The sequence below is a fragment of the Capra hircus genome, chromosome 21 (genome assembly GCF_001704415.2).
Source record: "Capra hircus breed San Clemente chromosome 21, ASM170441v1, whole genome shotgun sequence".
Taxonomy (NCBI): domain Eukaryota; kingdom Metazoa; phylum Chordata; class Mammalia; order Artiodactyla; family Bovidae; genus Capra; species Capra hircus.
The window spans coordinates 68,800,008-68,862,948 of NC_030828.1; the positions used below are offsets into that span (position 1 = coordinate 68,800,008).

The 62,941-nt window shown below is 57.4% G+C and overlaps 3 protein-coding genes and 2 long non-coding RNA genes across 8 annotated transcripts; 1 reads left to right on the forward strand and 4 right to left on the reverse strand.

Annotated features, from left to right (window-relative positions):
- On the forward strand, positions 259–7,496 carry C21H14orf79 (chromosome 21 C14orf79 homolog). 3 transcript variants are annotated; one of them, XM_018066467.1, is made up of 6 exons: positions 259–1,072; positions 2,163–2,792; positions 3,949–4,094; positions 5,365–5,494; positions 5,857–5,961; positions 6,785–7,496. In XM_018066467.1, the coding sequence occupies exons 2-6, from the start codon at positions 2,277–2,279 to the stop codon at positions 6,944–6,946; spliced, it is 1,059 nt and encodes a 352-aa protein (XP_017921956.1). In that variant the 5' UTR covers positions 259–1,072; positions 2,163–2,276; the 3' UTR covers positions 6,947–7,496. The 3 variants fall into 3 exon arrangements, with proteins under 3 accessions (XP_017921956.1, XP_017921955.1, XP_017921957.1); XM_018066466.1 differs by lacking the exon at positions 259–1,072 and adding an exon at positions 1,650–1,737 and having other exon boundaries at positions 6,785–7,494; XM_018066468.1 differs by lacking the exon at positions 259–1,072 and having other exon boundaries at positions 1,657–2,792; positions 5,765–5,961; positions 6,785–6,895.
- On the reverse strand, positions 7,460–9,082 carry LOC108638525. The gene is made up of 2 exons (XR_001919920.1): positions 9,052–9,082; positions 7,460–8,574 (listed from the first exon to the last, which is right to left on the reverse strand). It is a non-coding gene; the product is annotated as an uncharacterized LOC108638525 (long non-coding RNA).
- Positions 11,300–26,849, reverse strand: CDCA4 (cell division cycle associated 4). The gene is made up of 2 exons (XM_018066507.1): positions 26,805–26,849; positions 11,300–13,242 (listed from the first exon to the last, which is right to left on the reverse strand). The coding sequence occupies exon 2, from the start codon at positions 13,234–13,236 to the stop codon at positions 12,568–12,570; it is 669 nt and encodes a 222-aa protein (XP_017921996.1). The 5' UTR covers positions 13,237–13,242; positions 26,805–26,849; the 3' UTR covers positions 11,300–12,567.
- LOC108638529 lies at positions 23,167–26,595 on the reverse strand. Its single transcript, XR_001919924.1, has 2 exons — positions 25,735–26,595; positions 23,167–23,230 (listed from the first exon to the last, which is right to left on the reverse strand). It is a non-coding gene; the product is annotated as an uncharacterized LOC108638529 (long non-coding RNA).
- Positions 44,396–53,441, reverse strand: GPR132 (G protein-coupled receptor 132). 2 transcript variants are annotated; one of them, XM_018066586.1, is made up of 3 exons: positions 53,367–53,441; positions 49,498–49,597; positions 44,396–46,459 (listed from the first exon to the last, which is right to left on the reverse strand). In XM_018066586.1, the coding sequence occupies exons 2-3, from the start codon at positions 49,502–49,504 to the stop codon at positions 45,348–45,350; spliced, it is 1,119 nt and encodes a 372-aa protein (XP_017922075.1). In that variant the 5' UTR covers positions 49,505–49,597; positions 53,367–53,441; the 3' UTR covers positions 44,396–45,347. The 2 variants fall into 2 exon arrangements, with proteins under 2 accessions (XP_017922075.1, XP_017922074.1); XM_018066585.1 differs by having other exon boundaries at positions 53,358–53,437.

The window sequence follows — 62,941 nt, forward strand, 5'->3', positions numbered from 1 at the left end:
TTGTCCATTACAACGATGTAACCTAGGACCATCTCCCCATCACGAGAGGCGTAACATAATCATGTCTGTAAAATCCCTTCTGGGGCTTCCCTGGTGACTCAACAGTCAAGAACCTACCTGCCAATGCAGGAGATTCGGGTTCGATCCCTGGGTCGGGAGGATCCCCTGGAGAAGGAAATGGCAACCCACCCCAGTGTTCTTGCCTGGGGATATCCCATAGACAGAGGAGCCTGGCGGGCAACAGTCCTTGGGGTCACAGAGTCAGACACGACTTAGCAACTTAAGAACAAAAGTTCCTTCTGCTTTGTGACGGGTCATATTCACAGGTTCTGGGGACCAGGAGGGGCTCCTCCTGGAGGCATCATTCACCTACCGCGCCGCATAATGTAGGACAACCCACCCTTGGCTCTGTGTCGTGCCTGGGTCATCTCCTTCTGTCCCCTGAGGGTCACAGGGCCATCCCCACTCTTCACTTGGGGAATTGCTGAGGGTCAGAAGAGCTGGTTCCGCCCCAACAAAACTTCCTACTCGGGCTTTTGCGCCTGAGCGTCGGCTTCCTCACCTGACGGGGGCCATGCCCCCTTCCCCTTTCCAGCTCCTGGACTGTGCCGGTGGCACGCACAGTGGATGAGCGGGTCCAAGCAGCGGGTGGACAACAGGGGACAGGTCGCTCTGGGTGCTGTCGGGGCAGGACGGGCTGGTGTCCGGCCACCTCCCTGCAGGTCACCCCGGTGACTGCCCAGCACTGGGCAGGCTGCCTGCGTCGCCCCAACACTGCATCTCTGGCTGCTGCGCCCCTCAGGAGGCAGGGGAGGGACAGCTAGGCCAGGTCCAGGGTTCAGAGAATGATCTCATCCAGTCATTTTTAAAATTGAAATTTTCTGTAGCTTGGGTCAGAAGGACCAGGGAGAGAACCGGTGATTCATGCAAACTGGACAGGGCCCAGGGAGAACCTTAGGTCACAGGGTGGAGAAATCTGAGCATGGCAGTAGACCGGGAGACCCCGCGTGGATCAGGGCTTCCGCGGGGGCATGATGGTCGAGTCTGCGGAGGGCTGACTTCATGAGATTGGGTAAGATGGAGAAAGGCCCAGAATGCCTGGGAGGGGAGCTGGCAGGAGGGTGAGGCTGGCCGTCAATGCCCACCTTGCCCTTGGGCCGGCGGCCACAGGAGGGTCTGATGGCCCATGGCCCAGGCTGGCCCTGCTCTGCCGTGATGTTGACCACCAGCTCTGCTCAGCTGGTGACCAAGCTGAGAATCAGGGCACTCCATGGGACCCTGGGGTTCCGGATTGGGCATCACACAGCTAGACACGCCCGCTGCGGCGGGGCCGCGGAGCGAGGGTCAGCGGCGGGCAGCCTGCTTGGGAGGACTGCTGGTGCGGGCAGCGGGCGCCTGCTCCTCCCGGCCGCGCTGCAGTGGGGTGGTTGAGCGAGGGGCGCATCTAACAAAAGAAGATCCCCTTCACGCGGCGGCCGAGGGGCGCAAGGTGACAGCGCCCACCCAGACCGGGCCCGCTCCACCGCCGACGAGGCTTGGTCGGCGGGGGGGCGGGGCCTGGGGTTGCCACGCCCCGCGCGGCGCCGGCGCGCTGACGTCAGGGCGGCAGACGCCGGAAGCGGGACTGGCGCGCGTCGTTGCCGGGCAACGGGCCGGCGCCGGCCTAGGGACACCAGGCATCCCTGCTGCGCCGGCTGGCCGAGGCGACGAGGCGGCCGAGGCGACGAGGCGGCCGAGGTGGGTGCAGGCCAGGCCCGATAGCCGCCGATACCCAGCGCGCCCTGAGTCCGCCCCTCAGGAGCCCTATGCCAGGCCCAATCGGTGTCCTCAGCGGCCGCCTCGGATCCCCCCCGCCCCCCGAAGAGGGAACTACCCGAGCCCCCGGCCCAACTCTCGGGGCTTCCTGGGCACTGCCCTCCCGCGGGCGCCCCAACTCTCCCCTACTCTGCCGGACTGGGCCTCGGAGACCCTTGTCCACGGCGACCGAGGCAGGACCCCGCAGATCGCCCACGCTGCCAGGCTGTGCTGACCCCCAGGACCTGTCTGGCCTCTAGGACACGCCCCCGTGCTGGACCGGTCGCCCAGGCGCGCGGGAAAGGAAAGCGGGCAGCGGCTCCGGTCACTCTTCCTGGATGACCAGGCAGTCTGTGTCCCTTCCACAGCGACAGTGGACTCACACCAGGCCATCTGTACTCCTGAGGAAGCCGTGGGCAGCTGCTGGGCCGTGGGCGAGCAGGTGACCCCCTTCGGCGCTGTCCACCCCCACAGCAGTATGGATGTCTCCTGAGCGTCTTCCCATCGCGTCTGTGCGGGCCCGGGGCACCGACATGCAAGACCAGCTGGAGCTGGGGGGCGCACCTGGCCAGGGGCTCCCTCTCTGCGCCTTTCTGAGTGACCTCCCAGAGCAAGCAGGCGGGGTTTCCCTCCGCCAGGTTTCTAAAGACAGCGGTACCCCTGGCAGGCAGAGTGGTGACGCTGAGGAGCGGGCAAGGCGCCGCTCCGCCCTTCCCCCGCCGGACCGGGAAGCCGGGATCTCTGGGGTCAGCTGCGAGGGCTTGTCTACCAGCACCGCCAGGGGTCCAGAGCCAGGGGAACACAGCGGCGCCTGGGGGGAGTTTGAAGTCTTTCAAGAATCCTCAGCCAGCTCTGAACAATTCTGTCAGTCTTTTGAGCTCCGGGAGAGGCCTGCAGCCTCTCAGCCATGGAGAACCGCTTCTGCCCAAAAGGAGCGCGGTTCCAGCCAGCCTCACCAGGGTGGAGTGACAGAAACCGGCGCCACCGCCACTTCTGAGGTATTTCTAAAGTCTTGGCCATGTTGCAAGGAAGTGTCCCCTACCCTGTGATGGGCTGTTCAGGGAGGGGTCCGCTTGTCTTTGGGCCTTCATCCTGGCAACTCGCGCTCTCTGTCCCCTCCACCTTCCCGTCCGCCCGCTCTCCATCAGCTGGGCTGTGTTTTCCTGGGCCCAGTTCTGGGCATGTGGGGGAGGAGCATTTTGTTTGAATCTGTAATCTCCTTACTTAGAAAACCCTGCCGGATCGCATGTCAGTGTGTGTTAGTGATGGGGCGCTGGAGGCGGCCGGGAGAGCCCAGCACATGTCCCTCGTCCCTCCGGTCCTGCCCTGACCACCAGCGTTTCCCTTCACGGTGACTGCCTCTCACCCTCCTCTCTCTGCCCTCTCGTCCCTCGTGGTTTAGCCCTAACACCAAAAGTGAGACAGAGAAGGGAGGAGAGGAAAAGGTCCGCTGGTCCCAGGGTGGACCGCTTGCTCTCTGAACCTGGCAGTGTTTCCCTGGCCCTCTGACGAGATCAACTCCCCGTTCAGTTAGCTCTGCTCTAACGCTTGTTTTGAAGACAGGACTGTCTTCCAATGCAGTTACCGTATCGGGGAACAATTTGAGCGTAATGTGAACTTTGCCGGAAACACAGGGTAAATGCAGAGAACCACACCTGCTGAGCTGAGGCCCACGTGAACACACACCACACACATGCCCACCTCTCCCAGCCACCTTGGTCTGCCACACCCATCCCCCGCCCCTGGGGGCTCCCCCACCCAACCCCCCTGACCTCGGACAGCTCACCTTCCAGCGCTTCAGACTTCTCACAACCCACACACCTCTCTTCCGGGAAGGGCCGTTTACTGCCGCCGGGACGGATTTCTCACCTGTTCCCACGTGGGGGACAGCACTCACATTTCCACTGGGGGCCTGTCTTTTTCCCGTGTGTCACTGACGAAGTTTATGACTTTGCTGTGGTCACACTCTCCCACACACCGCAGTCTCCACAGCACGACTCGGGGCAGCGACTTTTAGGAACAAACGTCATGTTTCAGTAGCGGCAACGATACACAATCGCTTACAAATTTCACTTGTGCCACAGTCCCGTGTCTGGAATGGGGCGCCTTGACGTGCGTGTCTCCTCACGCTGGTGTGTCTCTCTCCTTTTCCAGCCCGCGGTCAGCTGTGACCGTGTTCTCAGGTCTGCTTTTCAGGAAGTACCGGTCCCACAGGCTGCCGAGGGCATTGCCACCTTAGACCACTTCTTAGAAACAAGGGATGAAGAAAACTCTGGCCTGGAATCCACGCATAAGCTGTGGTAATGAACTTAAACCAGCGCTCGCGTGCCGCCGCCGGCTGAGCTGGTGGTCCCGGGGTCCTCAGGTTTTGTGCTTCTCCCGCTGTGGAGAGCACTGACCCTCCCGAGCTCCCGGCACCTGAGGTCACGGGGTCGCAGGGCGGCCTCCTCTAAAGAGCCGTGTCCAGCCCCGCCCTGGGGCCCCTCCAGCCGGTCCAGAGCAGAGTAGGTCTGGGTGGGAGCGCTGCGGGTTCCGGAGGGCCCAGGGGGCCGGCATGGCGGGTTCAGGGGCTCCTGGGGGATGGGAGCAAGTGACCCCCCAGATCCTGGAGAGGTGCTCAGTCCACCGCAGGGCTGCCACCCCCAGGGCCAAGTCCCTGGGATCACACGTCACAGAGGCACTTGTCTGCCGATGGCCATCTCGTCAGATGGCCTTAGTGGAAAACCATACTAGCTCAAGTGAACGGTGAGGTGGGGCCAGGCCCCAGAGGGCGGTCCAGGTGGCCGGGAGCCGGCTCCTCTGGGACCTAAGCCCGCCTCACAGGCTGGCACTGCAGACAGCGCAGCGGGCGGGCCCTCCTGGGCCCTGGCAGGGGTTTGAGCCAGCCTGCGCGGGGCGCTCTCCCCCACCAGCAGAGGTCCCGGGGACGCGGGCTGAAGTGCGCCAGGGCACACTGCTTCCCCAGCTTGTGGTCCAGACCCACAGGTGGGGGGCTTGAGCCTGGAGCACCTGTATGCACAGGTGGGCCTGGGGGTCGGGACTGGCCCGGCTCGGCGCTGTGGCGACATGGAGGGGTGGCCTGGTAGCACTTCAGCACTGGGCATGTCTGTCGCCCTGGAGCTGTTTGGGGACCAGCCACGCCCTTGTTCCCGGAGGCCCTTGCTCCCAGAGGCCTTCGCTCCCGGAGGCCGGGCCAGTCCGCCAGGTGGGGCCCCAGCACCCCCTCTGGCATCTGCTTCTCGGCCTGTGGGCACCTCTCTGGCACCTGGCATGGTTCCAGACACCTGAGATCATCAGGGAGCAAGACGGCAGAGTATATCTAGCCCCCTGGAGCTTCTGCCCTAGGAGGAGATGCACGGTGGTGAAATCGGTCATTCAGGCCAGGGCTGAGCTCTGCGGAGACAAAGCTGGGAGGAGGGAGGGGTGTTGGGCGAGTAGACGCTTGAGCAAATGAACAAAGAAACAGAAGCCGCTGCTCTGCCTTCAGAATGCTGGAGGGCCAGATGCCCTCCGTGCCCCACTTTCGAAGGCCTTGCAGGTCGCCCTGTGGTTAAGGCAGCTCTCTTGCAGCTCTGAATCAAGGAAACTCTGGAGGGCTCTTCACAACACCGGGGCCACAGCAACCTCCCGATGCATCTGGAACGAGTCCCACAGCCGGGAAAACTTCCTTCCTGTTCTCGGAGTAGACGCTGCTCAGAAGGTGGGCTGACCTGAGTAGAGAGGGGCTCCCGGAGGCTGGCCGCACCGCACGGCGTCTTTGCCAGCCATGCTGTGCGGCACACCACAGGGCCTGCACGGGGCTGGGGAGGGGGCGGGGGCGCTAGCAGCTGGGCACGGCCTCCTCGGGCCGCCTGGGTGGTGTGGCTCCTCAGGAGGGGCACTTCGGGGCTTGGGGGGATACCACTGGGCCAGGGTGTGCAGAGGGCAGCCCCCCACGGAGCCCAGATCAGAGCCTGTTGCCATTTTACAGGGAGATGTGCCAGGGGCCCAGGCGGAAAGGGAAGCCGGGAGAAGCCGCTCTAACCTTCTGTCCCTCTGGCTGACTCTGGTCTGCTTTCTCAGAGCCTCTCGGGGAGCCCTGGCCGCACTCTGGGAGAGCCCGGCTTCCGCGAGCCCGAAGAGCTCGGCTTCCGCCTGCGGCACTGCAGAGCCCTGATCCAGACCAGGGTGAGTGCGAGTCGCTTCGCTGCTTCACCTGCGGCTCTGAGTCCGGGGGTGCTGCGGGGTCAGGGCGGCAGCTCCTCCCCACGGCACGGTGGGGCCCAGGCAGGCAGAAGGGGCTCCATACCGCAGCCCCTTGCACAGAAAAGCCTCTCCAGGAACGGGGTCTCTGCCCACCCTTGGAGCAGGTGTTGGGACGGGGGACGCCCTGACCAGCCAGCTGATCTCCTCCAGAGCCCCGAGCTCCACCCAGAAGGGCCTCTCCACCCCCCAACCCCCACCCCGTGCTGAGCATCCAGCCCTGAGGGACAAGGCCTGACACACAGCGGGTGAGAGGGGGTCATGTAGGAGGGGCCTGAGTGGAGCTGGGGAGGAGGAGGGTGTGGAGTGAGCCCACAGGCGGAGGAGGGCAGGACAGTCCAGCCCGTGGGCCAGCCCTCTGCTCTGCAGAACCGTCACAGGGCAGGAAGGGGAACCTCCCAGAGGCACGTGGCTGGGCTGTCTTAGAGCAGCGAGACCTAAGTGTCTCCAGCAGCCCCTCTCCTGTGGCAGCCTGGGCGGGGATTGGAGCATGGCCGTGGCCCGACAGGAATGTCCAGGGGCCGCAGCCGGGCTGGAGGAAGACCAGGAGGCCAACCTGTCCAGGCCAGAGCTGCCCTTGGGTGCCATCCTGGGCTGTCCGCTCGGGGAGAGGCTGTGGCTTCGTCCAGAGCTCCTTCGTGTTGACAGCGCGTGTGAGGGCCGCAAGACGAGCTGGCCGGGTGCCAGCGGCCGGGGAGTCCCGCAGGGCACGCGTGCTCGCCCTGACTGGTTTCTCCTCTCTTGGCAGCTCTCGGGGACACCAGCTGGTGGACAGGGCAGCCTGATCACCTACAGCCTCTTCCTGAAGACCCCCGTACATGGGAATGGGCAGTACATCACAACTCCAAGAAAAAAGATTTTCAGTCCTCGTAACCTGAAATTGACATTGTTTAATAGTGACATTTGCTAGAGTGGGACAGCTTTTGTGTCTTGATGGGAGATTCCACCATTTCCTCAGTCTGGTTTGGTACTGGAAACCAGAACTGTTTTGTGGAGGTGGTCCACATCAGGATGGACACTCTGATGAGGGGGTGTGTCCCTCAGCAGGGCCAGCGCCAGGAAGGGTGCGCCCGGGTCCCCGGGAGCCCTGCCCCAGCCTGGTGGGGCAGAAGGAAGGTGGCTCTGGGGGCGCCTGTGAGACCCCAGGCCCTGTGCCTGAACCACGCTGCCCAGGACCCCAGGCTGGCCTGGCACACGGCTGGGACTGTCACTGGGAGCAGCCATCAGGGCCCTTGGAAGGTCCTGCACTGGCCCCCAGCCCAGGTGTCCATGTGGCTGGGCGCGCGGTGGGGGTGGGAATGCCGTCTCCACAGAGCAAGCGTGCTCCCTGCAGCAGCCACACCTGCCTGCCTGCCAGCGGGTGGGCGGCCTGCCATCAGCTAAGGAAGAGATCCCTCCGACGAAAGAGCCCAGCAGGCGGCACTGACTTTTGTAAAATTTTATTAAATGGAACAGCCCAGACAAGCTGTGTTCTTGCTAAATCGCCTGCTGTGTGAGGACCCGTGCTGGACCCTGAGCAGCAGCCCCGCCTGCCCTCGGGGAGGCCTGGGGAGGGAAGGCCAGTGGGGCCCGCAGGCACAGGGACCCCAGCATCACTGTCCCCTCAAGGCCACTCTCGAGGCGGGGAGACCACAGCCGGGGAGGCCTCAGTCACCAGCTCCATGGACGCAGGTGTCAGACCCCAAGAGGCCCAGCGGGGACAGTGGCCAGCAGCTGTCACTTGTCACATCACACAGGAGACGGGGGGGGGGGTCACCCGCACCCCAGCGCCCTCAGCCACTCCACAGACCACCTGCCTTATTTAGGGGTGACTGATTCTGGGGGGCTGTGTGTTTGAGAAATCTGCCTCTCCTTTCTAGCCGGAAGGTGGGAATCTTCCATCACAGGGAGGGGACTGTCCACGTGGGGTCTCCCAGGGCCCCGCCAGCAGAGATGGCCTGGGCTATGCCATCTCATCCCGACCTTCAGTTAGACTTGACGACCCAACACGTGCCATCCTGCGCCCCCTTCTAATCTCGGTGTCCGCGGCCTGCAGCGGGGCCTGGGCTCCCAGAGATGGAGGCTGGGTCCCACTGGTGAGAACACCAGATCCTGGTCACTAGACGGGTGGTCAGCAACGAGGCGCCCAGTCCCCGGCTCTACAGAAGAGTTCCCACAAAGATGGAAGCTGTGAAACATCTCCTGAGAGGGAAGAGACTGCCGGACGTGTGTAGGCAGGCGCAGGGCAGCTCAGAGGGACAGCCCCTGGTTGCCCCCTGTGGCACCTCCAGTCACTCCTCTGGGGCGTTTCTTCCTTCGGCCAGTCACCTTGGCATGCCTGGCTCCCAGCCCCCTTCCCCTGTATCTCAGGATCCTCCCATGTACGCGCACACATCTCAGCCAAGGTGGATTTTACCGAAAGGGCGTCTGGGTAGAACATCCTTGACGTGACTCCCCTTTGGCCTCCAAGGAGCCTTTCTGCACGTGGTCAGGGAGGTCTGGACACGAGAATGCAGTATGTGGTCTGGGTGGGGCCCCGCCTCCTCTTGGTGTTCCCACCTGCAGGGAATGTGTCCGATCACTTTACCCTAGGGGGCCCCATCTGCCTCCTGCCTCCCACCCAGATTGAAACTCAGACGCTGCCGTGTTCCTGTTCCAACAGCGGCCCTCCCTGCCCCACTGGCCCAGGGTCCAGCCGGGGCTCGGGCAGCTCCTCACTGGAGTCCCGACTCTGAACTCTGTCCCCCAGCCCCGCCCTGCTCTGCTCCTTCACCAGAGCCTGGGCCCCCCTCACTCCCCATCTAATCGGACATCCAGTCTGGCCCTGATTCTGCACCCTCATGAGGAGGGGGCTTCCTGAGCTGGGAGAGACTGGCAGGCTCACGGGAAGTGCCGCCTGGCCACCTGATTCAGAGGTCAGGGTGTGGGCGGCCGGCGCTCTCACCCAGACCAGAACAAGCCCAACCATCTACCAAACCAGGGCTTAAATAAAGCCGCTATAAAAACTTTAACAATGAAAGGGGAAGTATTACTCACTCAGTCGTGTCTGATTCTTTGTGACCCCATGGACTATGCAGCTCACCAGACTCTGTCCATGGAATTTTCCAGGCAAGAATACTGGAGCAGGTTGCCATTTCTTTCCCCAAATTTGAAATGAATAGAAATAAACAAGGTTGAGGTTATAAGGAATACCTAGGCAGTGGAAGAGGCCACAGCCACTCTCCTCACCCCCGCGGCAAGCGAAGGGACCTCCAGCTCCACACGAGCCCAGCGGGCCCGGGCCAAGCAGCCCCAGCGGGCCCAGGCCAAGCAGCCCCAGCGGGGGGCAGGCCTGGAGCCCGCCTCCAGCCCAGGCGGGGAGACTAACACTGAGAAGACTGCTGCGACCAGCACTCTGGGGTTTCTGCCAAGACTCTATCAGCCTCACAGAGCTGGGTTCGGACACAAAGCCCCGCAGAGACACCGGCCGTCGAGTGAGGAGGAGCCTGGCTTCCTTGATGCCTCCAGGCTGGAGAAAGTATGCACAGTGACCCCACAGACAGAGGCCAAGAGGTGCCCGAGGACCCAGTGCTGGAGTCTGCCAGCCTGGGAGCCAGCCAGGTGGGGGGAGGCAACAGCCAGGACGACACGCGATAACGTTTATTCCAAAACCAGATGACAATGAAGACACAGCATCCAAAGCTGAGGCAGGCAAGGAAACCGGTGCTTGCTGTGAAATTCACACACACAAGGACAGGAAAGGGGCTGAGATGAACCACTGCCTGGCACCCCTCAACACTCCGCCTTGCGCTCCCTATGAGCTTCTGAGCCGCCACCTCATGTGATGACAGTCTCGTCTCACCGTCCTTAAAGAGGACAGTGTGTGCTTACTATGGGCGGTTCAGAAGCTTCTTTCAACGTTAAAGACTAGCCATCGGTCAAGACGTGCGAACCACCCTCCGGGCTGGGCCCCTCCGGAACCTCCCCTCTCCACAGCTGGCCACCGTATCCGTCCTCCATCCGCAAAACCCCACTGCCTCCCGCCACGCACTCCCTGGACCTTGGGCACCTGGGCAGCAGCAGGAGAATCCCACATCCTTCCCGTCAAGGAGCTGGTGGAGCTCAGCTGTGCTCAGAAGCAGCTGCAAACACGCACTGGGAGCCTCTCCCCGAAAACCCAGCTTCCTTATCTGGAGCCCAGAGCCAGCCTGGCCTGGGGGGAGAGGGTCATGAGGTGGTGGGTGAAGCAGAAGCCTTGGGACTGCAGCCGACACACCTTTTCCGCAAAGTTTACAAACAGGTGATCACGCGCACACAGGAACTTAAAGCTTCCTCCGCCCCCTCCCTAGTCCTGCTGCTGCTGCTAAATCGCTTCAGTCGTGTCCAACCCTGTGCAACCCCATGGACAGCAGCCCAACAGGCTCCCCCGTCCCTGGGACTCTCCAGGCAAGAACACTGGAGTGGGTTGCCATTTCCTTCTCCAATGCATGAAAGTGAAAAGTGAAAGTGAAGTCGCCCAGTCCTGTCCGACTCTTAGCGACCCCATGGACTGCAGCCCACCAGGCTCCTCCGCCCATGGGATTTTCCAGGCAAGAGTACTGGAGTGGGCTGCCATTGCCTTCTCCTCCCTAGTCCTGTACCTCCATTCAAACCCATCGCCAGCAACTGACCACTGTTATCTCCCTGGGGAACCTGACACTTCCAGGGGAATCGGTGTCCAGACGGGCCCCATCTCACCCTGCCCAGGATGACTGGGCCATCAGCAGGCCCCCGAAATGCAAGTGGGCCGCTGGCAGGAGCAGGAGGGGACTGGGGCTCCGCTGCATCTGCAGACAGGGACCTGGAGCCAAAGCCCAAGGCACCACGGAGGCTGCCGGACAAACACTGCAGCTGCCCCCACACGGAGCCCGTGTTCCGAAGACAGAACCGCCACAGAGACACACAGCACTGCGTGGGGCGTGCTGCTCACAGACATCCACTTCAGCTACTTTCCACAAGGGAAGACTTTCAGAATCTGGAGGGAGCACCCCTCAGCCATCGAGAGCCACAGCCCACGTCTCACCCATAGCTTTCCGGCCCGAACCCCGGGGTGCTGTCCCCACCTGCCGCCTACCGCAGAAGCCGGACGGGAGAGCTGCCTCCGAGCCCCACGGGCCCGCGAAGGAGACAGCCCACTGCCCACCCGCCAACACACCCATGTGATGCCCGCGCCTGCCCCACAGGCCCCGCAGCGAGGACTGAGCTGAGTGAGGCAGGAGGTCTGCCCAAGGACACCGTCCGGCAGGTAGCTGACAACACACTCCACTCCATTAGGTAACTTTTTAATAAAATGAGGTGCAACCGCTGATACTAAGAAAACAACCCTTCTTGGCCAAGGGCTGGGGAAGGAAGAAACAGCACCAGAAGTGGGAAACCAGGGGTGAGGTGGGCAGTGAGTAGGCTTAGTTGTGAACAAGTGATGAAGACCTGAGCGCTGCGGGCGGTCTGGGTGCCCCGGGCACAGGACGCACAGCCCAGCCCACCGTCAACAGCCCTCGAGAGGGAGGAGCTCCTTCAGTCCCAGACTGAAGCTCAAGCTCAAGATTCCGTCCCAGCACTGGCTTCATGGGAGCGCACGCGGACACCCTCCAACCCAGGGGCGCACAGACGCCCTCCCCAAACACGGCGGCGCATAGCAGCCTCCGCGAACGCGGGCCGAGTGTGTGGGGGCCCAGCAGCTGGCCAGGTGCGGGTGTTGGAGGGCGGCAACTATAGGAGGAAGCTTGGCTGTGCTGGGAAACCTGTGCAGGAAGGGTCCCTAGACGCAGACCCTGGGAGGCACCACCCGAGACCTCAGTACGAGTGGTCTCCAGGCAGAGCGCACCCGACCTTCAGCCCTGAAGACACTTAGACATCAACAGGCATAAAGAAAACCCTTCAGAACCCACGCTGCAGTCCCACAGGCACGTGGCCACACAGCAGATCTGGTAAAGGTATCATGTGCAAGGCCTCTGACCCTGACCGCGCTCGGACCGCAGCAGAGCCTACGGGCAAGGCTCACACCCGAGTCCAGAGTGGAAATCCCGGTGCGAGGACGCTGCAGACTCAGGGCAGTGATGCTCGCTGTGAAAAGAGCAGTGTTCCTTACACCTTAAAAAAATGAAATACACCAACTGCAACTGCTTAGGCTGTAGAAGTTTCTCATGTAGCAGCAGGCCATGCTTATAGAAAAAATATACTTTTAAGAAAATAGCTAAAAAAATCTAAAGTGATCCAAGTATAAAAAGTTAAAAAATGTACCTTGAGACAAAATATTGCCTCAAACATATAAAAGTTAATTTTAGAAAATTCACCCATCTAAAGTTGGACGAGGCTGGATGTGGCTGGCATCCTCCGGTGGGGCTGTCGCAGGACAGGAGTCAGGGCCGAGGGCGGCTCGACAGGCCCACGGGAAAGCCGCCAGCCCCGGGAGGGTGGGGCCGCTGGACACTGCTCCGGGGGCTCTCCCGATCATAGAGAGCTGGCCCCCGGCACCCACAGCCTCGCACGCCGGCTGTTTCCGTGAGCCTCACAGACGCACCGCGATGCTGCGGCTCAGGTCTCCACCAGAATCTCCACCACGTGGTCCAGCTCGCCCAGGTCCGCCTTGCAGCCGGTACCGCGGGGCGGGGCGGCCACGGAGGCAAAGGTCTCCAGCCCCTCCGGGCCTGACTTGGCGCCGCCCACCACGCCCATCAGCACGGCATCCAGGTCACAGTAGGAGCCGCCCACATCGGAAAGCAGCTCCTCCACCGTGCCGGGGCCCTGGCTCTCCAGTGTTCCAAACACCTGATCTAGCGACCTGGGGAAGCCCCCTTGGCTCTCTCCGGGGACGGCCCTGTCCCAGGGGCCTCCCGGCATGGCCCCAGGAACCTGTGTTGCCGGTACCGCCTGCAGTGCAGAGGCCAGGTCTGCTGGGTCAGGGGCTGGGGCCGGCCCGGCCCAAGCCGAGCAGCACAGAACCTCCGTGGACACCAGGCGGTCACGCGGCGACCGGCCCGCGGTCTGGGGCCCGGGCAGGCTCCAGCTCCCGTCCTGGGTCATCTCCTCCTGGATCTGCCGGACCGTGTTGGCGATGAGGACCGAGCGGCACAGGTTGGGCTCCGCCAGCATGTGGCACAGCTGCAGCTTGGCCAGCGACATGTCCAGGAGCGACTGGCGCTGCAGGGGGCCGGCGGGCGCCTCGTCCTCCGAGCACTTCCTCTTCAGCCCCCGGGGGAGCATCGTGCCCTGCAGGGACGAGAGAGACGCTGCTGAGCCTGCTGCAGGGGTCCCGGGGATTCGGCCGCACCTCGGCCCGAACTCCGGGGCGACGCATGTTGGGGGGCAGTGGCTGGGGTGCAGACAGAGTGGACACACTGCGCTGCACCCGCCCCTCCTTCCAAGCCCTCCCCTCCTCAGTGTCCGGAAGGCCCAGGGCTAGGGCAGGGTCCCCACTGGGGGCTGGAGCGGTCTACGGCCACCTGGGAGAGCACCGCTCCGAGTGGACGCGCACGCCAGCACCACTGGACGAAAAACGCTGGTTCTTGGGCCTCACCTGGACCGAGGCTGGTCGGACACAGCCAACCTGCTGCGCCTCTGCTCTCACAGGCAGAAATACAAGGGAGCTGCCCTTCTGAACAGGCTCTAAGTTAGGAGACCCCAGGGGACGTGAAAGGTGGAGCAGAAAGGGCCAGGGCCCCTGTTTCCCCACAATCCCCCTGTGGGTGTTCCCTCCTTCCAAGAACAAAGTGAAGCTGTAATGACCTTCTCTCAAGTTCATAAGGTAACTCAACATTTTTATTTCAAGGAATCCACTCGAGTTATCCATTTAGAGAGTTAAAGCGGCCCGTGCCGCCAGCCCTACCCTTAAGCAGAAAGGTTCCCTGCCCTCCGATTCTCCTTTCAATACCACAGCTCTCACCTCCTGTGTATTTTAACATTTAAAGAACTCTTTTAAAGGCACGTGACTTCTTGGGTGCTTATCCCAGAGAAATGAAAGCCAGTGTTCATGTGAAAACACGCACAAGGATGCCCACAGCAGCTCCACTCACGACAGCCCCAGGCTGGGAAGCAGGCCCCTCAGGGAGCGGGGGCTGCTGCTCAGATGCCACCACGCAGGGGAGGACTGCCCCGCAGCGGGGGCTCGGACAGGCACCGAGGGGGTCACGCGGCATGAGAAAATCCATCTCAGGAGACCCAGGGCCGGCCTCCTCACGTAGGGACCTCGGAGGTGCTGCATGGGCCCCCTACTGCTCAGAACCACACGCGGGCACACAACACGCGGGCACACGCACGCACGACCCCACCAGTGCCAAGGCTGCTCAGAAGCCAGGTTCCTGCAGGGGCTACTGGGCCAGGCACCATGTGCGAATGCGGACACCGGGAGACAGGGGAGCAGGGACACCCCTCCAGGATACTTCTCTACAACTTCCTGTGGACCTGCAACCACTCCAAAACAAAAAGGGCAGAGAGAGCTGATATAAACTACGCCACACTATAAAGAAACACCCTGTGTTCTGGAGAAACACTCGAGCTTCAAGGGCTCCTCTCTCTGTGCTAGATGAATCACCTCGAGCATCTTTCCACCTAATCTCAAATCCTGACTCTGCACGACCACTGACTTAACCTGGGGCCCAGGGGATTTCCTGGTGTGTGTCCAGGGCTCAGGACTCAGCTCTCACTGCTGAGGGCCCAGGCCCCATCCCTGGCTGGGGAGCTGACAGCCTGCAAGCTGCGCGGCATGGACAGGAAAAAAAAAAAGGCAATTTAGAGCCTCAACAAAACCCCCTCAAACAACATGATTAAGCGCAACTTCACCAACAGAGGAAGTCAGGCCACCCTCCCTCGGGCCCCTCGCGGCTCGGGTCTAGGGCAGGCCAGCAGCCACTTGGGCCAGCAGGGATGGGCTGAAGACCACAGCCGGGAGGCCTCACAGGGCACCTCAGATACCACCTCGCTTTCCTTGAGGGGTCTTCAGAACGGCCAGCCCTTGAATTCACAACCCGGGGGAGCCCTCCACTCCAGGCACCGAATTCAGGGCAGCTGCAGCTTGGTGTGCTCAGCACTCGGGGCGGCAGCCGCAGTCAAGAAGCCCCGAGGGCGGCCTTCCCGCTGTTTGCCCAGACTGAACACATAGCAAGGACACCCAGCCACCACCACGGGGAGCAGCCTGGACGCAGCCCGCTCCCACCACCCCAGACACGCAGACAGATTTCTATCAGACAGCCCAGGACGCCCCACGACCACCCGCCCGTGGCATCGCCCTCCCCAGCCCAGGCTCTGTCAGTAACCCACGCTTCCTGGTTTTTGGTCTTACTCCCCATGGAGGACCAGCTGGAGAAACTGCGCAGGACGTGCCCCCAGCCAGCATGCTGGTCAGTCATCCGGCCCCCAGTCCCGCTCAGGACCCCAGGGCCCCCCAGCTGGGAAGCACTCCCACGCCTCTGCTGTCCTCGCCCCTGCCCAGCCCGGTGATGCTCGTGGCAGCACGGTGGCAGCTCAGAAGACAGCGCTGCGCTTGCCGCGTGGGGCCCGGTTCACGTCCGCGGTCCCCATGGGGAGCGGGGAGAAGCCAAAGCACAGGGCACAGATGCTTGGCAACCAGCCGTCAGGCCGTCTCCCTGGCGCTGCCGGAGCACGTTCTCCCGGCGCATCCCAGTCTCAGGACGCCCTCCTTCCCACGCTCATCACGCCTTCCCTGTGACTCGGCACTTTACTGCCACTTCTGACAGCCACGTGTCTGTCACAACATACAACACCCCGATGGTCCCGCCGGTCTCTCCAGGGCTCCCTGTCCCCAGCCTTCTGAGGGGCAGATGAGGCGCCATCAGCTCCACCAATGACTCCGTGCATCGCGGGGGAGCAGCTGGGATCCTGCTAAGCTGCCCTCAGGAAGGAGAGCCCCTGCCCCCTCCACCCTCTCCTCTGTGCTGCCGTCACAGCGGCTGCTGTTATACCCAAGTCACGAAATCTCCCAATGACCACCAGGGAGCCGATGTCCAATGCAAAAGCAAGAGAGTCTTTATTACCAAGCTCGAGCTGGGGCTCCCACCGTTACCGACGCAGCAGCTATGGGAAGGAGCCCCAAGTTTTGGGTTACATTGCTTATACAGGGTATATTCGTGTGAAGGGATTTCCAGGCTGGAGGACGTTCGATTGGTCACCCTCTTTCGAAGGGTTGTGTGTTGATTTCTGATTGGTTCTTATTACCTAGGCAAACCACAAATTCCTGAACGTAAGGTCAGGAGATTTTGGTCCAAGGTCTGATTGGCTCGTGGGGGTGAGGTCAGGGGATTTCCAAAGCCTCTTTCCTGGAACTTTACAAAATGGAGTTCTCCTATTAGGCAAGATGGAGCAGCTCAGGCTCTTCATCCCCGCTTCTCAAGGATCCAGGACAGACCCAGTCATGGGTCTGCGGTTGATCTATATTGTCTCCCACTAAGGGTAGGGCTGCGTATTAGGATCTGAGCACCACGAGCTGCACCGCGTGGATGTGGTTTTTAATGAAGGTCACTAATTTATTTAATAAAATGGTCCGAAGGTGAGTAGCAGGAGCAGAATAATCAGGGGCCCTGCCAAGGAAGATATAAGGGTTGCGAACCAGGGGGATGAGTTGAACCAGGATTCAAACCAACTCTGAGACATTTCTCTTTCTCTTTTTCTCTGATTTAGCCCTTCTCTTATCTTGGCCATGGACTCTTTGACTACCCGAGTGATCTACATAAAAGCAGCACTCTTCTCCTAACGCAGCGCACAGGCCCCCTTGTTGGAGAAAAACCCAATCCAGTCCCCTTTTATCCTGCAGCACCACTTCTACCAGAGAACTCAAGTGGCTCTTGGAGGTGGCTGATTGAGCTTTCTAGTCTTTCAATATCAAGATCAATGGCTGCCCTTAGGCTGGAATAGTGTCGATTCTGCACTATCAAGGAGGATATCCCAGTTCCTGCCCCGGCCGCCCCCAACCTCAACAAAACTGTAAGGGTTAAGGCCGAGACTGGCTCTCTCTTGGACCGGGGCGAGGCTTTTTCCAGTTTTAGGAGTTCATCATTGGAGTGACAGAACAGTCGGGGGACCAACAGCACCAATACACAAAAGTCTCTGGAGTCATTCGGCGCCTGCCCGTGAACACCAGGTGCTAAGCCCGGGGAGCATGCCCGCCAGTTTTCTTGGGGAGGCACCAGGTACTCGGTTGTTTCTCTAGAGTCTGTGGAACTGCAGAGGTGCTGAAAGGTTTGGGGAACATTTCCTATGCAAAGGCCCTGTCCGGTTACTCGCTGAAGAGTTAATCTGGCGTCTACTTTTTGCTGCCATCGGCAGGCACTGTGGTCTCTTGTTTGAATGTAATTTCCCGGGACAGCTATGCCCTCATAATAGGGGGGTTTGATGCCATAACATAACCAGCAACTGCTAGTCAGGCCCGGGTGAGTAGAATTTAGGCCCCGATAGGTACTAACTATCATTTCAAATAACGGGTCTTGATCATCTTTAATATTAGGTCTCTTAAGGCTAACCCGAGGGGAGCTGCTCGTGCTAGTAACGTAGGGCCCGGGAGGCGTTCAGGGAGGCTTTTGAACAGGGATGTCAGTAGGTTCTCGCGGCACCAGGACAGAATTGGGCTGATCTGTATGGGTTCTACTTTCAGCCTAACAGAAAATAGCAATCCATTATCATGTCCTGGCTGATATAGCCGGAGGCCCCAAGGTTGTCCGGCTTCCCAACTGGGGAACTTTTTCCCTTCAGTTGAGAATCTGAGCCTTAACCGGGTTAGAGTCATTATTTTTACAGAGTATGTCTTGTCTAGTGGTGGTGAGCCCTGGGGCGCGACTCAAAGTAATCAAGTCTCCTCGGGTAGGAGGTTCCCAGCCGACAGTCCCCGTTGACTCGCACCCCCAGGCGGCGCAGTTAAGTTTGTCAGCCCCCCGCAGTTACTGACAGTTACCTGGTTCTGCCTCCCCCTCGGGCATACATAGAAGCTAGAGTCCCGCAAAGCTGCCCTTTGGCAGGGATTGCTACACCCAGGGTTATCAGGTGATCTTACATCATCATCTTCTCTGTCTTCATACCAAGATCCCTTGGCTAGAAGACAGAGGTCCAATTCCAAGTCCAGCCACCAGGTGTTTTTAGGATGGATGGCTAAAGTGGAGTGAATTACCCCTCCTGTAGTATCACTGATAATCACCCAAGTCAGGTTCATGGGTTGATGAGGGTTAGAGGCAGCACTAGGCCATAGGGACAACAGCATAAGCAGTATTTTTCTTGCCTTCGTAGCTTGAGCTTGAGGGGATTTGTCTTGTCCAGCTTGGCCTTCCATTGGGGAAGGAACTCTTCTCTCAAGGCAAACAGGTCTGCAGGCCATACATGAGTGTAATGAACCCAAGTGGATATGCCGTCAACCTTGAGTGCGGTGGGCGTCGTCAAGACAACTAGGACGGGTCCTTTCCATCTGGGCTCTAGGGTCTCTTGGCGATGGCAACGCACGAACGCCCCGTCTCCTGGCTGGCAGCGGTGGGGTCTGGGTGGCGGGCCTGACTCCTGTAGAGCCTTGAGTCTCCTCCACGTGCCCCTGTGGGAGCACTGCAGGGACCGGAGAGAAGAGCGGCTTTTGATCGTCCACCTCTTTTGGCACCTCTGTCTTTAGGTTAGAATTGTTGGGGGAGCTATTCCATACGCAATCTCGAAGGGGGTAAGTCCCAGTTGGTAGGGGGAGTGTCGCACCCGGTAGAGGGCAAAGGGGAGGAGAGCCACCCAGTCCCCGCCAGTCTCAGCAACTAGTTTTGTTAATGTTTCTTTGAGTGTCCTATTCACCCTTTCTGCCTGTCCTGAGCTCCGGGGCCTATAAGCGCAATGCAACTTCCATCTAGCCCCCAAAGCCTTAGCGACTCCCTGGCTTACCTGAGATACAAAGGCTGGCCCACTGTCCGACCCTACCTGTGCAGGAAACCCAAACCGCGGCAAGATGTCTTCAATCAACTTTTTGGCCACCACCTGTGCTGTTTCTCTTTTGGTGGGGAAAGCTTCCACCCACCGTGAGAAGGTGTCTATGAATACCAGTAGATCTTTGTATCCGTATCTACCCAGTTTCACCTCCGTGAAGTCCGCCTCCCAGTCGGCTCCTGGTCGACTTCTGCGCTCTGTAGGTCCGGGGTTGGTTGGGTGGCGGGCAGCGTGGGTGAGCTGCCAGGCCTTGCATGCTGACACGATGCTTTCTATTGTGGTTCTGACGTCTCTCATGGTGATCTTGGCACGTCTAATCAAGTTCTGCATCTTGCCGGTCCCCAGGTGAGTGGCGCGGTGCATCTTCAATAATACTTGTTTTCCCAGCTCTTCCGGGAGGATCAGGGAGCTATCTGCTGCCCGCCACCACCAGGTCAATTGTTGGGTCATGGGCAAACTTTTTATCCAATCTAAGTCTCTGGGTGAGTAGTCGGACAGAGCTGGCAAAACAGGGCTTCCAGGGTTGGGCAGCTGTAGGGTGGCTTCGATTACTGTGCCCCAGGCAACATCTCGGGCTGCCTTATCTGCCAAGTTGTTTCCCTTTGAGGTCAGAGTGTCCGACCTCTGGTGTCCCAGACAACGTATTATGGCTAGTTTTTTAGGAAGCCATAATGCTGAGAGGAGGGCCTTTATTTCTTCATTTTTGATTGTTTTACCCTCGGCTGTGAGGAGGCCCCTCTCTCTGTAAATGGCTCTGTGAATATGGGCGGTAGCAAAGGCATATTGGCTACCAGTGACGATGTTAAGTTTCTTGTTCTCTCCCAACTGGAGAGCTTTGATTAGGGCGATTAGTTCAGCCTTTTGAGCTGAGGTGCCCGGGGGTAGTGCTTCTGCCCATATGATTTGGGTCTCAGCGGTTACGGTGGCCCCTGCATACCTGAGTCCATTTTGGACAAAACTGCTCCCATCCGTATACCAGGTGACTTCAGCATCCGCTAGAGGGCGGTCTTGCAAGTCCTTTCGCGTCCCATGTACCTGGGCTAGTATGTCGCCGCAGTCGTGGACTGGGGCTTCTAAATCCGGGTTAGGAAGCAGTGTAGCCGGATTGAGAGCAGTAGGCTGCAGAAAGATGATTCTGGAGGGGTTTAGCAGCAGTCCCTGGTAGTGGGTCAGCCGAGCGTTGCTGATCCACCTATCTGGGGGTTGTTTCAGGATGCCCTCGATGGTGTGGGGGCGGTGATCTGCAGCTCTTGCCCCAGGGTCAGTTTATCTGCATCCTTGACCGTTAGGGCCCCTGCTGCAATCTCGCGGAGGCATGGGGGCCAGCCTGACGCCACGGGGTCTAGGTGTGTAGACAAGTAAGCCACCGGCCGCTTCCAAGGTCCCAGATGCTGCATCAGCATCCCTTTGGCCACTCCCTGTTTTTCATCTACGTACAGGAGAAAGGGTTTTGTAATGTCAGGCAACCCTAGGGCGGGGGCTGACAGCAGGGCCGTTTTAATAGTCTTGAAAGCCGTCTCCATCTGTTCCGTCCAGCTGAAAGGGGTGGTACCCTTTGTGGCTTCATATAAAGGTTTACCCAGTTCTGCATAATTAGGGATCCAAAGGCGGCAGAAGCTAGCAGACCCCAAAAATTCTCTCACCTTTCGAGATGAATCTGGGGTAGGGGTTTTGAGTACTGTCTCCTTTCATGCCCCCGAGAGCCACCTCTGCCCCTCTTTCAGTACATAGCCCAGGTAGGTGACCTCCGGTCGGCGTATCTGAGCCTTTCTGGCTAGGCTCGGTGTCCTAATTTTCCAAGGGTCTGCAGTAGTTCTTGGGTGCCCGTGAGGCAGGTCTGTTGATCCTTGGCTGCAATCAAGAGGTCATCTACATATTGTAACAAGGTTAGCTGGGGGTGTTGTTGTCTGAACTCACCCAGGTCCTCATGAAGGGCCTCGTCGAAGATGGTGGGGGAATTCTTGAATCCCTATGGCAGCCGGGTCCAGGTCAGCTGTCCGTTAATTCCCTCTTCTGGGTCGGACCATTCAAAGGCAAAAAGATCCTGGCTTCTGGGCGCCAGGGGAAGGCTGAAGAAAGCGTCTTTTAAATCTAGGACCATATACCAGTGTTGGTCTGGTGGGAGTGAGCTCAGGAGGCTGTATGGGTTCGGCACAGTGAGGTGAATATCTAAAACTCCGCGGTTCACTTCTCGTAGATCCTGTTCCGGCCGAAAGTCATGAGAATTGGGTTTTTTGACGGGGAGGAGGGGGGTATTCCAGGCCAACTGGCAGGGTCTCAAGATCTTCTGGGCCAGGAGTCTGTGGATATGGGGGGGTGATCCCGTCAGGCCTCCAGTCTCATGGGGTATTGCTGGACCCGGACAGGGTCGGCCCCTGGCTTGAGATCTATATATATAGGAGGGCGGTGCCCGGCAAAGCCGGTTCCCCCGTCTCGGCCCAAGCATCAGGGAATTCATCCAACCATTTTTTAATGTCCACCGGGGACAGTGTAGGTTTCTGGTGTAACCGATATTCATCTTCTAATTGGATGGTCAGTACTTGGATCAGGTTGCCCGTCTGGTCGAGTATTTTAGTTTCTCCCGGGAGGAAATGAATCTGGGCCCCCATTTTGGCTAACAGGTCTCGTCCTAACAGCAGGGAGGGGCATTCCGGAATGACCATGGAAGAGTGGGATGTCCGGCCCGCACCCAAGTCCACTCATCTTCGGGGAGTCCATTGGTATTGTTTCATTCCGGTAGGCCCCTGCACCCAAGAGGTCTTTCCGGCCAGTTTTCCCTGGGGCTCTAGCAAAACCGAATATTGAGCCCCCGTGTCGACAAGGAAGTCAGTTGGGGTCCCCTTCACTTTTAGGGTCACCCTGGGTTCGGGGAGGGGCGCTGAGCCCCGTCCTCCCTAGTCGCTCATTTCTTCAGTGGCCAGGATGGGGGCCTTTTGTGGCCCCTTGTTTTTCTTGGGACATTCTTTGGCCCAACGTCCCTCTTCTTTACAACAGGCACATTGGCTTTTTCCCAATGCTGGTCGCTTACGGGGACGATTCTTACCTTCAGCAGCCAGGCGGCGCAGTTGGCGCTCCCTTCCTCCTGAGTCAGGAACTGTAGCGGCCAGCAGGCTGCGCGCCACGTTACGGGCCTGGCGGCCTGCTGCTTTGGCTTGCTTCCCCTCAGGGGTCTCTCGGGTGTTACAGACTCTCTGCTACTGTTACTAAACCTTGGATACTCTTTTCACCCAGGCGGTCTAACTTTTGTAGCTTTTTTTCTAATATTGGGGGCTGCCTGATTGACAAAGTGCATTATCAAGGCGGCCTGGGTACCTTCTGCTTCCAGATCCAAAGGAGTGTATTGTCTAAAAGCTTCCATCAGCCTTTCCAGGAAGGCTGCGGGGCTCCCGGTGGGGCCCTGGTGAACATCTACTCTAGCTAGGTTAGTGGGTTTCCGTGCAGCTGCCTTAAGCGCCCCCAAGAGAGTCTGGCGGTAGACCCGGAGCCTCTCTTTACCTTGTGCCATATTGTAATCCCAGTCAGGTCATGATAAAGGAAAAGAGGTGTTAATTTCATCTGTATTAGTGGTGGGTTCTCCATTTGCCCCTGGGACCCTTTTTTGGGCCTCATTTTGAATTCTTTCTCTCTCTTCTGTGGTAAAGAGACCCTGGAGCAGCTGTTGGCAGTTGTCCCAGGTAGGCTGGTGGGTAAAGAGCACAGTCTCTAGAAGATTGGTTAAATCTCTAGGGTTATCTGAGAACTTGGCATTCTGGGATCTCCAGTTATATAGATCACTAGTAGAGAAGGGCCAATATTGATGAGGTTGGTTTCCTTCCTCATCGGGGGGGCTGGCCACTCGTAAGGGGAGGGCAACGGTTGAGTCTGCTGGCCCCTCCCGGGACATGGCTCGACTATGGCGAGGATTTCGTGTGGGCCCCCTTCCTGTGTTTCGGCCCTGGGTGGAGGGATGGCGGGGGCCCGCGGCGGTTCAGGGGGTTGGTAAGGGGGAGGGAAGAGTTCTTCTTCTGCTCCCCCCTGCAGAATAGGGTAGAGCGGCACCATCGGTTCAGGCTCCTTGGGGTTATTCAGGCTCTTTCCCGTTCGGGTCACTAACACCTGATTGATGGAAAACCCCTGTTGAGGCAAGAAAGGTTTTACCCAAGGGGTGGGGCACAACACAACATTTTCCCATACAATGATATAGGGAACTTGGTCAGGGTGTCTGATCCGCGGTCGGAAGATGATATCTCGGACTCGGTGTACAGTTTCCAAATCAAAGGTGCCTTCTGAGGGCCATCCTACACTGAAGGTCGGCCATTCTGCACTGCAAAAAGTGATTAGTTTATTCTTTTGATTTCCACTGAGGTCATGAGCACGCATTCTGACCTTCTTGAAATGGTCAGTAATCAGCGATAGAGGCGTGGGGCCAGGATGGCGCTGTCCCATCATCCCTGGATCAGCCAAATGTCGGTAAATTAACACAGCCAAAACAGAGAGCCACACAGACAGACAAAAGAAATAGACCTCCGGGAGTTCGGAGGCAAAACTGAAAGTAAGACGACGGCCTCCAGCCATTCAGTGGTAGTGACCCGCTATCGTCTACAGAGAACAGGGGCACTCCATCCCCTCTGAGGGGGTCGGGAACGTCTCCCAACAACCCACACCGGCGACCCATCGGCGCGTCCGCCTGAGTCATATACCGGTTCCAGAAAATAGACTTCACCAGAAACTAGAAAGAAAGAAAAAAGCTTACTGGCTGCAGATGACTCTCCGGATCGGTCTTCCCGTGGAGCCGGTGGGAGATCCCGGACGAGCCCCCAAATGTTATACTCAAGTCGCGAAATCTCCCAATGACCACCAGGGAGCCGATGTCCGATGCAAAAGCAAGAGAGTCTTTCTTACCAAGCTCGAGCTGGGGCTCCCACTGTTACTGACACAGCGGCTATGGGAAGGAGCCCCGAGTTTTGGGTTACATTGCTTATATAGGGTATATTCGTGTAAAAGGGGATTTCCAGGCTGGAGGACGTCTGATTGGTCACCCTCTTTCGAAGGGTTGTGTGTTGGTTTCTGATTGGTCCTTATTACCTAGGCAAACCACAAATTCCTGAACGTAAGGGATTCACGGAGCAGCACGGCCACCACCTGTCTGACTGGCTGCACTGAATTACACCTTCATTAGAAACAAAAGCGCGTCAGTAAACAAGGCTACGGGGCGGCTACCAGGGTAAACCTGGAGCACCGGCTACTGCCTCCGGGCACCACAGTGGGCGTGCCAGGACAGAGCTGGCCTAAATGACTCCTTTCAAACACTCCAAAACCTAAGCGACTGTTAATTTGTGTTACACTCAACACAAGACGATGTCCGCGGACTCACAACCACGGAAGGGAGCAGCCCTTGGGCAGTGCCCCACCTCCCAGAGGCTGTCAGAGGGCGGGGCTAGGGTGACCCCAGAAGGTGGCCTGCGAGGGTCCCCTCCTCAGACATCTGTGTTTGGGGCCAAATCTGAACAGAGGGTGGTTCTGAGGGACCCTGAGAGATGCCCAGGGCAGAGGAGGGGATGCAAACCCCCAGACAGCCTAGCGGAGCCCCTTCTCAGCCCAGACTGTGGTCAGAGGGCATTGAGCCCCTAACACAGGGGACACAAGGCCCCAGCCTCCCAGGCCGTCCTCACTGCAGAGCCTGACTCGCCGGTGAGTGCTGAGCAAAAAATGTGGGGCATTACCCACCTCTGCAATCGACAGGAAGGTCTCGCCACAGAGCTGGCTAAACCCCGAGGCCCCAGTCCTCATGTGGCACCTGAGACCCCCCAGCCTCCCCGGGCAGCCACCTACCAGAGTCGCCCCAATCCCCAGCCTACAACATGGCCCTCAGGCCTACTCCCGACCAGTGCTCCGCCAGAGGGAAACAAGAGGGACGGACAGGCCGTGAGCCTCAGGTGGCGGTGGGGCCAGGGGGTGCCGCACCTGCCCGCTGGGTCACCCTGGCAGGCACAGCCAGGTCCCCGTGCCTGAGCAGCTCACACTGTGGCCCCCACCGAGAGCTGGTGGGAGATGCAGATCCCTGACTCAGAGGAGGAGGGCCAGGAACAGACGGTCGCCTCGGCCCTTGGCCCCGGGCAAGCACTCGCCCCTGTGAGTTTCGGGCATTTACGGCAAATCAGCATCGGCAGTCTCAGTGCTGGCTCGCTATCAGACTGGCTCTGAAATACTCACCGATGACGCAGCTTGTGCGGTGGGGTCACCCCTCACTACTGCCTGCCTGGAGTTTTCATAAGCTAGCACTAAAAAGTCGATTGCAAGTATCTTTTTTTGGGGGGGGGGCAGCATCAGGCGACCTGTGGGATCTTAGTTCCCCACCAGGGCTTGAACCCAGGCCTCTGGCAGTAGAAGCAGAGAGTCTTAGCCGCCTGACTGCCGGGGGCTCCCTCAAGCAACCTTTGTTACTTGGAAAAAAATACGCAAGCTTTCTCTGCCTCGGAATATGTTCTCACAGCAAGCTTGAGGGAAACTTCCAGCCTTTTCCCAAGATAAAAGCTGCCATCTTCTCTCTCTCTCTTTCAAAAGAAAGTCATAACTGTTTTTTTCATTCTGAATTTCAATTTTAATTCTAAAACGTGGTGAAACTTGAAAATAAAGAGCAACTGTATGTAAGAAGTTCATACAATATTTAACTTTGTAAGAGGACAGTATCTTTCCTGGCTCATTTCAACAGAACGGTTAATTCCATGAGGTTGTCCTGTGCAAGCCACATAGGGGCCCCTAAGAGGAAACGGGAGTCTCCAGCAGAGGGAAACCGCTATTTGGACCACAGCCTCTCCCAGCAGTTACCTGGCAGATGCTCTTCCTGGTCATCCTGCTCTGGGGACAATCAGCTTTTGAAAACGTAGAGCGGTGCGCTTGCCTCTGGAAGCGAGTCTGGTACTTTTCCTAGCCCGGCGACCGAGGCAGGATGGGGCAGTTCAGGCAGCCCAGTGGACACAAGGTCTGGGAGCCCTCCCCCACCATCCCGTGCCCTGCTCCCTTTCCTGACGTCAGTGTCCACTGGAAGGGGCAGCTAAGGCCAGGATGAGGGGAAACAGACGAGTGTGGATTCAGGCCACCCAAGGCTGGCATCACTCCCCTGACCAGCTTATAGAGAAGCTGGGTCTCCTGCTGTACAGGGGAGAGAAACCATTGCAAAACATACTCAGTGTTCCTTTTCAAAACAATTAAAGCTGAGACACAAAGGAAAGGAACTCAAACTGAACACTCAGAGGCACACAGCCCGCTGCAGGGAGGCAGCCCAACTTCAGGGGTTCCAGAGAAAGGAGCCTCGGCCTGGGCCATTTCTGGAAGGCAGGACAGTACTGCAAACCCCTAGTCCCGCTAAAAAGATGTGTGATGAAATTCAAGCGTTCCACTGCAAAGACCTGGAGGGTCACGTGGGAGCTGGGGGGAGGAGGGCCTGCACTGATCTCTTCCAAGGCCAAGGCAAGAAGCGTGGGGGATTCCCCGCGGAGAGCCCGACAGACCCACCTTAGCGGTTTCTCCTCCTTAAAAGACTCCCCAGTTAAGTTAAAGCTAAGGGGATGGTCCTGTGGACTGCAATGGAGCGGGACAGCCCAAGTTCAGGGTGCGGCAGCAGCAAGGGAGCCCCAGGAGGCCGGTCACTCGGCGGGAGAACGGGCGGGGGACGTCGGTCTCCACGGCCGCGCCCCTCCTCCGACGCGCCCCCGGCCCCCAGGTTCTCCCTGAGCCCGACGCCTCGGGCGCCCCCCGGGTCCGCCTCAGCCTCCCGGGTCTCCAGTCCGGGGCAGCCCCCCTAGGACCCCTCCAGGAGTCTAGCGTTCCCGCCTACGACCGACCCCTCCCGAGGCCCAGCAGCCGCACAAAGACCCAGGAAACGCCGGCACGCTTACCTGGCCGCCAGCTTCCGCGCCGCCCGCGCCGCCCGCGCCGCCGCCGAGGGAAGGGCTGCCGGAGGGGCGGGGCCGGAGGGCGGGGCCGCGCCGCGCCCACAAAGAGTCGCCGTGAAGCCGGCCGCCCCGCCTGCTGATTGGCCCGGCGCGGGGGCGGGGCCTCAGGTTCAAACCGCGGGCGGGGCCTGGCGCGCGAGTTCCCGCGCGGCCGCGTTGGCCGTTGGGCCCGTGCCTCCGGCCGCCGCGCTCCGGGCGGCTCCCAGCTCTCCGCGCGCGGCCCCAGTGCGCCTGCGCCGGCCTCCCGCGGGGCTGGGCGTGAGAAGATGGGTGAGGCTATTTCTTTTAAAGGCTAACTTTGTAGTGGAAAGCCTCAGTCCACTCAGTCAAGGAGCGTTTCTCGGGTCCAAGCCGGGGGCTCGGTGGTGACGCAGTGAGAGGCCCGCATCCTCCCGTGTCCCGTGACGGGTGCCCAGCGGTAGACGCTGGGAGGCTACCTCGCGGGCAGCGCAAGCCCACGTTGGATGGGGGCTTTGCCCACACAGGCCTCGAGGGCAATGGTCGCCTGAGGAGGAAGGAAGGGAATAGAGAGGAGACCGTCCGGGGCGTGAGCGAATCTGGGTCCAGGTGGGCCGGGTGCGGAGACTGGGGCTTCCCTCCGAGCGAGGCGGGAGACTGGGCCTCAGGAGACTCGCAGCTGGGGATAGGTTGGGGGAATGAAAAGTCCAATTAGGTCACTGCAGTGACCCCAAAGGTCATGCGTGTGTTCCTCAAACAGGGAAGAAAACTAGGGGAAAGTTTGCTGCTGGCTATATGCAGCACCGAAGATTAAATTCCTTAATATGCAGATTACCCTACTGCTGGAACAGAGATGAACAAACCGACAGAAGGTGGGTTGAGGGCAAAGGAAATAAGATTCTCTTAACCAGAGGATGAGAAAGGGGATCACCAGCTCAATGGACATGAGTTTGAGCAAATGCCGGGAGATACTGAAGGACAGGGCAGCCTGGCGTGCTGCAGTCCATGCAATGGAAAAGAGTCGGAAAATACTGAGCGACTGAACCACAGCCTGATGGAAAACGCTCAGCCTTGGAGGGAAAGCAATGCAAATTCAATCTACACTCACTTGATGCCAATTTACACTCTCAGATTGACAAAAGAATGCTGTAAAGGAAGGGGATATCTTCCAGAGACTTCAGTCTTACCCAAAATGTCCAGCTTACAATAAAAAATTAACAGGCTTAACAGGACACAAGACCAAAAATGGCGAAAAGCAAAACAACAGATAATAGAAATAGACTTGTGGGTGAACCCAGGTATTGGTGCTAGCGAGCTATTTAAAAACAGCAATTGTTGTATTCCAGAAAATTAAGGAGAACTGGGATCTATGAAAAACACTCAAATGGGAGAAATAATACCAATCTTACACAAGATAATGAGGAAGGAACTCTTCCCAACGTGATGGGGTCTTCCCTAATGGTCCAGTGGTTAAGACTCCTGGCTTCCACAGTGGGGGGTGATGGTTCAGTCCCTAGTGGGAAAACTAAGATCCCATCCTCACTCTGACATGCATTGCAAGCTTATGAGTCACCAAGAATATGGGAATACCCCTGTAAGTTAATGATTATTCAAGAAAGCAGGTTTACTTAACCACAAAACCAAGAAGACTTGTTTAACAAAGATGAGATGGGAATCCAAGTTCTTGTTCGCAGAGCCAAAGAATGGAATCCATGAACACTAAAACATTCACTGTAGCAAGAGAATAGGATTTATTAAAGAGGAGGAAAGTACAAAGCTCTCAGCATAGACACTGAGAAATCTATAGGCAGGTCAAAAACCAACGGTTAGAACCAGATATGGAACAACGGACTGGTTCCAAATTGGCAAAGGAGTATGTCAAGGCTGTATATTGTCACCCTGCTTATTTAACTTATATGCAGAGTACATCATGAGAAACACTGGGCTGAATGAAGCAAAAGCTGGAAACAAGATTGCCAGGAGAAATATCAATAACCTCAGATATGCAGATGACACCACCCTTATGGCAGAAAATGAAGAAGAACTAAAGAGCCTCTTAGCGAAAGAGGAGAGTGAAAAAGTTGGCTTAAAGCTCAACATACAGAAAAATAAGATCATGGCATCTGGTCCCATCACTTCATGGCAAATAGATGGGGAAACAGTGGAAATAGTGAGAGACTTTATTTTCTTGGGTGCCAAAATCACTGCAGATGGTGACTGCAGCCATGAAATTAAAAGATGCTTGCTCCTTGGAAGAAAAGTTATGAACAACCTAGACAGCATATCCACGGACAGAGACATTACTTTGCCAACAAAGGTCAGTCTAGTCAAAGCTATGGTTTTTCCAGTAGTCACGTATGGATGTGAGTTGGGCTATAGAAAAGGCTGAGTGCTGAAGAATTGATGCTTTTGAAATGTAGTTTTGGAGAAGACTCTTGAGAGTTCCTTGGATTGCAAGGAGATCTAACCAGTCCATCCTAAAGGAAATCAGTCCTGAATATTCATTGGAAGAATGGATGGTAAAGCCGAAACTCCAATCCTTTGGCCATCTGATGTGAAGAACTGACTCATTTGAAAAGACCCTGATGCTGGGAGATTGAAGGAAGGAGGAAAAGGGGATTACAGAGTGTGAGATGGCTGGATGGCATCACCGATTTGATGGACATGAGTTTGAGCAAGCTCCTGGAGTTGGTGATGGACAGGGAGGCCTGGCATGCTGCAGTCCATGGAGTTGCCAAGAGTCGGACATGACTGAGTGACTGAACTGAAACTGAACTGAGGTACCGAACAACAAAAGCCTGATTAGTTTAATATTTTACAAGGTGACAGACAAATCCTTTGAGCTTTTCAAAGACCTCCTGGAAGAGCCTAGAGTTAGTTCAAGGTGAGAAAGCCTTCATTTAGAACCCAACTTTTGGAAAGTTTGTAAAAAATATCAAAAGGCTTTGGACATTTGCTTAAACTGGACCACGGCCTACTAAGAAATGATTATTAATTATCTATTTGACCAAAGTAATGATAAATGATTTCAAAGCCAAATACAAAATGTTAGGGCTTCCCTGATGGCTCAGATGGTAAAGAATGTGCCTGTAATGCAGGAGACCTGGGTTTGATCTCTGGGTCAGGAAGATCCAATGGAGAAGGGAATGGCTACCCACTCTAGTATTCTTACCTGGAGAATTCCATGGATAGAGGAGCCTGGCAAGCTACAGTCCACGGAGTTGAAAATAGTTGGACATGGCTGAGCAACTAACACATATGCACACACACACACACACACACACACAGGGCTTCCCATGTGGCTCAGTGGTACAGAGTCAGCCTGTCCATGCAGACGATGCAGGAGGCCTGGTCTGATCTCTGGGTCAGGAAGGCCCTGTGGAGCAGGAAATGCCACCCAACCTAGTGTCTTACCTGGAAAATCCCGTGGACAGAGGAGCCTGGTGGCTACACTCCGTGGGGTCACACAGACTCGGACACACGAAGTGAGTGAGTGACATAAGAAAAATGTATCACTTTTAATACCGAGAACATTTCATTTTCTTTCAATAACCTCAGATATGCAGATGACACCACCCTTATGGCAGAAAGTGAAGAGGAACTAAAAAGCCTCTTGATGAAAGTAAAAGAGGAAAGTGAAAAAGTTGGCTTAAAGCTCAACATTCAGAAAATGAAGATCATGGCATCTGGTCCCATCACTCCATGGGAAATAGATGGAGAAACAGTGGAAACAGTGTCAGTCTTTATTTTGGGGGGCTCCAAAATCACTGCAGATGGTGATTTCAGCCATGAAATTAAAAGACGCTTACTCCTTGGAAGAAAAGTTATGAACAACCTAGATAGCATATTCAAAAGCAGAGACATTACTTTCCCAACAAAGGTCCGTCTAGTCAAGGCTATGGTTTTTCCAGTAGTCATGTATGGATGTGAAAGTTGGACTCTGAAGAAGGCTGAGTGCCAAAGAATTGATGCTTTTGAACTGTGGTGTTGGAGAAGACTCTTGAGAGTCCCTTGGACTGCAAGGAGATCCAACCAGCCCATTCTGAAGATCAACCCTGGGATTTCTTTGGAAGGAATGATGCTAAAGCTGAAACTCCAGTACTTTGGCCACCTCACGTGAAGAGTTGACTCACTGGAAAAGACTTTGATGCTGGGAGGGATTGGGGGCAGGAGAAGAAGGGGACAAAAGAGGATGAGATGGCTGGATGGCATCACTGACTCGATGGATGTGAGTCTGAATGAACTCTGGGAGTTGGTGATGGACAGGAAGGCCTGGCGTGCTGCGGTTCATAGGGTCGCAAAGAGTCGGACACGACTGAGCGACTGAACTGAACTGAACTGAACTAAGTAATCAAAGATCTGATTAAGACAACCTGAAGCACAGGAAATAATTTGGGTAAAGCACAATTTTGGTTTTCTAAGCAGATGACTAAAAGGTAAGGAAAAACCTTTCACACTTTCTTATGAGAAGCAGACAACAATTCAAGAAAACCTAGCCCTTTTAGCATATGAAACTTGTTTTAGTTTTACATAAGTTTTACTAATCTGAAAGCTTATTTTAAAAACCCTTGTCACAGCAATTCAATTTTACACACCTTGACCACATATAAAGTTACTTTTTTCAAATATTTCTTTCTTACAAACCTGGAAGAGCAGCTGTGCGGTGCTGGAGCAACTTTGAGGAGATATCCCACGTCCAATGGCAAAGGAGAAGCCCCAGCAAGATGGTTTGGTTCAGTTCAGTTCAGTCGCTCAGTCGTGTCCGATTCTTTGCGACCCTATGAACCTCAGCATGCCAGGCCTCCTTGTCCATCACCATCTCCCAGAGTTCACTCAGACTCATGTCCATCAAGTCAGTGATGCCATCCAGCCATCTCATCCTCTGTCGTCCCCTTCTCCTTCTGCCCCCAATCCCTCCCAGCATCAAAGTCTTTTCCAATGAGTCAACTCTTCACATGAGGTGGCCAAAGTACTGGAGTTTCAGCTTTAGCATCATTCCTTCCAAAGAAATCCCAGGGTTGATCTTCAGAATGGACTGGTTGGATCTCCTTGCAGTCCAAGGGACTCTCAAGAGTCTTCTCCAACACCACAGTTCAAAAGCATCAATTCTTCAGCACTCAGCTTTCTTCATAGTCCAACTCTCACATCCATACATAACCACTGGAAAAACCAGAGCCTTGACTAGACGGACCTTTGTTGGGAAAGTAATGTCTCTGCTTTTGAATATGCTATCTAGGTTGTTCATAGCTTTTCTTCCAAGGAGTAAGTGTCTTTTAATTTCATGGCTGCAGTCACCATCTGCAGTGATTTTGGAGCCCCCGCAAAATAAAGTCTGACACTGTTTCCACTGTTTCCCCATCTATTTCACATGAAATGGGTGAATTCATGTTTAGAATCAAACCCCATTCCCACCAGAGATGCTCAGAGAGCTCAAACAAACATTGTGTGCACCAGGACCCAGAGACCTCACAGAGACTGAGACAGAACTGTGTCTGCCGGGTCAGCAGTGGGCTGCTGCGGGGGCGGGGGGGGGGGAGGCTCTGGGTGCAGCAGACCTGGGTGTGGCATGAGCCCTCTTGGAGGAAGTTCCATTAACCCCGCCACAGAGCCGCCGGAACTTACACAGGACTGGGAAACAGACTCGTGGAGGGCACAAACAACCTGTGTGAACCAGGACCCAGGGGAAAGGAGCAGTAACACCACAAGAAACTGACCCAGACTTGCCCGGGAGTGTCCGGCAGTCTCCAGCGGAGGCGTGGGTCGGCGGTGGCCTGCTGCAGGGTGGGGGGCACTGAGTATAGCGGCGCACGCATGGGACCTGTTGAAAGAGGCCACCATTATCTTTGAGGTTCCCTGGTGGCTCAGACAGTAAAGCCTCTGCCTACAGTGCAGCAGACATGGGTTCAGTCCCTGGGTCGGGAAGGTCTCCTGGAGAAGGGCATGGCAGCCCACTCCAGTGTTCTTGCCTGGGAAATCCCATGGACGGAGGAGCCTGGTGGGCTGCAGTCCATGGGGTCGCCAAGAGTTGGATTGACTGAGCGACTTCACTTTCACTTTCACCACTATCTTCATTACCTCCACCATAGTTTGGCCCCAGAAAATAACAGGGAGGGAACACAGCTCCACCCATCAACAGAAAATTGGATTAAAGATTTACTGAGCATGGCCCTGCACATCAGAACAAGACTCAGTTTCCCCCTCAGTCAGCCTCTCCCATCAGGAAGCTCCCACAAGCCTCTTATCCTTCTCCATCAGAGGGTGGACAGAATGAAAACCACAATCACAGAAAACTAACCAATCTGACCACAGCCTTGTCTAACTCAATGAAACTATGAGCCATGCCCTGTAGGGCCACCCAAGACAGATGGGTCATGGTGGAGAGGTATGACAGAATGTGGTCCACTGGAAAACAGAATGGCAAACCACTTCTGTATTCCTGCCTTGAGAACCCCATGAACAGTATGAAAAGGCAAAAAGATAGGACACTGCAAGATGAACTCTCCAGGTCAGCAGGTGCCCAAAATGCTACTGGTGATCAGTGGAGAAATAACTCCAGAGAGAATCAAGGGACAGAGCCGAAGTGAAAACAATGCCCAGCTGTGGATGTGACTGGTAATGGAAGCAAGGTCTGATGCTGTAAACAGCAATATTGCATAGGAACCTGGAATGTCAGGTCCATGAATCAAGGCAAATTGGAAGTGCTCAAACAGGAGATGGCAAGAGTGAATACTGACATTTTATGAATCAAAGAACTAAAATGGGTGAATTTAACTCAGATGACCATTATATCTACTACTGTGGGCAAGAATCCCTTAGAAGGAGTAGCCATCATAGTCAACAAGAGTCCAAAATGCAGTACTTGGGCACAATCTCAAAAAAGACAGAATGATCTCTGTTTGTTTCCAAGGCAAACCATTCACTACCACAGTAATCGAAGTCTATGCTCCAACCAGTAATGTTGAAAAAGCAAAAGTTGAACGGTTCTATGAAGACCTACAAGACCTTCTAGAACTAACACCTAAAATAGCTGTTGTTTTCATTATAGGGGACTGGAATGCAAAAGTAGGAAATCAAGAAACACCTGAAGTAACAGGCAAATTTGGCCTTGGAGTACAGAATGAAGCAGGGCAAAGGCTAATAGAGTTTTGCCAAGACAACGCACTGGTCAGAAAAAACACCCTCTTCCAACAACACAAGAGAATACTCTATACATGGACATCACCAGCTGGTCAATACCAAAATCAGATTGATTATATTCTTTGCAGCCAAAGATGGAGAAGCTCTATACAGTTAGCAAAACCAAGACCGGGAGCTGACTGTGGTTCAGATCATGAGCTCCTTATTGCCAAATTCAGACTAAAATTGAAGAAAGTGGGGAAAATCACTAGACCATTCAGAAATGACCTAAATAAAATCCTTTATGATTATACAGTGGAAGTGACAAATAGATTCAAGGGATTATATCTGATAGATAGAGTGCCTGAAGAACTATGGATGGAGGTTCATGACATTGTACAAGAGACAGGGATGGAGACCATCCCCAAGAAAAAGAAATGCAAAAAGGCAAAATGGCTGCCTGAGAAAGCCTTACAAATAGTTGTGAAAAGAGAAGTGAAAAGCAAAGGAGAAAAGGAAAGATATATCCATTTGAATGCAGAGTTCCAAAGAATAGCAAGGAGAGATAAGAAAGCCTTCCCCAGTGACCAGTGCAAAGAAATGGAGGAAAACAACAGAATGGGAAAGACTAGAGCTCTCTTCAAGAAAATTAGAGATACCAAAGGAACATTTCATGCAAAGATGGGTACAAAAAGGACAGAAATGGTATGGATCTAACAGAACAAGTAGATATTAAGAAGAGGTGGCCAGAATACACAGAAGCACTATATAAAAAAGATCTTTACAACCCAGATAATCACAATGGTGTGATCACTCACCTAGAGCCAGACATCCTGGAATGCGAAGTCAAGTGGGCCTTAGGAAGCTTCACTACAAACAAACCTAGTGGAGGTGATGGAATTCCAATTGAGCTATTTCAAATATAAAAGATGATGCTGTGAAAGTGCTGTGCTCAACATGCCAGAAAATTTGGAAAACTCAGCAGTGGCCACAGAAATGGAAAAGATCAATTTTCATTCCAATTCCAAATGCAATGCCAAAGAATGCTCAAGCTGCTGAACAACTGCACTCATCTCACACGCTAGCAAAGTAATGCTCAAAATTCTCCAAGCCAGGCTTTAACAGTACGTGAACCATGAACTTCCAGATGTTCAAGTTGGATTTAGAAAAGGCAGAGGAACCAGAGATCAAATTGCCAACATCCGTTGGATCATTGAGAAAGCAAGAGAGCTCCAGAAAAACATCTATTTCTGTTCTATTGATTATGCCAAGGCCTTTTACTGTGTGGATCACAACAAACTATGGAAAATTCTTAAAGAGATGGGAATACCACCTGACCTGCCTCTTGAGAAATCTGTATGCAGGTCAGGAAGCAACAGTTAGAACTGGACATGGAACAACAGACTTGTTCCAAATCAAGAAAGGAGTACGTCAAGGCTGTATATTGTCACCCTGCTTATTTAACTTATATGCAGAGTACATCATGAGAAATGCTAGGCTGGATGAAGCACAAGCTGGAATTAAGATTGCCAGGAGAAATATCAATAGCCTCAGATATGCAGATGACACTACCCTTATGGCAGAAAGCGAAGAAGAACTAAAGAGCCTCTTGATGAAAGTGAAAGAGGACAGTGAAAAAGTTGGCTTAAAGCTCAACATACAGAAAACTAAGATCATGGCATCTGCTCCCATCACTTCATGGCAAGTAGATGGTGAAACAATGGAAACAGTGAGAGACTTTATTTTTTTGGCTTCAAAATCACTGCAGATGGTGACTGCAGCCATGAAATTAAAAAAAGCTTGTTCCTTGGAAGAAAAGCTATGACCAGCTTAGCTGCTGCTGCTGCTAAGTCGCTTCCATCGTGTCCGACTCTGTGCAACCCCATAGACGGCAGCCCACCAGGCTCCCGCATCCCTGGGATTCTCCAGGCAAGAACACTGGAGTGGGTTGCCACTTACTTCTCCAATGCATGAAAGTGAAAAATGAAAGTCAAGTCGTTCAGTCGTGTCCAACTCAGCGACCCCATGGACTGCAGCCTACCTGGCTCCTCCATCCATGGGATTTTCCAGGCAAGAGTACTGGAGTGGGTTGCCATTGCCTTCTCCAACAGGGACCTTACAGTCCTGAATATTCATTGAAAGGATGGATGCTGAAGCTGAAACTCCAATCATTTGGCCACCTGATATGAAGAACTGACTCATTTGAAAAGACCCTGATGCTGGGAAAGACTGAAGGCTGGAGGAAAAGGGAACGACAGAGTGTGAGATGGTCGGACGGCATAACCAATTTGATGGACATGAGTTTGAGCAAGCTCCTTGAGTTGGTGATGGATAGGGAAGCCTGGCTTGCTGCAGTCCCTGGAGTTGCAAAGAAGTCAGACACGACAGAGCAACTGAACTGAACTGAACTACTTCCCTGGGGGCTCAGGTGGTAAAGAATCCGCCTGCAATGCCCAACAGCCGGGTTTGATACCTGGGTGAGGAAGATCCCCTGGAGAAGGAAACGGTAGCCCACTCCAGTATTCTTGCCTGGAAAATCCCATGGACAGAGAGCCTAGCCAGTTACAGCTCATGGGGTGGCACAGAGTCCGATGCAACTGAGTAACTAACAGTTAATTAGTTTAGTGGATGAGAGAGCTCCCCCTACAGGCTAGTCCCACCTCCTACTTTAATCTCTTTAATTCCACAGTACTAAGTTTGCCGCTTTTCTGTAAATTGGAAATTCTTTCAAAACATAAAGCTGGATAAAAGTATATACACAAAATAATTCTATATGATTTCCATGGGTACCTATGCTGCTGCTGCTAAGTCGCTTCAGTCGTGTCCGACTCTGTGCCACCCCATAGACGGCAGCCCACCAGGCTCCCCTGTCCCTGGGATTCTCCAGGCAAGAATACTGGAATAGGTTGCCATTTCCTTCTCTAATGCATGAAAGTGAAAAGTGAAAGTGAAGTTACTTAGTTGTGTCTGACTCGTAGCGACTCCATGGACTGCAGCCCACCAGGCTCCTCCGTCCATGGGACTCTCCAGGCAAGAGTACTGGAGTGGGGTGCCATATATAGGCAAGTAAATGTTTAGGAAAAGCGCAACTTCTTTAAGTATACATGGATATAATAATAAATGAGATGGCATCTCCAACTCAATGGATATAAGTTTGAACAAGCTACAGGAGTTGGTGATGGACAGGGAAGCCTGTCCACGCAGAGTCGGACACGACTGAGCAACTGAACTGAACAATAAAGGAAAGAAAACAATGTCCTTATGACACTGAAGAGACACAGCAGGGGTTGCAGTGTGAGAGAGCTGAAGGAAGTGAAAGGGGTTGATCAGGGTGTGTGGCCAGCACACCTTCTGATGTGGAGCAGGCCCTGGGCACAAGAGCTGTGGTGCACTGGAGGCAAATGCCACCAGCCCTTAAAAGGTCAAAGACTGGGATGGGCAGGTCCAGGGCACAGAGGCCTTCCCCTGTGTGTGGGCTTTCTGCTCAGATGGCTTTGCCCAGAGAGACTCAGACTGGCTGCAGTAGCTCCAGGTCTTGCATTCAGTTTCACAGGAGGTCTAGGGAAACAGAGAGCCTTTCCTCCAGGAGGCAAACTGAGGTCTTGGCCCACCTCTCACTGGCCAGAATTGAATACATGCCATTCCAATGGTGTTTGGCTCAGGGCAGAGGTTCTCAAGGTGTGGGCCTGTACCCCCAGCAGCAGTATCTCCTGGGAAGTCATTATGAATAAAAATTCGCTGACTCAGAAATTCTGGGGCTGGGCCCTGTCTGGCTGTGTTTCACCAGGCCCACCAGGGGATTCTGGTGCAGGCTGAAACCTGAGAATCAATCAGAGACCAGCTCAGTTTAGTTCAGTCACTCAGTCATGTCACTTCAGTTGCTCTTTGCAACTCCAAGGACTGCAGCATGCCAGGCTTCCCCCTCCATCACCAACTCCCGGAGCTTGCTCAAACTCACGTCCATTGAGTCAGCGAAGCCATCCAACCATCTCATCCTCTGTTGTCCCCTTCTCCTCCTGACTTTAATTTTTTGAAGCATGAGAGTCTTTTCCAAACAGTCAGTTCTTCATATCAGGTAGCCAAAGGATTGGAGTTTCAGCTTCGCCATCCGTCCTTTCAATGAATATTCAGGGTTGATTTCCTTTATGATGGACTGGTTGGGTCTCCTTGCAGTCCAAGGGACTCTCAAAAGTCTTCTCCAACACCACAGTTCAAAAGCATCAATTCTTCGGTGCTCACCTTTCTTTATAGTCCAACTCTCATATCCATACCTGACTATTGGATAAACCATAGCTTTGACTAGATGGACCTTTGTTGGTAAAGTAATGTCTCTGCTTTTTAATATGCTGTCTAGGTTGTTCATAGCTTTTCTTCCAAGGAGCAAGTGTCTTTTAATTTCACGGCTGCAGTCACCATCTGCAGTGATTTTGGAGCCCCCCAAAATAAAGTCTGTCATTGTTTCCTTTGTTTAACCATCTATTTGCTATGAATATTGAAACCGTATGTTATGACCTTAGTTTCCTGAATGTTGAGTTTCAAGCCAACTTTTTCACTCTCCTCTTTCACTTTCATCAAGCAATCTTGATTCCACTTTGTGCTTCATCCAGCCTGTCTGGTTCTTTTGCCTTTTCTAAATCCAGCTTGAACAACTCAAAGATTTTTCACATACTGTTGAAGCCTGGCTTGGAGAATTTTGACCAATACTTTGCTAGCATGTGAAATGAGTGCAATTGTTCAGTAGTTTGAACATTCTTGGGCATTGCCTTTCTTTGGGATTGGAATAAAAGCTGACCTTTTCCAGTCCTGTGGCCACTGCTGAGTTTTCCAAATTCGCTGGCATATTGAGTGTAGTACTTTCACAGCATCATCTGTTATTATTTGAAATAAGTCAGCTGGAATTCCAGCATTTCCACTAGCTTTGTTTGTAATGATGCTTCCTAAGGCCCACTTGACTTCACATTCCAGGATGTCTGGCTCTAGGTGAGTGATCACATCATCGTGGCTATCTGTGTCATGAAGATTTTTTTATATAGTTCTTCCGTGTATTCTTGCCACCTCTTCTTAATACCTTCTTCTTCCGTTAGGTCCATACCATTTCTGTCCTCTGTTGTGCCCATCTTTGCATGAAATGTTCCCTTGGTATCTCTAATTTTCTTGAAGACATCTCTAGTCTTTCCCATTCTATTGTTTTCCTCTATTTCTTTGCACTGGTCACTGGGGAAGGCTTTCTTTTCTCTCCTTGCTATTCTCTGGAATCCTGCATTCAGCTGAGTATATCTTTCCTTTTCTCCTTTGTCTTTAGCGTCTCTTCTTTTCTCAGCTATTTGTAAGGTTTCTTCAGACAACCATTTTGCATTTTTGCATTTCTTTTTCTTGGGGATTGTCTTCATCCCTGCTTCCTGTACAATGTCATGAACCTCTGTGCATAGTTCTTCAGGCGCTCTATCAGATATAATCCCTTGACTCTATTTGTCACTTCCACTGTATAATCATAAGGGATTTGATTTAGGTCATACCTGAATGATCTAGTGGTTTTCCCTACTTTCTTCAAATTGAGTCTGAATTTGGCAATAAGGAGCTCATGATCTGAGCCACAGTCAGCCCCCGGTCTTGGTTTTGCTGACTGTATAGAGCTTCTCCATCTTTGGCTGCAAAGAATATAATCAATCTGATTTTGGTATTGACCAGCTGGTGATACCATATATAGAGTATTCTCTTGTGTTGTTGGAAGAGGGTGTTTTTTCTGACCAGTGCGTTGTCTTGGCAAAACTCTATTAGCCTTTGCCCTGCTTCATTCTGTACTCCAAGGCCAAATTTGCCTGTTATTCTAGGTGTTTCTTGACTTCCTACTTTTGCATTCCAGTCTCCTATAATGAAAACGACAGCTTTTTTTGTGTTAGTTCTAGAAGGTCTTGTAGGTCTTCATAGAACCATTCAACGTGTGCTTTGTCAGCATTACTGGTTGGGGTATAGACTTAGATTACTGTAATATTGAATGGTTTGCCTTGGAAATAAACAGATCATTCTGTTATTTTTGAGACTGCACCCAAGTATTGCATTTCGGACTCTTTCATTGTGAGGGCTATTCCATTTCTCCTAAGGGATTCTTGCCTGCAGTCGTAAATATAATGGTCATCTGAACTAAATTCACCCATTCCAGTCCATTTATTTCATTGATTCCTAAAATGTTGATGTTCACTCTTGCCATCCCCTGTTTGACCACTTCCAATTTACCTTGATTCATGGACCTAACATTCCAGGTTCCTATGCAATATTGCTCTTTATAGCATCAGACTTTACTTCTATCACCAGTCACATCCACAACTGGATGGATGCCCCCAGACAAAATAAAGTTTGTCACTATTTCCATTTTTTCCCTATTTGCCATGGAGTGATGGGACCAGATGCCATGATCTTTGTTTTCTGAATGTTGAGTTTTAAGCTGACTTTCTCACTTTCATCAACAGGCTCTTTAGTTCCTCTTCTCTTTCTGCCATAAGGGTGGTGAAATCTGCATATCTGAGGTTATTGATATTTCTCCCGGCAATCTTGATTCCAGCTTGAACTTCACCCAGCCCGGCATTTCTCCTGGGTACTCTGCATATAATTTAAATAAGCAGGGTGACAATACACAGCATTGTGGTACTCCTTTCCCAATCTGGAACCAGTTTGTTGTTCCATATCTGGTTCTAACTGTTGCTTAACCTACATACAGATTTCTCAGGAGGCAGGTAAGGTGGTCTGGTACTCCCATCTGTTGAAGAATTTTCCACAGTTTGTTGTGATCCACAAAGTCAAAGGCTCTAGCTTAGCCAATTAAGCAGATGTAGATGTTTTTCTGGAATTCCCTTGCTTTTTTTCTATGATCCAAAGGATGTTGCCAATTTGATCTCTGGTTCCTCTATCTTTTTCTAAATCTCACTTGTACATCCAGAGGCTTTAGGTTTACACACTGTCAAATCATAGGTTGAAGGATTTTAAGCATGACCTTGCTAGCATGTGAAATGAGTGCAATTGTGCCATAGTTTGAATTCTCTTTGGCATCGCCTTTCTTTGGGATTGGAATGAAAAGTCTCCTTTTCCAGTCCTGTGACCACTGCTGAGTTTTCCAAATTTGCTAGCATACTGAGGGCAGCACTTTCACAGCATTATCTAGTTCCCCTACCCAGGATCCAACCTGGGCCCCCTGCATTGGGAGCTTGGAGTCTTCGACACCGGACCAAACGACAGTCCTCTCACTTCTCACGTTGTGAGGCTCATCCCCACCGTAGCAGGTGGCAGAAGTGAGCGACAGTCGCTCTCATCATACACCACGTTTTGCTTATAGAATGCTGCTGCCCCCAACATCCGTCCACGCGGAAGCTCTCCGTGCTTTCGGCCAGGCCCTCGGAGTGGCACTGCGGGGTCCCGTCCAAATCCGAGGCGCCGGCAGGCCGGGGACAGGGCCTCCGCCGGCCCTGCGCCCTCCCCGCTCCCGCGGCCCGGCCCGCCGCCCCCTGCGCCTGCGGTTTCTCCGGATTCGCACGAGGCCGGGCGCCGGCCTGATGTCCCCGTCAACCTCTGCTGTCACCGGACACACGGCTGCTCTCGGCTTCCCGTCTTCTGAGACCCGGCTCCGCACGCCCCGCCCGCGCAAAGGCGCGGTTTCCGGTCTTACAACGTCTCTCGGGGGCCGTTTTGAGCGCCCCCGCTGTGTCAGGCGCAGGTTCCGCGGGGGACACGCTCGGTGTCGGTGAGCACCCCCTGCAGCGCTGCGGGCAGGTCCTGCGGCCGTTCCCAAATCCCGGGGGAGACCCCGAGGCGCGCCCCGCCGAGACGGCCAGCTGCGAGCCTGCGGGACCGCGGCCCCCGGCTGACCCTGGCCGCGCCCGGCCCCCTTCCCATGGCTGCGGCTGCCCCACGAGGGGGCTGCGGAGGGTCGCAGGGGTGCGGGGGCCCTTCCTGAGCCTCTCGGCCCTGAGGCCCACCCCGCTCGTCCTGTGCAGGCACCCGGTTTGGGGTCTGGCCCCGAGTCCTCCCCGCACCCCCTCCCACCCCCGCCTCGATTCTTCACAAATTCCTCCCCGGGTGTCTCCCACATCAGCTCCCCACTTGGCCCCTCCACTGAGGGCTGAGAACCTGGCCTGGGACCCGGGACCCTGCTCGGGGACCCTGCCCTCCCCAGCTGTGATGGCCCTCCACGCAGCTGCCTTCTCACCTCATGCAGCCCTGCCCCACCCTTGAAGGCACCTCTGAGACTCCTGGGTGGAGGCCCTCAGGGCAGCCCTCCTGGCAAACTCCCGGAGGCTCCTTACTGAGCTAGGGGCTCCTATCCCCACACCCCCTGCCTCAGTGGTGAGCTGGTGGACCAGACGGTGCTGGATGGATCCTGCTCGGGAAGAAAGGGGCTGCTTGCTGGTGGCCTGACGTCAGCAGAAGATGGAGGAGCAGGGGATTCCCAGCCTGGATGTGAAGATGTGGCCGTGAATTCACTGGGAAGCCCCTTTGCTGGGAGCTGGGGGTGTGCGTCCAGGGTCACGTGACATGCACACACACACACGCGCGCGCACACACACGCACAAACCAGGCGGTGCTCTGAGCAGCCTGGTGAGAGGACGGAGGGGCGCAGGAGGGACGGAGTGGACAGGACAGGCCCACTCCTAAGGCTTGCACTCCCCCGCACTCCAGGCCGAGGGCAGGCGAAGGCCCCTCGGGCCAAGGATGGAGCCTGCTGACCTGGCAGGGCACAGGACACACCCCGCCTCTGTCTGATGCCTCTGCTCCTTGGGCAGCCTGGTCACCCTGGTGCCAGCGAGGCGGGCTCTGGCTCCACAGGGAGAAAGGACGAAAGCGGTGCCCCGGTATGGGGCCACTGGGCCAGGGAGACTGTGGACCCAGGACTGCAGCACCAGGGGGCTAGATGGACTCTGGAGCCGGCACGTGGCCTTGAGACAGAAGGGGCACCCCAGAGGGACACACAAGGGGGTACACAAAGCCAGAAGCGGCAGAGATTGGGGTGACATAACCACCAGCCCAGGGACCCCAGGTGCCACCAGCGGCTGGCGGAGCAGAGAGGACCCCTTCTGGAGGCTTCTGACACCTTGATTCTGGAGGTGGGGCCTGGGAGCTGTGAGCGGGTCAGTTCCTGTTGTTCTAAGGCATGTCATCCCAGTTTGTGGCCATTTGTTTCGGCCACCCCAGGACACCTACAGCGGGGAGTTGGAGACCCTGAGCCCCAGAGGGTCCCCCTCGGTGGGAGCACAAGCTTTATGTCCATGACTGAAAACTGAGGCATAAAATGTTGACAAATGAAAGTGTCAGTCGCTCAGTCCTGTCCAACTCTTTGTGACCCCATGGACGGTAGCCTACCAGGCTCCTCTATCCTTGGAATTTTCCAGGCAGGAACACTGGAGTGAGTTGCCATTTCCTTCTCCAGGTATCTTCCCAACCCAGGGATTGGACCCCAGGTCTCCTGTGTTGTAGGCAGATTCTTTATCATCTGAGCCGCCAGGGAAGCCCTGTGGTGAAACCCCGGGGCAAGTGACACCGAGAGGCTAGGATGCAGACAGTCCTGGGAGGAGGGCTGCCTGGGAAGGCCTGGGATTGCAGACACCAGGAACTTTCCCCAAAACTGCCAAGGAAGTGGCATGAGGCTGCGAAGAAAAGGTGTTAATGAAAACGATACACAACCGTCATTCCCTTTTTTAAAGCAGACTTCCGCAGTGGCTGGGAAGCCAGCGCACAGTCGTGGGGTGCTCTTACAGGAACCGCATTTGTCTCGGGCGCCGCCACGCAGATAGCGACAGGCGCAGAGCAGGTGAGGGGTGAGCGTTGAGTCCAGGGGCCGCTTCTCCCCTGGGACATGGAGGCCTGGCGTGCCGCAGTCCGTGGGGTCGCAAAGAGTCAGACGCAACCGAGCGACTGAATTGAACTGAACCGAACCTCCCCCAGGAGCCATACAGCACGGCTGTTGCTCCCTGTTGCCATCTGTGGGGGGTGGACTTGTTGCCCCCCAGAAGGCTATGTCTCATCCTGTGCCCTGGAGTCTGCGGGCAGGACCTTGCTGGAAAATAAGCTCTGTCTAAGGGTGTAGCAATGAGCTCACCCTGGGTTATCCAGGGGAGCCCCAGGTCCAAAGAGACAGACAGACGAGAGACACGGGGATGGCCTGGGGTGATGTGGCCACACCCAGGAAGCCAAGGATTCGTGAGCTCCAGAGGCCAAGCATGAGGTCTGGAGCCCAGGCCCCCAGGGCACCCCCATGCCTCGATCCAGACCTCCAGCCTGAAGGCTGGGAGATCCTGCGGTGATTAGTTACAGCAGCCCCAGGAACTCCTGTGTCAGCCTCGAGGGATAGCCCTGTGAACACTCCGGACTTTTCTAGAACCCGCCCATCACCTGGAGAGCCGGGCACGCTCCCCTCCCCCAGCCTGGCCCTCCCCCTGAGCCTGAGAAGTGAAATGACATTTCTGCACATGAGGAAGTTGGCACTGACGTGTACTCTTGTGTTTTTATTCCCAGACGCGAAATCACATGTCTTAGGGTCTTTCACAGTAAAGCTCATCCACGACGCGGCCTTAGAGAAGCGGGAGCGGAATTTGACCCTGACACCACCTCGGAGCTGCGTGCAGTCAGCCCCCGCCGCTGACCCAATGAGGCTGGGGTCACCAGCCCTGCTACCAACGAGGACACAGAGGCAGCACTGTGCCTGGCCTGGCCCTCAGCAGCTCCGCCCCAACAGGGGAGCCAGGAAGCCTTCGTGCTGACAACGTGCTGGGTCCTTGGAGCCCTTGGGCGTGTCCCCTGCCTGGGGTGCCCCTTGGACCTCCCAGCCCACAGGCGTGCCTGCCATGCACACACGGGGCTCCCTCTGGTGGCCACGTGGACTGCACCCCACCTTGCGGTTCCCCCCAACCCTGAGGCTCCCCTCAGGGCCACAGTGCCGAGCTGTCCCGGCCAAGGGCCTGACACCAGGGGTACAGTTTGCATGGACGACCCAGGGCAGAAGCAGAGATGCCCAGCCATGTACTTGCATCCAAGCGACGCTTGCAGAAAAGCTCAGGAAATAAAGTCATCACGCGGAGGCTGACAGGCAGCTCCCACACATGGCCTGTGCCAGCTGCCAGAGCACCAGGCGGGCACACGGCCTGTGCCAGCTGCCCTGCTATGCGCTCACGGCAGACAGCGCCTGCCAGAGCGAGCGCTCCCGCTTGCCGTGTGCTTTTCCCGCGGCCAGCAGGCTCGCCCTTGCTCTGCACACGCTGCCACCTTCCCTGGGGCTTCTGCTCAGCCGGGACCCCCGGCGGCAGAGACTCCAGGGACCAGAAATCGGGGGTGAGTCATTAAGAGGGGGCTCCCTAGCTGGCACCGTGGACACTGGCTAGCGGGACCCAAGCAGCACCGGGTGGCCAGCCCTGGACTCCTGCGCTGGGCTCAGCAGGCCCCTTCGGCCAGCCCCTCTGGGGCGCCTGGCGATGGCCCTGGGGGGTGGACGAGCTCCGGGAAGGCGTAGCTGTTTGTGAGGGACATGGGCGAGCGCGCCTCCTCTGAGTCCTTCGAGCACGTGAGCTTGGTGTTGTCCATCTTCGCGGACCACTTTTTCCACCCCTTGTGGATCCTGCACACGTCCTGGCGTGTCAGTTCTGCAGCCAGCACGTAGATGATGGGGTCAGCCACGCTGTTCACAGTGGCCAGGCTCAGGAACACCACGGAGGCCGTGTACAGGCGGATTTCAAAGGCGCACACGGGGTCTTCGGCCCCTTTGTAGTAGGAAAAGGCGGCGGCTTTGATCAGGAGCACCAGGTGATAGGGGGCGAAGCAGACCAGGAAGATGGCCACGACCGCGATGGCCAGGAGCCTCACCTTGGCCTTCTGGGCGGCGCTCAGGCTGGTGCTCAGCTGGACGGTCCTGAAGATGCGCTGGTTGGTGATGGCGATGATGGACAGCGGGATGGCAAAGCCCGCCGTGAAGCGTGCGTAGTAGTACCCGGCCACCCTGCGGTCCATCGGCAGCGTCTCGAAGCAGGTGTCGCTGTGCTCCATCTTGAACACCGGGGAGTGGACGAGCCCGACGATGAGGAAGACCGCCGCGGAGACGAGGATGGCGGTCCTCTGGTGGCGGCGGCCGCGCATCTCCAGCGCGTACACCACTGCCAGGAAGCGGTCGCAGGAGACGCAGCAGAGGAAGAGGATGCTGACGTAGAGGTTGCAGAAGAAGACGTAGGCGGCCGCCTTGCAGGCCCAGGGGCTGAGCGGCCAGCGGTGCCCGTGCTGGATGTAGATGACCCAGAGCGGCAGGGTGCTGATGTAGAGCAGCTCGCAGAGCGCCAGGCAGAAGAGGTAGACGGCCAGCACGTGGCCCTGGCGCGCCTGCAGCAGCGTGAGCCATGCGGTCAGGCAGTTGGCCGGCAGGCCCAGCACGCACACACTGCTGTACACGGTCACCAGGAACACCCTGCTGTTGTTGAAGGGCACGTTGCATGTGTGGGGAGACGCGCCCATCGACAGGGTCCCCAGTGCAGGGCTGGTCTCCAGCGTGGTGTTTCCTGCAGGGCACAGACAAGCGTGAGGGCAGGTGTGACTGGGGACCATGTGGATCAGATCACCTGGAGCGACCCTCCGAGCACGTGGAGCCTTGCAGGGAGGGCCCGCTCCCGCAGCGCAGGGCCTGCAGACCCTCCCACAGACCGGCGTTCTCTCCTGTCTCGGGGTCGTTGTGCGCTTATACCTAGTGGGGCGTCACCCAGGGGCATTTCCTGAGTGGAGGGGGGCCGTCCTCCCAGGGGGAGGCGCTGACCTTTGGAGTCCCTGGGCAGGTGTCCTGACTCAAAACCCACACCCACCCTCCGTGGGTGGGTCCACGTCCCCTTGGGAAACAGACGGGCAGAATCAGTCTCGGAATATAAACCAGCCCCGACAGCTTGGGCCTGGCCGTGTCCTCCGTTGACGCAGGCACGCGGGGCAGTCGCCGCCATCCGTCACCGCATGACGCCCCAGCTCACAGCACGCGCAGGGACCTGGAGATGCCTGGACACCCAGCGCCCACACCCGCCCCCCGCTTTCCTCCACCGCGTCGGCTCAGCAGCACTCTCACACCATCCTTTGGAGGTGCCCCCGGGGTCTGCGGGGCTTGTGCTGGGACCGTGCCGAGGCTGGTGGGTGGGCACAGGGAGCAGACACCCCCCGGGCTTTGGGGTCCCTGTTGGGAGCAGGAAGAACTGAGCCTGGCCTCTGGAGGCACTGTCCATGTAGAGGCCTGCTTCTCCAAGAGTGGACAGCGCACATGGAGCAGCCCCTTGAGGTCAGTGGGAGCCTCTGGCAACGGTGGCCCCGGTACCCAGCCAAGGGACTGGACAGTGGGCCGCACGGGGCGGGGCGGCCCCAGTGATGGTGCAGAACGTGGCTCTCGCTTCGGTAGGCTGGTGACCCCTGAGGCGTGCAGGCTTTTTGGTTACTTACAGTCGAGGTTGAAGACCCCTGGGCCCTTCCACAGGCCTTTCCAACGGCCAAAGAAACCTCACCGCATCCCAAAGCTGGCATGACCGTGGGCGTCTCGCCGTGGCCGGCTGTGAAGGCGGGAGGAGAGCCATGCTCCCCCAGTGGCTTAGCGGCAAAGAACCCGCCCGCAGTGCAGGAGATGAAGGAGACCCAGGTTTGATCCCTGGGTCAGGAAGATCCCCTGGAGGAGGAAATGGCAACCCTCTCCAGTATTCTTGCCTGGAGAATCCCAAGGACAGAGCCATGGGGTTGCAAAGAGTCGGACACGCCTGTGTGACTGAGCAGGGGCACATGGTGAGGGCGGGCGGCGAGCAGTGAAGCGGTGAAGGAGGCCGAAGGCCCATCGAGAAGGGCCGCACGGCTGGCCTGGGGCAGTGGAGGCGACAGCTCCACAGTGTGACCCCAAAGTCCGACTGCGCCCTCATCCGTTTTCCCCTGTTAAAATTCTAGCAAAATATGCATAAGATAGAAGCGACGGTCTTAGCACTCGACGCGGCCGCTTCTGTGACACGAAGCGCCTTCACACTGTTGTGCGGCCTTCACCACGTCCGCCTCCAGAACTTTCTCATCTTGCAAAACTGAAGCTCTGTCTGCATTTAACCCCCAGCCCCTCCTAGGAGTGCATGGTAAAGAATGTGGCCTTGGACGTCCCCGGCGGTCCAGTGGCTGAGAGTCCGCCAGCACATGCAGGGGACACAGCCTCGGTCCCGGGTCTGGGGAGATGGTATGTGTGGCTGAGCAGCGAGGCCCGGGGGCCACGCCTGCTGAGCCCACCCTGGAGCCTGTGCCCCGAGACTAGAGGGGCCCACGCACGGCAATGAAGGCCCAGCAGTCATAAACAGCAAGCAAGATCACAGAGAGAATGAGCCCCGGGACTGGGCACTGCATCCTCAGAGCCCCGGCTCCGAGCGCCCTTCCTTCTCAGGGCAGCTCCGGGTCGCTGTGCGGCTGGACCCCAGGCGTGCCTCCACTCCCCTGGCCGGGGACACGGCCGCTGGGACCTCGGGTGCGAAATGCCTTCTCTGCACCTGCGTTCACTTCCTTTGAGCGCGTACTGCCGGCTCGTGTGATGAGCCCCTCGGTAGCTTTCTGAGGACCCTCCAGATGGTTTCCACGGCAGCTGCTCCATTTTCCGTCTCTGCATCCTCAGCCATGCTTGGTCTTTCGGTTTTGGCAGTGGCCATCCGGACGGGCGTGACTCGGTCCCTTCCCTGGGGCCCCATCCCCTGCCCTAACCCCCTGGGACGTGGGTTTCATTCCATGTGCAGACGGAGGGTGCGGCCAAGTCACCAGACCCAGGCATCAGTTCCCCACACGAGAGCTGGCAGCATCCAGCATGGGGGCTGGAAGTGCGTGGGGAGCAGCTGGCGGGAGGGCACTTCTCGGGCGGGAAGCAGCTGACACCTGTCTTGGCCCAAGCTGGCCCAGCCTGGACCGACTGTCCCCTCTGATCGGACAAGTCCTCCACAAGCCAGCAGCCCACCACCTGGACTGCAGCATCGCCCTGGGTCCATCCCAGTGCCAACCCTGTCTTCCCACCCCTTGGGGGGCAGGGTGTGAGGGGTCCCGAAGCCCAGGTGGAGGCTCAGGTGAGGCCTGTGGGCTCCTTCTGGCTCCCAGGTCCCCCACCAACCGCCCGCCCTCGAGGGTGCCCCCTGGACTCAGCATAGTTCAGTCACACACCACCTGCTGGGGCCACGTGGGCAGCACGCGGGGCCCCGTCTTAACCTGCCCACGCCGCACCCCGCCCCAGCCATCTGGCGACCACACCTGGGCACACGGGCAAGAGCGCACCCCTGCCCCGGGGTCACTCAGAGGACCTGAACTCCTGGGAAGGAGCCTTCTGGGCTGGGCAGACGAGCCCTGGGAGACAGAGAGGCAGGCTCTGCGGGGCCCAGGCCCCTCACAGGGTGGGCGCCTCTGGCTTTACTGCCTGCAGGTTAGTTTTTATTTTGAGAAGTCTCCTTTTGCATGCTAATTTTTGAAGCAATTATCGCTGTTATGAGACCACGTACATTGTAGAAAAATTCCCACGGGCTCCCTCCTAAAGGTTCCAAGTCAAAGGAGGCCCGAGTGGGGCCCTCACCTGGCATGTTGCAGGCTCTGGGCTCAGGGCCAGGCGGCGGTGCCCGTCACACGGCAGAGATGGGGCTGTGGAGACGTTCGCTCCCAGAGTGGAAAGTGACCTGGAGCAAGAGTGGGCAGAAATTGCTTTAGGGAAATCAGATTAAATCATGAATCAAGCCATTTGACAAATGGCCAGGGCGCACTTGTTACACGCCAAGTCTTGTATTTCAGCCTCCCCTAGTAGCTCAGATGGTGAAGCATCCGCCTGGAATGCAAGAGACCAGGGTTCAGTCCCTGGGTGGAGAAGATTCCCTGGAGAAGGAAATGGAAGCCCACTCCAGTATTCTTGCCTAGAGAATCCCATGGGCAGAGGAGCCTGGTGGGTCACAGTCCATGGGGTAGCAGTGAGTCGGACACCACTGAGCAATGAAACACACAAATCTTGTGTTTATCCTGGGATACAGCAGCAGAGTTTTAATATAGAAAGAACTCCCACAAATCAACAAAACTAAGTGTCAAAGCGGATCATTCACAAAAGTGAAAACACCTCAGCAGGAAGAACACTCAACTCTGCTCATACGGTCAAAAGAGGTGAATGTGAAACAACCACACGTCAATCTTTTTCTCACCCGTGAGACTGGCACAGATAAAGGACTTCAGCTCTCAGTGTTGGTGAGTGAGTGAGGAAGTGGGCTCCGCCACGCTAGGGACAGGGGCATAGATGGGCACAGAGGCTTTCCAGTGCAATCGGGCAATGCGCCTCAAAAGTCTTCCATGTGCTTAACTTTTGGCGGGGTGAAATCCTTTCCAGGAGCTCTGATGAAACAGCCACCTGAGATTCCAAGTGCGTGGACTGCACCCCTGTGAAAGGGACTGGGAGCCCAGCCCAGGGCAGGGACGGGCAGGCTCCGTCCAGGGCGCTGGCCGAAGGGGCGGCATCCCGGCCCCCACCCTTGCTTTCTTCCTGAACCAGAGCCCCTAGCACGGGCCCCATCCTAGCAGCCAGAGAGGGTCCGAAGTAGGGTCTTCCCTGCTGGCCTGGAGCCCAGCCCCCAACCCCAGGGGAGCCGGCGGCTGAAGGCGCCCCCACCCCCCGCGCCGGGAGGGGTTGTCTGTGATGCCAGCAGGCGAGCTAACCAGAAATAACAGGAAACCAAGCTGTTTCCCTGAAACTGCACAAAGTTCATCAGCTTAGAAAGAGTTTATTAGCAAGACCTTGAAAACACAGACACAGGTGAGATGCAGAAAAGAGTCAAGAAACACCATTAACATTCTGAAACGGACGTCCTGACCGACTGGTGGGTGTGGGTCTGGGGGTCCCTGGGTCTCCCCGTCCATCCCCTCACTCACCACTGAGCTCAGCCAATGAAGGGGGGCTAAGCCCGACAAAGGGGGCTCCAGGAAGGTGGGCGTCCACAGAGGGTGGCCCATGTGAGCTGCAGTTGTGTGTGGGGGGGTGCCAACCCACCTAGGAGCCGTCAGGACGCCCCTGAACCACATGGGCCCGGGAGGAGACCCCCAGCCCCGCCCTGGGTGAGGGGCCAGTCCCTTTGCAAGAACTGAGATTTGGGAAAGCTGGAGGGGGTGGTCCCTCCCCAAGGGCAGCCCCGCCAGCTCCTCCCTGAACGGCTGGGAGCAGAGGTGGACCACTGTCTCTAGAAGTCACTTCTGCAAAAGCCAGAGGAAGTGGCCCAACTGATGGTGTGCGTCCCCCAGCGGGGGCGAGGCCTGCAGGCAGAGGTCTGTACAGAGAGCACAGACTGGCTGAGGCCGGGGGGCGTCTGGGCCCTGCCTGGTGCCCCCCGCCCCGCCCTCCTGTGCAGACAGCAGGGACTCTGGGTCTGGGGTGGCGGCCGTGACTGTCAGCTACCCTCATCTGCCTGGACTGGCGGGTGAGGGGGGAGGCCGTGTTGGAAGGAGCGGGGCCGGGGCGGGGTGGCCAGCGGCTGGGACGGCCGTAACCTCACGGCGCAGTCCTGCCCTGCCCAGGCCCTGGGGATCCCTGCCTCTCCACCCACCTCCGGGCCGTTTGCCCTGCAGAGCCTGGCCAGTCCCTGGGCTCGCCCGGGCCACTCCACCCCCCACGCACACTTGGCTTCAGGTCTCCGCCCCTGGCTTCTCCGGGGTCTCTGGACCTGGTGGCCTGGCCGCCTCCTGCTTCCTCTCGTGTCCTCGGTCCTGTGTGTCTGCCCCACCCCATGAGCTGAGCGACCTGGGAGGGGGCCATGTGTCTGCTCCACCTCAGCATGTCCCAGGTTGTCCCTGGTTGGCAGCCAGGACACCGCCCAGCCCACCCAGGGGGGTGGTGGACTGTCCCCCACCAGGATCCGATCCCCGCCCGCCCCAGAGGGCCCTGGCCTCTCCCCAACCTCGGCTGGGGCTCTTGAGGGTGGGGGTCGGGAGGCCTGGGTCCCCCCTTGTTCTCCCAGAGTCGGGTGCTTAGAGGGACACATCTGCCCCCCAGGCCCAGCTGCCTGCTCTTCCCTGCCCTCACCAGCCCCCGTCCACCTCGGGAGACCCACGGGCGGTCCCAGCTGTGGGGGACATGGAGTGACCAGACCCCACAGGAGGCTCTAGGAAGATAGCCGGCCTGGGCCTGGTGGGCTTGGCGTCCCTGGTCTGCTCTCTTAGGAGGGGTGGGGGCCGCGGCAGCCACAGGCCGTGGGGTGGGTGGCCTGGGTCAGCCTGAGGCTCCTGCTCTCTGCTCCCAGCAGCCGTGGACGCCGGCCCTGTCCCTGCCAGCCCTGGGCACCACCCCGGCAGCTGCACATCCTGGAAGGTCCCGCAGAAGCCCCTGGAGGGAGAGACAGGACCGGGAGTGACCCGGCCTGCAGAGCTCTCTCCGGACGCGCCATGGCCCTCAGGTGCCTCGCGTCCCTCCCTTTATTGGGAACACACGTCGAAAGGGTTGACTCTGGAGCTTTCTAAACAGGCACCGCCAAAGCGCTCCCACGGGCCTCGCTCCCGGCTCCCGTCGCACAGCATGGGACCCGGTCGTGCAGGCTGACGGCCTGTCCTGTGGCCGCCCTGCAGCGCCTTTGCCCAATTTGCACCTTTGCCCCTCTTGCCTCGGCTGGAACTTTCAGGTCATTTCCATCTCCTACCCCCGCCTCGTCACGCCAGCACGCTGACTTCATTTCTGTCTGCCCGCAGCTTACACTTCGGGGCGGGACCTCCCGACCCGGGCCCCGAGCTCGGCGAGCTCACCGCTCTCAGCAAGCGGCCTGGCCTCTCCAGCCCCGGGTACCCGTCTTCCCCGCTCCCCTTCAGGAATGTTGCACCTGCTGGTGAGGTTGGACAGCCCCTCCTTGTTCCAGGGCCCCCGGAGGCGCCTATGTTGCCCCACTCTGCCTGGAGGGTCCCCTAAAACGTCACCCTGTCGCCACCCAGGTGGGGATGGCGGGAAGCACCCGGTCCTCAGCAGCCAAAGCTCCAGCCCTCCGTTCCCGGCAGACACCCAGGGACCCCACACCGTGCCCAGCGCTGGACCCCATCCCAAGGGGCCAGCCAGCTGCCCAGCCAGCAGGGCCCCCTGTCTTGTGGTCCCTCGTCCCACCCACACGCCTGCGGCCCCACCAGCTCCAAGAGGCCAGGGCGGCAGTGCCTTATTCCCACCCGCCAGCACCCCCAGAGCAGCAGCAAGCACATGTCCTCTGGAGGGCAGGAAGCCTCCCCACAGCGGAGCCAGGCCCCCGCACCTGCTTCCCTCCGCCCGGCCTGGAACTCCCAGGGTCCCTCCCAGGCCCCCTGGTGCCCTGGGGTCTCTCTCAGTGAAGGACCCCAGTTAAGACCCTCCACCGAGCCCCCATGTTCATGCCAAGGAGCCACTTCTGCTTTCAGCCCCCAACCCCGACACTCCCGCGGGAGCCCAGGACTCACCCGACTCACCCGGGCCCACAGCCTCGCGCTCCTCTCTGCAGGCGTGGCTGAGCGCTTTCAGGAAGTAGCAGCAGTGTCTCTAGAACTTCCCAAACCGCACACCGAGCAAGACCGGGGGGGGGGGGAGGGGGGGGGGTCGGTGGGCCAACCGGCCGAGGCGTCTTCTCGCTGGCGGTGAAACGGTGGCCTCGTCACTTTCCTGAAAACAGATCCAGGGCCGCTTCTGCTCGCGCTTCTGGCAACACCCAGAGCTGCTTTCACTCAGGACTTCCCTTGGCAACTGGGCCAGACGTGGGGCCAGCTGGCGTGATTTGCAGGGACCTACTGAGCCCAGACAGCATCGCTGCACCCCAAGGCAGGGACCCCCAAGAGGCCCTGCGCTCAGGCCTCGAAGGCCTCCTGGGCTGGTGGGCTCAGAGCAGGGCTGCCAGGAGGCCTTGCCCCTGGGCACTCGAGGGGCGCGGGGAGCCGGGCTGCCTCCAGGCACTGCCCCACGGGCCCAGGACAGCACCCAGCCCCAGCCCCCTGCCTGGCCCCATCCTGGGGAGGGCCCTGCAGGCCAGCGTGCCCTGTGCTGGTCCCTGGGCCTCGGCGCTGTCCCTGAGCCCCCAGACCCCCAGAGCCAAGCCCAGCCAGGCTGGGGGGCACCCGCGGGAGAGTTTCTCTTGAGGGGTCCATGGATCCCCCAGGAAGCCAGGGTCCACTCAGGAAGGCAGGGCTTGCAGGGCCCCAGCCTGACGCACACACCAGTGTCCTCAGAAGATGGCGAGCTGCAGGCGACCCACCCCCTCGCTTGGCCATGCTGGGCTGGATCTGGGCTTTGAGGTGAGGCACTAGGGCCCTCCCTGCACCGCCCACTGTGGTCCCAGCTCTCCAGCCCAGCTCAGGGCTGGGCCCCCTAACCTTTGTGGGCCACCTGTCCCCAGCAGCAAGGCGGCAGGTGGAAACAAGGCCTCTGCCCAGCGTGTCCAGGACTGGGGGCCCCAGGAGGGCAGGCGCCCACTTGGCACTTTTCCTCAGACGTTGCCTTGCGGTTGGAGGCTGGCTCCCTCTCAGCAACCTCCCCACCCAGAGTGGTCTCTCAGGGGGGTCCCAGAGTGCCTGGGGAGCTGGGTGTGGGGAGCCTGCTAATCTGGGCATAAGACTCACCTCAGCCCCCCGACAGCTGCCCAGGGGTGATGCTGGGCACAGGCCACTGCCACAGGCCACAGGCCACTGCCAAGGGTGGCACCCACCACCCAGGGGCACAGGCCCAGACTAGCCGTCTGCAGTGGAGCCAGGGCTTGGCGGTTCGTGGCGCCTCCTCGGGGTCTGAGGACCTAGGGCCTCAGCAGGAGCAGAGCCCGCTTCAGGGCCGTGGGCCAGTGCCCTCGGGGATGCGGGGGGACAGCTCTCATCACGGGGCAGCCTGAGCCCTCCCAGGACTGCTGCGTCTGCGGCCCCCTGGAGGCACCGCCTGTTCTCGGCTGCTGTGCCCCCAGCGACGGACTCGGGCCACCGTTCCCCCGGGCCATGGCCGTAGGGTCAAGGAGGGCAGCCTAGTCCTCCCTTGGGTTCCTCAGGGGGCCTGGGAAGGGAGCCGGGCCCCAAGGAGCTGGGAGCTGCGAGCCGGGGGGCAGCAGCAGCACCCACCCCACCTGCTTCCCGGCGCGACTCCCTGCCAGCGAGGCAGGCGTGGGCAACGGGGTTTCGGGGGAGCCAGGGGCCTGGTGCATTTCCTGAAGGCTGAGTGTCTTGCAGGCAGGATAAAGGGGCACACTGCAACCCATTTTCTCAACACGCCCAGGGGCCGCTCAAGTTGAGGCCGCTAGCTCCCGGGGTCCCCCCTTCCACCAGCCAGGCATCCCGATTCCGTCTGCAGCATCACGCCACCTCCTCACGACAGGGGAACGTTAGTCGCTGTTTTAAATGGGTCATACAGTCACAGATTCAAACCTGAAAAGACACAGGGGGGCAGGTGGTGGCGACCCCCCGGGCACCGTCTGGACGCCTGCCGGACAGCACGCTCCAGGCCACGGGTCTCCGCTCCCCTCACAGCCTTGGAAGGCTTTATAGGGAAAGGAGGGGCGTCCTGACGGCCCAAGTGACCACCACCCACACCAGCGCCAAGACTTCTAGACGAGCTCCGTACCTGTGAGCAGAATCGGACCCCGGGCTCAGCACCGCGTTCCCCTGCAGAGCCTCTGCATGCCCTTCCCACCCTCCTCGTCCCCGACAGCCGGCCGGTGGTGCCAGGTGGCTCATGGCGGGCACAGCGCGCCCAGCACGCGTGCCTGGTTGAAGTCGGGCGTCTCAGTGACCCCGCTTGGAAGCAGCGCTCCCCGACCTCCACTTCCTGAAGGGGCCTGGCCGGCAGCCCCTGACGTGTGGCACATCCTAGGTGTGCGTGACTGGGTGTTCCCCGAGTCGTTTGCCGTGCTCCCCCACTGCCGGCTTCCCGGGTCTGGGAAGTGGGTCTGAAGCCCCGGCCGGTTCAGTCAGCGTTTCTGGTGCTGGGACCCCCGCCATGAAGGCATGTCTGGCGTCTCACCCCCTACCCTGGAGCTGAACCTCCCACTCCCCACCCCAGGGCGGCCTCTGCACTGGGTCTTTCGCGTGGTGACTTTCCCATCACGTGGTGTCTCTGTCTGTGACGGTAGCAGCAGGCCTAGGAGGGCGGTTAGGGAGCTGGGCCCTCCCTGCTCCCCCAGCCAAGGGCAGCAAACGACCTCCTGCCGCAGCTGAGATGTCAGACTCTTTCTCACTATCTCTCCCTGAGTATCACTAGGGACTCAGAGATTTTTACTGCGGCAATTAGAGATAGTAAAATCTACCATTAGAACCACTTTCAAGGGAACACTGCCGTGACCAGCACCCTCACGCTGCTGTGTGACCGTCCACGTCGTCCATCCCCAGGACGCTCGTCTCCCCAGACAGAAACCCCGTCCCGGCTCCCCAGCCCTCCCCCGCCCACCCCCACCATCCTGCTCTCTGTCTCTGTGGGTCTGACTGCGCCAGGGACCCCCGACGAGTGGACTCTCCCAGGAGCATCCTTTTGTGACGGGCCTGGTTCACTCAGCATGAGGTCCTCAAGGCCTGCCCACGCCGGAGCAGGAGTCAGATGTCACTGCCCGTGTGGCTGAGTCCCGTGCCGCCGCGAGGCTGGACCGCGTCTGTTCATCCGTCACCCATCCGTGGATGCGCGGGCTGCCTTCTAACACTGTTGAGGACGCGCGTGTGCAGGACTCGGGTTCATAGCTTCGGTGTGTCTCCTCCGCCGACTGCAGTTGTTGCCCTTGAGGACCCTCGAGTTGTCCCAGACTCGCTGGGCCGCCTGCCCCGCCTCTGCGGGGCTGGCCACGTGCCCCGTCTCTTCAGCCTTGTTCTTGCGCCATGTTCTGCCCCTCCATCTCCACGCAGCCCCTGCCTGTAGCGAGGCCTGCTGCCTCGTGGGAGTCAGTCTGTCTGTGCCACCCCTGACCCACTGCTGAGATGACCGCTTTTTCTTCTTCCAGAAAGTCTGCCAGGCCGTCCTGACTGCTGGCCGCTGCCCACTCCCAACTCTTCAGCCTCACTGATGCTGCGTCACTGAATCGGGGGCTGGGGAGGGGAAGCGGGGGCTCCGGGGTTTCCTCGGGACTTGGTGCTTTCACAAGGGCCCAGGAGTTCCCCAGTACCTTCCAGATTAGGGGCTTTCAGGGCGGTTTCAGAGAGAGCTTCCTCGGGAGAGAAGAGGCTGTGAACAAAAAGGGGATTTACAGAAGTTGTCATCCCAGGAGCTTGGTGATTCTGAAACTCATTACCAGCCCATCTTCCTCTGACTGGGGCGCACTCTGAATGTGAATCATGGGTCGTGGGTTCAACAGAGTTAAAGTGTGCTCTAAATCAGCCCAGAATAGGCTACCCATCACCTCAGAAACCCCAGACATGCTGAGCACGTGGAGTTCTCTCTCTCTCTCTCTCTCTCTCTTCCCCCCTCAGCTGGCCCAGCCACTTCCACGGCCTTGGGAAACCAGGTGCCTTGTCTCTTGGTCAAAAATGGCTACTTGAGCTCCAGCCTTCACATCTGCATTCCAGGTGCCAGGAAGGAAGGAAGTAGAGGAGAGTGGGGCCCCTCCTCTTTGGGGAGATGCACCAGAATCCCCAAACAGTGCTGCTGGTCCCACCTCCTCAAGAATGCAGAGCTGTGGCCATGCCTGGCTGGGGGTGGCTGGGAAATGCGGCCTTTGATTTCATGGTGCCCACTGACCCTGGGTGCTGTTACTAAACAAGGAGAGCTTCAGGGTATGGGGGGACGTGCTGCCTCAGGCACACATGCTCACCAGCTTCTCTTCCACTTGGCGAAGGCAGGTCCCAGACAGGTGGGCGGGATGCATGCTGGCCAGGCCCAGGGACGAAACTGCCCCCAAATGAGAAGAGGGTCCAGAGTGGGGTTGATTTGGGAGGAAGAGGGAGGAGCTTGGAGAGCAGGAGCTGGGAGAGGGAGCCTGGGGGACCGACGAGGAGGGGAGATGGAGGGGAGTGGAGCCCATGGGGCAGCTCCTCCTAAGGAAGCTTCCTCCCCGCAGAAGCCCCAGGAGACCCACTGCCCAGAGCCTGCGAAGCAGGGTCCTCATGGAGAACCCAAACCTTTAGTCCCCGTGGCCCTGGCCCAGCAGCTTAACAGGCCTTGCTAGACTCTGTCTCCACTGATAGAATGTTGCTCCTCCCAGGGAAGCTAAAGATGGCAAACAACGTTACTGTTTTCTCCAGAATTTCCAGAACGACCCATCCACTTGTCAGAAGAAAGCGTCAAGCATGCTTTGCCTGTCGGTATTTTGGGAACCCAGATCACCAGTGTCTGTTGGGGGCCCCAGAGGGTTCCGGACACGGGTCAGGGTCACCGGCCACAGACTCCTGCTCTGTGACAGGCCCTCCCCCTCTGTCTGTCTGTCCCCTAGCCCACAAGCCCTGGGGGCCGTGGGTTTGCACCCCACTCTCTTTGGTCCCTGAGCCCACCCATCCCTTGTCCATACGTCCCATGAGAGGAAACCATTCTCTAAACACTATGCTCAAAACTTTCCTGCTGGTCATTGGCTAAGACTGCGCTCCCAGTACAGGGGCCCGGGTTCAATCCCTGGTCGGGGAACTGATCCCACATGCTGCAACTAAAGACCCCACGTGCCTTGAGGAAGAACAGAAATCCTGACTTGAGTGCAGAAGTCAGACCTGGCACAGCCAAAGAAAGAAAGGATTTTTGTTTTTCTTAAAAAGACTGAACTCACATCCAGCCTCTGGACAGGAAGAATTATTCTTGGGAGGGTGAAAGGGGAAACTGAAACTTGGAGGACCAGAGGTTTGGAAAGTAGCAAGACTTTCTCCTTCACACAGAAAAAAAAAAAAAGCTGTTGGGGAGGACTGTGCTACTGGGGCACAGAACAGCAAGGCTTCAGAAGAAAGCGGGTGGCTGTCCCCCAGCCCTGGCGAAGACAGGTGGGGACCGCAGGCCACTGCCCCAGGGCAGACAGACTTGGCTGCAAATAGAACCCCAGTGAGAGAGTCTGCAAGGCCATGGAGTTAATAGGAGAACGTGCAGGAGGGTGCCTTGGCAGCCTGGCCAGAGAAGGACATTAAAGATGTGTCCAAAAGCACATGAGGGGAAAGACAGGGGAGAGCCTGGCAGTATCGACAGTGAGGCTTTCTGTGCAGCCAAGGATCCCGGCCTGAGTTCACACGTGAGGCCAGAACAGGAGAGCGCGGGCGCCGAGAGGAGCAAGAGCTCATGCTGAGGGCACACGAGGCCTCCTGCGGGTGGGGACGGGCACGCGAGGGGCACAGGCACCAAGATGAGCAAGAGCTCACGCTGAGGGCACACGAGGCCTCCTGCAGGTGGGGACGGGCACGCGAGGGGCACGGGCGCTGAGAAGAACAAGAGCTCACGCTGAGGGGACACGAGGCCTCCTGCAGGTGGGGACGGGCACGCGAGGGGCACAGGCACCAAGATGAGCAAGAGCTCACGCTGAGGGCTCACGAGGCCTCCTGCGGGTGGGGACGGGCGCGCGAGGGGCACAGGCACCAAGATGAGCAAGAGCTCACGCTGAGGGCACACGAGGCCTCCTGCGGGTGGGGACGGGCGCGCGAGAGGCACGGGTGCCGCTCAGACGTGGCTGTAGCCACTCCCACCCAGGCCATCGTGTGTCCACGTGCCCTGAGGGTGGTTCCTGGCGTGTCCACGCGCTCTTAGCATGATCACTGGCGTGTCCACGTGCCCCGAGCATGATCACTGGCGTGTCCACGTGCCCTTAGCATGATCACTGGCGTGTCCACGCGCCCCGAGAATGATTACTGGCGTGTCCATGCGCCCTTAGCATGATCACTGGTGTGTCCACACGCCCTTAGCATGATCACTGGCGTGTCCACGCGCCCCGAGCATGATTGCTGGTGTGTCCACGCGCCCTAAGCATGGTCCCTGGCGTCTCCACGTGCCCCGATCATGATCGCTGGCGTGTCCACGTGCCCCAAGTGTGGTCCCTGGCGTGTCCACGTGCTCTGAGCATGGTCCCTGGCGTGTCCACGTGCCCCATCATGATTGCTGGCGTGTCCACGTGCCCCAAGTGTGGTCCCTGGCGTGTCCACGTGCCCCAAGCGTGGTCCCTGGCGTGTCCACGTGCCCCGCGCGTGGTTCCTGGCATGTCCACATGCCCCTCGCGTGGACACTCCAGCAATCATGCTCGGGGCGCGTGGACACGCCCGTGATCATGCTAAGGGCGTGTGGACACACCAGTGATCATGCTAAGGGCGCATGGACACGCCAGTAATCATTCTCGGGGCGCGTGGACACGCCAGTGATCATGCTAAGGGCACGTGGACACGCCAGTGATCATGTCGGGGCACGTGGACACGCAGTGATCATGCTAAGAGCGCGTGGACACGCCAGGAAACACCCTCAGGGCACGTGGACACACGATGGCCTGGGTGGGAGTGGCTACAGCCACGTCTGAGCGGCACCCGTGCCTCTCGCGCGCCGTCCCCACCCGCAGGAGGCCTCGTGTGCCCTCAGCGTGAGCTCTTGCTCATCTTGGTGCCTGTGCCCCTCGCGCGCCGTCCCCACCCGCAGGAGGCCTCGTGAGCCTCAGCGTGAGCTCTTGCTCATCTTGGTGCCTGTGCCCCTCGCGTGCCCGTCCCCACCTGCAGGAGGCCTCGTGTCCCCTCAGCGTGAGCTCTTGTTTCTTCTCAGCGCCCGTGCCCCTCGCGTGCCCGTCCCCACCTGCAGGAGGCCTCGTGTGCCCTCAGCGTGAGCCTTCCTGCTATCTTGGTGCCTGTGCCCCTCGCGTGCCCGTCCCCACCCGCAGGAGCCTCGTGTGCCCTCAGCATGAGCTCTTGCTCCTCTCGGCGCCGCGCTCTCCTGTTCTGGCCTCACGTGTGAACTCAGGCCGGGATCCTTGGCTGCACAGAAAGCCTCACTGTCGATACTGCCAGGTCTCCCCTGTCTTTCCCCTCATGTGCTTTTGGACACATCTTTAATGTCCTTCTCTGGCCAGGCTGCCAAGGCACCCTCCTGCACGTTCTCCTATTAACTCCATGGCCTTGCAGACTCTCTCACTGGGGTTCTATTTGCAGCCAAGTCTGTCTGCCTGTGGGCAGTGGCCTGCGGTCCCACCTGTCTTCGCCAGGGCTGGGGGACAGCCACCCGCTTTCTTCTGAAGCCTTGCTGTTCTGTGCCCCAGTAGCACAGTCCTCCCCAACAGCTTTTTTTTTTTTTCTGTGTGAAGGAGAAAGTCTTGCTACTTTCCAAACCTCTGGTCCTCCAAGTTTCAGTTTCCCCTTTCACCCTCCAAGAATAATTCTTCCTGTCCAGAGGCTGGATGTGAGTTCAGTCTTTTTAAGAAAAACAAAAATCCTTTCTTTTTGGCTGTGCCAGGTCTGTGACTTCTGCACTCAAGTCAGGATTTCTGTTCTTCCTCAAGGCACGTGGGGTCTTTAGTTGCAGCATGTGGGATCAGTTCCCCGACCAGGATGTTGAACCGGGCCCCTGTACTGGGCGGCAGTCTTAGCCAATGACCAGCAGGAAAGTTTTTGAGCAATGTGTTTAGAGAATGGTTTCCTCTCATGGGACGTATGGACAAGGGATGGGTGGGCTCAGGGACAAGAAGGAGTGGGGTGCAAACCCACGGCCCCCAGGGCTTGGTGGCTAGGGGACAGACAGACAGAGGGGAGGGCCTGTCACAGAGCAGGAGTCTGTGGCCGGTGACCCTGACCCGTGTCCGGAACCCTCTGGGGCCCCCAACAGACACTGGTGATCTGGGTTCCCAAAAACCGACAGCGCAAAGCATGCTTGACGCTTTCTTCTGACAAGTGGATGGGTCGTCTCGGAAATTCTGGAGAAAAATAACGTTGTTTGCCATCTTTAGCTTCCCTGGGAGGAGCAACATTCTATCAGTGGAGACAGAGTCTAGCAGGCCTGTTAAGCTGCTGGGCCAGGGCCACGGGGACTAAAGGTTTGGGTTTCTCCATGAGGACCCTGCTTCGCAGGCTTCTGGGCAGTGGGTCTCCTGGGCTTCTGCGGGGAGGAAGCTTCCTTAGGAGGAGCTGCCCATGGGCTCCACTCCCCTCCATCTCCCTCCTCGTCGGTCCCCCAGGCTCCCTCTCCCAGCTCCTGTCTCCAAGCTCCTCCTCTTCCTCCCAAATCAACCCACTCTGGACCCTCTTCTCATTTGGGGCAGTTTCGTCCCTGGGCCTGGCCAGCATGCCCGCCCCACTGTCTGGGACCTGCCTTCGCCAAGTGGAAGAAAGCTGGTGAGCATGTGTGCCTGAGGCAGCACGTCCCCCCATACCCTGAAGCTCTCCTTGTTTAGTACAAGCACCCAGGGTCAGTGGGCACCATGAAATCAAAGGCCGCATTTCCCAGCCACCCCCAGCCAGGCATGGCCACAGCTCTGCATTCTTGAGGAGGTGGGACCAGCAGCACTGTTTGGGGATTCTGGTGCATCTCCCCAAAGAGGAGGGGCCCCACTCTCTCTACTTCCTTCCTTCCTGGCACCTGGAATGCAGATGTGAAGGCTGGAGCTCAAGTAGCCATTTTTGACCAAGAGACAAGGCCACCTGGTTTCCCAAGGCCGTGGAAGTGCTGGGCCAGCTGAGGGGGGAAGAGAGAGAGAGAGAGGAGGAGAGATCCACGTGCTCAGCATGTCTGGGGTTTCTGAGGTGATGGGTAGCCTATTCTGGGCTGATTTAGAGCACACTTTAACTCTGTTGAACCCACGACCTATGATTCACATTCAGAGTGCGCCCAGTCAGAGGAAGATGGGCTGGTAATGAGTTTCAGATCACCAAGCTCCTGGGATGACAACTTCTGTAAATCCCCTTTTTGTTCACAGCCTTCTTTCTCCCGAGGAAGCTCTTCTGAAACCCGCCCTGAAAGCCCCTAATCTGGAAGGTACTGGGAACTCCTGGGCCCTTGTGAAAGCACCAAGTCCCGAGGAACCCGGAGCCCCCGTTCCCTCCCCAGCCCCGATTCAGTGACGCGCATCAGTGAGGCTGAAGAGTTGGAGTGGGCAGCGGCCAGCAGTCAGGACGGCCTGGCAGACTTTCTGGAAGAAGAAAAAGCGGTCATCTCAGCATGGGTC

Bases quoted from the DNA above. Each gene is read 5' to 3' on its own strand.
- C21H14orf79 (XM_018066467.1), top strand. From the start codon at position 2,277: ATGTCTCCTGAGCGTCTTCCCATCGCGTCTGTGCGGGCCCGGGGCACC. The intron at 4,095-5,364 runs GTAATGAACTTA...GCTCTCTTGCAG, and splicing joins GAATCCACGCATAAGCTGTG to CTCTGAATCAAGGAAACTCT. The intron at 5,495-5,856 runs GTGGGCTGACCT...CTGCTTTCTCAG, and splicing joins GAGTAGACGCTGCTCAGAAG to AGCCTCTCGGGGAGCCCTGG.
- CDCA4 (XM_018066507.1), bottom strand. From the start codon at position 13,236: ATGCTCCCCCGGGGGCTGAAGAGGAAGTGCTCGGAGGACGAGGCGCCC.